The 61,470-nt window shown below is 51.0% G+C and overlaps 2 protein-coding genes across 4 annotated transcripts; one reads left to right on the top strand and one right to left on the bottom strand.

Annotated features, from left to right (window-relative positions):
• Positions 1-1,966: 1,966 nt before the first annotated feature.
• On the top strand, positions 1,967-32,040 carry Stpg1 (sperm tail PG-rich repeat containing 1). Of its 2 annotated transcripts, XM_038333999.1 has the most exons (8): positions 1,967-2,051; positions 3,873-3,991; positions 10,559-10,660; positions 14,800-14,970; positions 17,881-17,992; positions 21,608-21,773; positions 27,783-27,973; positions 30,849-32,040. In XM_038333999.1, exons 1-8 carry the CDS (start codon positions 1,967-1,969, stop codon positions 30,923-30,925), a joined length of 1,023 nt encoding a protein of 340 aa, XP_038189927.1. In that variant the 3' UTR covers positions 30,926-32,040. The 2 variants fall into 2 exon arrangements, with proteins under 2 accessions (XP_038189927.1, XP_038189928.1); XM_038334000.1 differs by lacking the exons at positions 1,967-2,051; positions 3,873-3,991; positions 10,559-10,660 and adding an exon at positions 12,038-12,187.
• Positions 32,041-36,747: 4,707 nt separating this feature from the next.
• Positions 36,748-54,640, bottom strand: Grhl3 (grainyhead like transcription factor 3). 2 transcript variants are annotated; one of them, XM_038334672.1, is made up of 15 exons: positions 54,560-54,640; positions 52,539-52,600; positions 51,138-51,483; positions 50,811-50,884; positions 50,109-50,262; positions 49,872-49,983; positions 48,831-48,925; positions 46,858-47,016; positions 46,337-46,415; positions 46,092-46,228; positions 45,355-45,389; positions 44,274-44,362; positions 43,442-43,527; positions 41,204-41,268; positions 36,748-36,862 (listed from the first exon to the last, which is right to left on the bottom strand). In XM_038334672.1, the coding sequence occupies exons 1-15, from the start codon at positions 54,623-54,625 to the stop codon at positions 36,748-36,750; spliced, it is 1,674 nt and encodes a 557-aa protein (XP_038190600.1). In that variant the 5' UTR covers positions 54,626-54,640. The 2 variants fall into 2 exon arrangements, with proteins under 2 accessions (XP_038190600.1, XP_038190599.1); XM_038334671.1 differs by having other exon boundaries at positions 46,092-46,225.
• Between the last annotated feature and the right edge of the window lie 6,830 nt (positions 54,641-61,470).

The raw sequence follows: 61,470 nt of genomic DNA, 5'->3' as shown, positions 1-61,470 counted from the left end.
AAACGGAGCATGTGACACCCAGAGAAAGAACGGACATGGAAAAACTGTTTGCTTCTGAAAAGATGGTTGGTCATGCTTGCCAGCAAAAGTCTATAAAATGTAAATCACCAGTAAGGGCAATAAAGGAGGGACATTTCCATGGATATTAAAAGGACAATTCAGCCAGGTATGGGAGTACACACCTCTAAACCCAGCACTTGGGCACTGGCGGGCTAGTTTACATAGCAAAGGGACAGAGTGTGACCCTGTCTCAACCAACAAGGACCATCAAAGACCATTACCAACAACTTTATGGTAATGAACCTCCTGAAGAGGAAATGGGAGAATTTCTTTTAAATGTGCTTATTTCCAAAGCTCCCTCAAGGAGAAACAAACTATTCAGATGGCGGTGGCGCACGCCTTTTGTCCCAGCACTCAGGAGGCAGAGGCAGGTGGATCTCTGAGCTCAAGACCAGCCTGGTCTACAGAGCTGACTACTCAGAGAAACCTTGTCTCAAAAAAACCCAAACCAACCAACCAACCAAAAACAAAACAAGAAACAGACAGCATGTAGAGCTGTGGGCTTTGCCGTTGAAACCCACCCTCAAGGAAACATCAGGTCTTGACTCCATTTGTGAATGGAAAGAAGAAATAATATCAATCCAAGCAAACTTTTGAGGAAGAAATAATGCCAACACCAGGAGAGAAAAAGAGAAATAGGATGCCAGTATGGCAGGTGAAGGTGCCTGCTGCCAAGCCTGAGGACGACCTGAGCTCAGTCCCGAGGAACCGTATGACCTCAATTCAATCCCGGGGAACCGTATGGGGAAAGGAGAGAACGGACTCCCTCCAATTGTCCTTTGACCTCCACATGTGCTTGCACGGACACACAATAAATGTAATGTTCAAAAAACAAGAAGAGGGGCTGGAGAGATGGTTCAGAGGTTAAGAGCACTGCCTGCTCTTCCAGAGGTTCTGAGTTCAATTCCCAGCAATGACATGGTGGCTCACAAACATCTCTAATGAGATCTGGCGCCCTCTTCTGGCGTGCAACTTACATAAAGGCAAAACACTGTGTACATAATTAATAAATCTTAAAAAGAAACACTTTTAAATTCATTTTGTGAAGCAAAAGTCAAAGACATTTTAAAAATAGAAGAAAACTGCCTTGAATAGTCACGCACAGGGGTGAGGAAGCCTACATCACACTGAATTTCTTGATGCAATGCCAATCAAGACCTAGGAAGAACTTTTTAAAATGAGTAACCCTTTTAGTTGTGTGTGTGTGTTTACACATGTAAAGTGCAGGCGCCTGTGGAGGTCAGAGAAGGGCGTCTGATTCCCTGAAGCTGGAGTTCCAGGCTGTTTGACTTGCTCTGTGTTTGGGTTGTTGGGCTGCCTTGCAAAGGTTCTGCCATTGAGCTGACTTGCCAGCCCCAGGAAAACTGTGCTGGTAGCAATTGATCTGCTGAGGGTAGCATTTGTGTGGCGCTGTAGAAAAGCAGCTATTGTGACAGGAAGCTTGGGAGCTGGCAGGTGCCAGCTCCAGATGGAAATGACTTCAGAAGCACACGGGAACTTTTCGGATTCCGGATAACCTTAACGTCTTGATTGTGGCGGTCTGCAGCACAGCTGCGCACACTCTCAGAGCCTAGGCTCTTACCTTTACCACTGAAGAACCTGATCGCATGTAAATATATCTCGGCCAAGCTAGGTTAATAATGAAAATCATATGGAAAGCCTCCGTGGCTGTATGCAGCGGCGAGGGTGAACTCATGTGGCCTCCTAATTCCGTCAGTACAGTGTACTTGGAACCTGGGGCGCCAGAGCAGTTGGTCGATGTCAGCTTCTGCCCCGCAAGATCTCTCAACCTAGGCCACCATTAGTACAGAGCTGGCACCGTGTGAGACGGCCCCTGAACATGCTGTATTTTCTTTCAGGTGTATAGGAGAATGCAAGCCTGAGGTCCCCCTCAAACAGACGGAACATGCCCCAGAGCTTCGCCAAAGCGGACAACATGAAATATGAAGACTCTGGCAAACCCAACAAGCACAACTACAAACTACAGAAAGGTCTGGTGATTTAAATCTCAGCACGCCTGCTGTAGTAGGGAAGAGCACATTGGGCAGATTAGTGAACTCTGGTGTTATCCACAAGGCCATCCTTCGAGAGTGTATCAGACAGATTGCCTTTGACCCTGCCGACCCTAGAGTGTAGATGGGGAGAAACTGTAAGGAAGGGTAAATGGGAAGGTGGCTGTCCCTTCAGTAACGAAAAGATACACGCTATTTCTATATGTTCAGTCAGAGTCGTGTTCTTGGGTTGTTAATGGGTAGCAGGTCTTGCTTGCTTTATTTCTGACAACTGAATTCTTACTGCAAGTCCTCATCCTTTTTACTTCTTTTTCTGGGTTTATAGCTGAACTATGTTTCCTGTGGGCAGCATGTAGCTGGATCTTTCTTTCTTGTCCAGTCTGACAATTCCTGTCTTTGAACTGGAATGTCTAGACCACTTAATGTTTAATGTGGTTATAAATGTGTAAGTCTGTTGGTTTGTGATTTGCTTTCTGTCATATTTGCTCGTTCTTTATTTGTTCACTCTTTCGTATTGAATATTTTAATTTTAAAACATTTATTTTATTTTGTGTGTTTGGGTCTGCATACCATGTGCATGTAGTCCTTAAAGAGGCCAGAAGGGGGTGCTGGATCCCCTGGAACTTTAGTTACAGATGGTTGTGAGCTGGGTGCTGGGAATTGAACCTGGGTCCTCTGGAAGAGAAGGCTACGCTCCCAACCCCAGAGCCATCTCTTCAGTCTCTATTTTAATTTTTAAAAAGTATATTTATTTATTTTGTTTGCACATGCCAGGGAGCACATGTGGAGGGGACAGAACAACTTTTAGGCGTTGGTGCTCTCCCTCCCCCACGTGGTTCTTGAGGATTGAACTCAGGCAGTCAGGCAGTGAGCCCTTGCCCACTGAGCCATTCTCTGACCCTGTATTGAACTTTTGTTTTTAATTCAAAGAGGACAATCTTACTGGAGAAAGAAAGACCCTAGAGCAGATAAGCTGTGAATCTCAGAAGCTTCCAGGAGGAGGAGAACAGAGACGTAGAAAACGCCATGGAGTTCAGCCGCATGTCATCAGGCAGCCAAAAGGCGTGTGTGTGTGCATGCACGCACATTTGTGTGTATGTGTACATGTGTGTACATGTGTATGTCTGTGCATTTGTGTGTGCATGTATGTGTGTGTTGTAGAGAAAGAGTAAGAAAGTCTAATAGACTACCAATATAAGTATACATTTGTTCTGGCCAGAATCCGAGAGACAGAGAGAGAGAGAGAGAAACAGAGACAGAGACAGAGACAGACAGAGACAGACACACAGAGAGAGACAGAGACAGAGACAGAGACAGAGACAGAGAGGGAGACAGAGAAAGGAAAAGTTGTATCCTTCTGAGTCACAGAAGTGGGCGGACCCTGAACCTCAGCCCCTAGTAAAGATGGCCTATAGTGATTTCTCTTTCGTTAGCTCACTAGGATAACTATTTGTTTGGTTGTTTACTTATTTTTTGAGGCAGTGTCTTGTCTCATATATTCCAGGCTGGCCTTGAACTCAATATGTAGTCAAGGGGTGACCTTGCATTTCCAATTCTAACACCAGCTCCTGAGTGTTCCAAGTACAGGTGTGTGCCACCACACCTGGTCCTGTGTGGTTCTGTGTGGTCCTGTGTGGTGCTGACGATGGAACCCGGGGCTTTGTGCATGCTAGGGAAATACTCTGCCCACGGAGCTACATCCCCAGCCTAGGATGAATCCTTAGAGTGTTTTCCTAGCGGTTGCACTGAGCAAACACTGGTGGCGTGCGCTCATGGCTGTCTTTTGTTGTGGTTGTTTAGGTTTTACCGCTGCGTACCCAACTCAATCTTCCATTCCTTATAAATACAGAACAGCAATAATCCTAGAATCAGAAAGAAAGGGATTTAACAGCCAAGCCAGAAGATTCTACAACAAAAAGGTAAATGACATTGCCTTCAAAAGTCTTTGAATTTTAGCTTTTGTGTTTCCTCTATGAACAGCAGGGGGCAGTATCACCCAATGATGTGTCAGTATGGTAAGAACCAGCCTGAAATTGATGGATCTACTTATTTGCTGTGTTGGGGATCCACCCCAGAACTTTGCATATACTATATGTTTGGAAAACATAATCAGGGGTCTTGCTTCTGGCTTTGAATTCAAGGTCCTCCTTCCTTGGCCATTTGTGTGTTTGAATTGAAGGCCTGTGCACTCATACCCTGTAGCCAAAATTATCTTTAATTTAAAAGAAATAAAAACACAAGATCTTCCAAATCCTATGTGTATGTAGTAGAAGATAAAAACCAGCCTACTCTGATCTATCAGAGGGAATTGCATCGTCCCCCAGATGACCATGGGTAAAAAAGTTTCTGATACATTTATTGTTGTGTTTGTGATGAGCTTCCCCATTAAAATTTCCTTAAACAACAACAAAAATAAAATAAAATTCCTTAAACAATGTCTTATTATTACTATGGGGGCTGGTAAGGTGGCATGGCAGGTAAAAATGCCTGCCACCAAGCCTTGAGTCCTGGAATGCCCATGGTGGAAAGTAGCCAGTTCTTTTAAAAGTTGTCCTCTGATATCCATGTGTACGCCATGGTATGTGCACACACACAAGTAGATAAATAAATGCAATTTAAAAACAATGCTCTGTCTGGCCCTCTCTATCCGTCCCTTCTTTTCTAGATCTCCACATCTGGGAAGTTCTGGTTGCTTCCTGGCCAGCCTTTATTTAACTTGTTCCTGGGACTTGACCTTCTCCTTTCTCACCAGCAGGGGGCTGTAGCAACTCCCAGGCATCGGGGAGAGTCTCCACCACTTCACATCCCGGTCTTTTAGTAGGACCCTTTGCAGCAGTGGCCATCCCAGTTACCTTCTGCTGCCTTCTGCAGGCGGCTGGGCTCTCATCCTTCCACTTTGCCTAGATGACAGAGAAAGGGTGGGAGGACCCCTGTTCTGAACACAGGTGAGGTATGCCATCAAGCACCCCCTCCCCGCTCTTCACCCCAAGCCCAGCTCTTCCTTTTAGCTGGTTGGTATGCGGAACTAGAGAGTGGATCAAGTTCCTTTAACCTCCCATTACCTCGGGATCTATGAAGCCCGCAATAAATAATAGAGCAAACACATTTTAGAGCCACTGGTAGCTTTCCTCAGGATGGTAAATACTTGCTCAGGCATCTTTCTCTCTCTCTCTCTCTCTCTCTCTCTCTCTCTCTCTCGCGCATCTCTCCTCTCCCTACCTCCCTCCCTCTCCTTCATGCCTTTCTGTTCTTTCTTTTCTTTCTTTCTTTCTGTTCTGTACTTTCCTTTCTTCTCTTTCTTTTTCCTGTTCTTTCTTTCTTTCTTTCTTCTTTCCTAGTTTCTCTGTATTATAGCTGTCAGCCTCTTCCCCAGGGCTGTGTGGGTTCCCACTGGCCACCTTTAGTGAGAGTGTGTTAGTTGTCCATGCCCAGGGTGTCCACAGCTCAGGTCTCACTAAAAAGAACAGTAGCTGCCACTGACCAATCCCTAAAATGTGTTAAAGCATTTTTAGGTCATATCACCGCTCCCCAGAACAATGCTAAAAGGAAGGGTTTGGTGTCTTCCTTGAACATAAGAGGAAACCGAGGCTTAGGGAGGTTAAGTGACCCACCCTCGGTCACACAACCCAGGGTTTGCCACATAAGAGACTCTAAGTAAATATTTGCTGAATCAATGTTGAAAGAATTAGACCTCAACCCAGGCGCTGCTCACGCCAAAGCCTCTCACTCTTTCCACACCAGGCCACGCCCGCCTTTGTGGCCTTTGAGGCTGTAAATTTGGCTGATGAAAGTCAGCATGCTTCTGGACCGGCCTTGGCAAAACCGAAGGATCTCCAGGGACGCGAATAAAGGCTTCTTGTCGGGGCTCCGTCCCACATGGCAAGCTCTGAAGGCTCTGATTCCAGAGCTCAAGGTGCCCTGTGAAATCCTGTCACGTTTCCTGCCCAGGGAGCCGGCGTGGCCGCACAGATACTAGCGGAAACCACTAAAAAGTTTGGTTTCAAATTTTCCAGGGTGGTTGTATCCATTTGATGAGAAAACTTTCGTCTGAACCTTTGAAAGCTTTTTTTTTTTCTTTGCAAAAGCATGGTGTCTCTATGGACCCAACCCCTTGTGTTCTCTGTCCCTAGCTGGGAGCCTTGAGATCAGCCACTTGTCCTTTTTGGGCTTCGGTTTCCTCATCTGCAGCATAAAAGTTGGGATTGTGTAATTCCTGGGGAGTTATACAATTCCCCATGTCCTAAACACAGAGACTCCACTCCTTCCGTGCCCTCTGCCGGTCATCCTCATTTCTCCCGGCGGAAACGAGCGTGGCGAAGTAATGCGCTTGCGCGGCATCACCCAGTAATTTAGTGAGACAAAGCAAGTTAACAAGAGATTTGAAACCTCCTCTGCCTCACCGCCCTTCTTAAGACAGGAGGCACACACGCCCTGTGCTGAGCCCACACCCGGTCATCTGCTCACCTGGGAGCTGTGACCCACTTAGCCCAGCTTTTCCCTGGTGTCCTCAGAAGCAGGCGCTCACTTTTGCCGCCACCTCTGAGCCTCAGGGCCAGTTTACCTTCCTCGTAGGAATCCCTCCGCAGGGGTGCCAGAGAGAAGGCGGGGTGTGGGGGCGGGAGTCAAGGTATCCCCCGGCAAACTTACAGATCAGAGTTCACACTCTGGAATCCATGCAGAAGGAGGACAGAACTGACTCCCTCGTTTGTCCTCTGGACTCTGCTCTCATGCGGTGGCACATGTGTGCCCTTGCACGCGCATTTTTTTTTTTTTTTTGAGTAAAGGAATCTCAACACTGGTGTGAGAGTCCTGCACAGACTTGTGACTAAACTGGCCATTTGGATTGCTAGGAATAAACATCATGATTATTTATTTACAAATGTGTGGCTAACTTTACATTCCTGAGGAGACCTGCCGCTAGGTGACAGAGCCTTGTCCTTCAGCCTGTGGCATATTTTCTTCCCTGTCTCCCGTCTTCTGCTCCATCTCACCCAGTTTCCCAAGCCATGGAGCTGTAAGGCCCCATATGTTCCTCTGCATCTGTTTCCTCCTCTTAAAAAATTAGAACGCTACACTAGATTAGCTTTTCCTGGGAGTGGCGATTGCATGTTACCAAACCTGCCGCCTTCCATCGGAATGAGCGCATGCTGGGGGGACAGGGACACTGTGTCTTCTAAGTGGGCATCGTTTAAGGTGCATAATCAGGGGCTGGAGAGATGGCTCAGTGGTTTAGAGTATTTGTTGCCCTTGTAGAAGACCTGAATTTGATTCCCAGGACCCATAAATAAAATACACAAGGAAATTGACTGTGCTGGCCCATGCCCTGCAATTCTAGCACTTGGGAGGCTAAGGCAGGAGAATCAGCAGTTCAAGATCATCCTGACTGTATAGTGAGTTGAAGTCTAGCCTGACATAGAGAAAAACACCTCCAAAAAAAAAAAAAATAGTTAGCTAGTTAGCTAACTCGGGTAGTTCTGTACAGGGTCTGACATGAGATCTATTGTCCCAAACAGTCAGGGGCCAGAATTGAAATTATGATGAAATTATGCGAGGTTATGTTTATGGATGAACTCGACAGAATTTATGGAAATTTTGTGGAAACCGCAGTGTAGTGTGCCATGCCTGACTGTAGGCTCTGCAGTAGGACCTCCTCCCCCTACAAGCCTGGGAAGATTCCCTGGCCCAGGAGCTGAATGCTCACCCCTTCATGACCCTCCCAAGGTCACATGGGTAGGGACCATCTCCCACTCCTGCTTGTAGAGGCTGCCAGTCCAACCAGAGCTCCAAGTGCTTTTCAGCCAGTGTCCCCCAAGCTGTGTGTCGGGTGAGAGGAGGGGACCACATCCGCCAAGCGTCGCTTGCTCAGTCCCATGCCCATGAGGTGGTCCTGGCTCTCAGGTGGCCATGGTAGGCAACTGCTTCTATTCTGATCATTTGGAAGTGTCTCATCTAGGAGACCAAGGGGGTAGCTGAGTCTACACCTAGCTTTATCCTGCCCACCCTGAGAGCCCTGCCCCACAGCCAGCAGCCTCTCATAGGCTCTCTGCACCTGTGGAGGTCCTCTGGCTGTTACGCAATCCAGCTTTTCCCTCCATTGTAGCCTCAGGAGATTTCTCCAGTGTAAGAAACTCCTAGAGTGACCAATTTCAATGACCACTGTCAGGATTTTAATGGCTCCCTTCACAAGCCAGCTCCAACATGCTTCAGCCTAAGAGATTCTCTTTGGACCATCCATAAAGAGTAAATTTCATCCCCACAGGCTAAAGAGAGACAGCCCTATTCCCATTTGCCTTGGACTCTAGCCATTTTGCAGTCTGACCCAGGTGATGGATGTCCAGTAGAGTTGTCAGATTTAGCAAAGAAAAACACAGATGCTTGGATACACTAGAATTGCAGATAGGTAATTATTTTAGCATAAGTATGTCCCAAATACTTCATGGGCTATACTTAAACAAAAACAGCTATTTGCTGTTTGTGGTTCTAATTTAACTGGGTAGGCTGAGTCAGAGCAGTGGGCGTGTGTAGATGGACTAGGAGCTAGAGGTATGTCTTCCCTGCCCACTGTTCATACCTGTAAGAGGCACATAGCAGGGGCTGGAGAGCCGGCTTAGCACCCACCCAGCAGCTCAGCTGTCTGTAACTCCAGTTCTAGGGGACCCAATGCCCTTTCCTGGCCTCCATGGGCACCAGGCACATACGTCCATGCAGGCAAGATACTCATACACAGGATCATCATAGTTAGTCACATGTCACACCGTTGTTCCTGCTGCAGCTTTCCCTGGTGACACTGGGATCCCAGACCTTGAGGCCTGGTGAGGTTAAAGTTACTGAAAATCATGAAGCTGAGCAGCACAGAGGACAGACTTCCCGATCCACGACCCTGGGGCAGGACTTTTCTCTTATCCCCTACAGTCTCATCCGAGAGGCAGTTGGTGTCCGTGGTCAGGAGACTCGCCGGACTGCCCAGGTTCAATTCCGACTCCGACCTTTGCTGGTTGGGCAGCATTAGGTCATCTCTCTTTGACCCCATCTTCTCTGTTTTCCAGTGAAGACTCAGTGAGCCGCCATTGTGAAGTCTCAGTGTGCTGCCGGACACAGTGGGCCAACAGCACGGGGGACCCTGACTCCTCTCTCTGTGGTCCTTCCCTTCTGCGTCTTCAGTGTCCATGCTTCCGACTCTTGGCCAGAAGTTTATGTCCTCTGTTTGTTCTTCCTCTGCCTGCCCCACACACATGTGCATGTGCGTGTGCACACCTGCGCACACCACGCACACACACACACACACACACACACACACACACACACTAAAATTCAGCCCCAAGATCCTGTTAGCAGTACCCATGCCTCTATTCTTTATAATAAACTTCAATCACTCTGTTCCCTGCTCTCCAGATAGGAAAGTTCTAGAAGGCACTAGTGGTGCTTCAAGCTCTTTGCCTAGATAAGGCAGCAGGCACAGTAGAATTAGGATGTGTCTATGACTGAGTGGAGCTAGCAAACTCTGGAATCTGGGCCCATGGGCTCAAATCTGGGGTTCACTGCATACTGGCTATGGCTCCACATGCCCAGCTTCTGTTTCCTTAGGTGACTTTGGTGACATGACCACCACACACTGTATGCTCAGCATTTGGACTTTGGACAAATTCATCTGCATGTGCCCATTTGTGAAATGGGGACAGTGATCCCTTCCTCATTGGGTGATGGCAAAATGAGATTAGCTTTGCAAAGCTCCCAGCACAGGGCAGGACCCAGGAAGCTGCCCCAACGATGAAGCGTCTCATCTCATGCCACTTGCTTCCCCAGCTCTTGTCAACACTGGTGTCCCATTAGTAACTAGCACCAGACGTGAGCTGGAAGATTCGGAGGCTCAGGCAGCAGCAGCAGCATCAGAACTTGCTCTGAACACGGCATCCGCTGGCTACTCCCTGACACCCCAGTCTCAAGTTGCCCTTGGGCCCCATGGGCTCACCTTATTTTGTCTCCGACTTCAAGATGGCCTCATTTGGAATGAAGGTTGTTTTTGTTTCATTTTGCTTTATAAACAGAAACACTCCCCAATTTCCCTCCTCAGAGGCCTCAGGAGGAAGCTGAGTCAGGTGGGTGTGGTTGCCATGAGATCGGTCACCCTCCCTTCTTTCCCTCAGGCTTGGCTGGCCAGGGCCACGCAGGCTGACAGGCGCACCAGCACATCTCCCTAATGACACGAAAAACAAAACACGGTCCTTTAGAACTCAGGATGGAGACTTAGGGGAAAGAGCAAGGGCTTTGGGAGAGCTGACCTGGATTAGGATTCCTGCCCCTCCCATTGGTCACTGAGCTAGAGATTGGGTAAGCCAGAGGAATGGTGGAGCAAGGCTGTCACCCCTGCAAACGATGGAGCCTGCCCTGGAGGATTAGAGCAAGGCTTAGCGTTAATGGATGGAAAGCTGGCAGAAAAGCGTGTTGAAGCTGCCGTGCCCAATGACACTGCATTCTGTCCTTTTCAGGACGACTTCCCGGGCCCTGGGTTCTACAATGTCACCCACCAGTCTCCAGTGTTCAACAGTGTCTCTCTTTCCAACAGAGGAACCTGCATGTTTCCCTCCACGGTGAGAGCCCCTGGGTATTAAACGCACAGTGATTCCCTCTGTTCATTGCACGATGACGCGGTGGGCAGCTGGTCCTTTCTCCAAAGTCCCTGTTCTGATTAAGACAGCAACCACGTCCTGTGAATTCACAAAGACAGATCTGAGCCCGTGTCTTTAGGCCATCTGTCTCCACAGATGCACGTGGACAAGGTAGGGAGGGCAGCTAGAACTTGGTTACCGATTACGAGTACGAGGCAGTTTTCTTCCCGAGGCTGTTAGGTCTGCCAGGAAACGGCTCTGTTCTGTCGCGAGAAGACTGCTAACATTTAGTTCATCTAACTGCGTTGTTCAAATCGTTGGGAAATTGGATGGGCCAAAAAAGAAATGAGGAGACAGTTTGAGGGCATGGAGGATAGGAGGTGCTCCTGCCAAAGATGAGGGCCTGAGGTGGATTTCTGGGACCCGTGTGGGAGGAGAGAGCTGACCTCTGACCTCCACACTCACATCATGGCATGGCCTTCACCCCCTAAAGAGAGAGACAGAGAGACAGAGAGACACACAGAGAAAGAGAGAGAGAGAGAGGAAGAGGGAGAGGGGGAGGGGGAGAGAGAGCCTGCACTGGGCCTGAAATACAGGGATCTTCATAGTACCACGTGAGACTTTATCTTTGTTGAGGATTCTTGCAGTCAGATACGTATATGAAGCCCCAGGGAGCCTGAGCAGACTCCGGTGAAAACAGTGTTCTATGTTGGTTTTGGTATGTGTGTGCTGAGGACGGTGCCTGAGGCTGCTACCAGTAAGAAAGCTATGGCCTCAGCCTTAAGGGAGAGAGCCAAACCAGAGCAAGGTTGCCTAAGGTGGAACAGCAAAGGAGAAAGCGGAGCCAGAATCTTCCATCGGTAGGACTCATGTGCCTGCTTGTTCCTTTAAAGGTTGTGACAGTCTCTTGCATGAACATCTATGATGCCTGACACTGGGGCTAATTCTTATTATTCTCACACATAGGGACTGTTTAAGGGTCACCAAATGCAGCCACTTCTTGTTGGGAGTCGGGCTGGCAGTGTGGAATATTTAGGAGCAAACTGACTTAGGAGCGAAGGCTCACGGTTTCTGAGCCCTCAGTAAAGTCACAGGATAGCCAGGCCTTTAGCTCCCTGTCAGGAGAAAGACCCCGAAGCTACTGTCAAAAAAGTGCTGTATCGCCTGCCACAGCATGGGCCACAGAGACCAGAGACCTCATCCTGACTCAGCTGTGCAGCCTGAATGTGACCTCAAGCACGTCACCTTTCTGTGTTCCAGTTGCCTCAGAGACTCCCTGGAGGCCCCGGGCAAAGTGCAGTGAGAAAGACTTTGAAATTGCAGAACAGCGTAAACAGGAGCTAGCACTGCCTCCCTGAGTCACCATTCAGACTGCCCAGAGCACCTGGGTGCTCACTGAGAGCGCCTTTGCCAGACAGCGCACTACCGTTCCTTCTTGGTGCCAAGGAGGGGCTGGATTGGAGACACGGTTAAGGCCCTGCCAGGCTTCACCAGCGTGACTTTCAAATGGTTCGGCTATCCAGAAGGGAAGGCATGGGAAGGTTTGACGTGTAGACTCTAACCAGGCCTTTTACTTCTTCTTCTTCTTTTTTTTTTTAAAAAAAAAAAGACCCATAAAGGAGATGTGGAGTTGCCCTCCCTTTGGAGCAAGGCTTCAACTTTATATTTCTTGTTTTAAAGAAAATGTTTTTAATTATGAGTCTAGGGGTGGGGTGGGGGCAGGGGTAGGATCTATGAGTGCAGGTACCTGCAGAGGCCAGCAGAGGGTGCCAGGCCCCCAGGAACTGGAGTTACAGGCAGGTCTAAGTTGCTTGCTGTGGGTGCTAGGAAATGCATCCAGGTCCTCTGGTGAAAGCCAGAGCTTCTGAGCCACCTCTCCAGCCCCAGCTTTATAGTTTTAAATACTTGTGTTCCTTTGTTCTTGGGAAGCGGACCTTAAGTGGTTTGTGATACCTGACTGTAGGCCTCATGTGGTCTCCAGTTTCTGCCCAAATTAGATGAGGGTCAGAAAGTGTTTGCCCCACTTCTGGGTTCGGAGACTTGAGGAATTCAAGCCTCCCACCTCAGAAGAGAACCACAAGGGTCCATAAGGAGTATAATGGGGCGAGGCTGCCCGGAAATGTCCATGGATCTATAAATTCTACACACTTCCTGATGGCTGTCAGGGTGAAACTCAACCATTTGAGAAGGTCTGTCATCTCTCGGAGTTTAAATGACACAAAGCTCCTCATTAAGGCACTCCAGGTTTTGTTCTAGAATCTTCTACAGCTCTGACCGGGAAGCTAAATGAGACAGGTGGGCGGGCAGTTTGGTGGTCTTTCTGGGTCACACAGTGGCGGGCGGGGTGGTTCTGGAGGGGTCAGTATGAGTCTGGGAGAAGTTGTCAAGGGCCAGTGTGGGGCCTGATTAGAGACCACAGGCCTGGCAGGTAAATGCAGGGTGCAGACTGGAGGCCTAGTGCCGCAGACACTAATATTCTGTGAAGATGCCTCGGGGAACTTGGCACCATTGGGTGTTTTTTTAGAACATTCTCCTCCGCACCCTACCCTGCCCCGCCCCCCAAACATAAAAGCAGCAAGTCTCTGAAGGCCAAAAAGACACCACCAGGGTGTTGGCGTCTTGGGGGCCGTGCCTCCCGACCCATTTCTCTTTTGAATGTCATGTCTGATCCACGTCACCAGGTGGAGACAGACTGCCTTGCTGAAGATGGTGGCTCCTCACCCTTTTATTCGCAGAGTTGTTTCTTCTTCTGTGAAATGGTCATAATGTCTGCCGTTCAAAGTTGTAAAAACCAAAGGTGGCAACAAATCCGTGGTAAACAAATGGTCAGAAGTGCAGGCTGCTGCCGTTGGCGGGGGCTTTGCTGTTGAGAACTTGGATTTGAACCCGGGTTACAAGCCAGATAAGGAGAGCCCTGCTCTGGTGAAACCCACGCCCCCACTCCCCCGTGCCACCGTTGAGAACCATCTCCACCCAGCCCTCAAGGAGGGGGTAGAAGGAGGAAAAGGATGGCTCCCTGCTTCCCCCCACTTTCTGTACCTGGGTGTCATTGACCTCTGTTGAGTGGAGAAAACCCAGAGCAGTGTTCCCAAGCTTTTTACCGTGAAATTATGGGAACTTTTTTGTTTTATCAGATTCTAATACTAGCTATGCTGTCATGGGGTGAGGAGATGTTATCATCGAGTTTCTATGGCTTTTACCCTCATTCAGGTGGCAAACACTCATTGTGTTTGTTTTTGGACTGAAAATACTTTAGCTTGGTTTCTAGAAGGGGGCTGGAGTTGGTTCTGCAGTAAGTATTTAAGGTTTTTACGACTGCGTGATTTGTTGTTGCTCTTGGTGACTCTTTCTTTCTTTCTTTCTTTCTTTCTTTCTTCCTTCCTTTTTTTTTGAGACAGTGTCTGTCTCACTGTGTAGCCCAGGCTGTCTCTGACTCCCAAATTCTGGACCATAGGTGTGTGCCACTGCACCTGACATGAAAACGAGCTGGTAGGGTTGGGAAGCTTGCGTGAGCATCCATCCCTGACTAGCCCCGCCCCTCCAAGCTAGCTGAAGACACCCTGTAGACGCCACTGGGACCAATGTGACCCTTCCTATGGCAGGAGTCACCCCACAGCCGACGAGGCCGGAGGAAGTAGCCTGGAACAGGGTGCAGCGAAAATGCGTTGCTGGGAAAATAGCCCTGTCCAGGTCCCAAGCAGATGATGAAGAGTTTAAATTAGTTTACAGAAGTCGGAATGGGTCTGAACTTGCATTTCCCAAGAGCGAGCCCACAAAGCCTGAGGTCCAATCACTACTGTTACTTGCTACAGCGTTTCCTTTTGGGGAAAAAAAGATGCTTGTAAGCTGGGCATGGTGGCTAGTGCCCAGCATGCCAGCACTGGGGAGGCTGAAGCAGGAGGAACATTGCAAGTCGGAGGCCAGCCTGAGCCACAGAGTGAGCTTCAGGCCAGCTTGGGCTACAGAGTGAGACCCTGTCTCAACAAATAAACAATCAGGCAAGCAAGCAAGCAAGCAATACATCAAACAACGACGGACTGGGGACAGGGTCCTTTCCCTTTGACCTGTCTTCACACCCCGGGGGGCACTTGGCAATGCTGATTCTATTCCTTCTTCCTCAGTGTGCCCGGCTGGACGACAACATTTCTAAATATCCTGCTGCCAATGCATATACCATCCGCTCAGAGTTGTCTTCCAAGAAAGACTTCAGCAACTCATGTTCCAGCATGTTCCAGCTGCCAATCTTTATGAAAGTGGTCAAATCGGGAACCCCTGCCCCAAACCATTACTATGTAAGGAACGTTGCCCGCCTTTGTCCAGTGCCTCTGTTGCCAGTGCTCAGGGGAGAGCTTGAGGTTTGAGGAGAAGGACTTTAACACAGAGGGTCAGCCAGTAAGCATTGTGAACAAGCTGGGGGTGAAAAGGGGTGACCGAGGCTAAGACAAGAATCTGAAGGTCCGGCAACGGTAGAGGGGGCAGGAAACTGCAGGAAGACCACCTCTTCACTCTTGTGGAGCCTGCCAGTGGTTTTCTCCTCTGTTGTAACAGCTGTGTGTGTCCTGTTTCAGCCGCTGACACTATTCGTTTACTTTTTAGAATATGATAAGGAAAACCCAGCTTCTTTCTATATCTGAAAATCACCAACTTTCTTGCTTTCTGAGACAGGGTCTTACCGTGTAGCTCCAGCTGTCTGGAACTTACTATGTAGTCAAGGCTGGTCTTGAACTCACAGAGACCCACCTGTCTCTGCCCGCTCAGTGTTGGGAATAAAGGTGTCAGGAATCGTGTGTGTGTGTGTGTGTGTATGTATGTGCATGTGTGCCTGTGTGTTCATATGTAAGCATCAGGTTTCTTCCTCTATTGCTGTCTACTGTTTTTATTATTAATTAATTTATTTTTGAGAACACATCCTCACTGACTGGCTGGCCAATGAGCCTCAGGGACCCTACTGTCCCTGCTTCCCCCAGATGTGTGTCACAGTGCCTGACTTTTTATGCTGAGTGCTGGGGGTGTGAACTTGGGTCCTTCTATTGGCTCAGCCACCCCCCAACCCCACAGAGTGCATGAGTTTTGTTCACAACTGCTTCAAAGTGACTGAATGTAACACATGTGCATCTTGAATATGCAATTAAGCCCTGTACAAATCCAACATGCAGAGTAGAATTTCCTTCTAATTATCCTGCTCTTTGTTAAAAAGTTTATTTTTAAAAATGATATGTTTGTTGGGGGGGGCAGTGTCTATATACCTTACTGCAGGGGCTTTTGGAGGTCAGAGCCATCAATCTTTTGGAGCTGGAGTTATAGGCAGTAAGAAGTCACTTATTGTGGGTGCCGGGTACCGAATTCTGATCTACAAGAGCAGTAAGTGCTCTTAACTGCTGAAGCATCTCTCTGACCTGGTGCCAGTTCTCTTTTAATGAGGGTTCCCAAGGCAAATGCCACCGAGAGCCATGTGCAGTTCCTTCAGGGTCTTCACATTCATACACACGTACGCACGCACGCACGCACGCACGCACGCATGCATACACACACGCATACACATACACATGCCCTTCATCAGTTTTGGAGTCACCCTGCACAGGATCCCGGTGTATTTTCACTTAGCCCCCCCCCAATTCTTCTCCAGGTGCCCCAGTAACTCAGCTTTGTTCTGCTTTTGACCTGCTGTGTATTTTCTTAGTCTACCGGCGAAATCTTCCTGTGGACTCACAGGTATACAGAAATGCCCCGTTTTCCACAGGTTTTCTGTCTGGGTAAAGAACAAAGCCAGGGTACTGTTTTGTCTGCAGGAGGCTTTCCCCAGCCTGGAGAACAATGGTGGCGGCATCAGGCGAGGAGCCCAAAGGCCATAATCCCGTTAGCCATGCTGTGCCCTGAGCAACTTGCCCAGCCTCTGTCCAGCTTCTCTTTTGGAGTCCTGTGCTGTGGGGGCTGTTATTATCTTCCCCCGGGGCCTGGTGCTCTCCTGTCCAGTAATTAGCCTGCCCATCTGGTCTTTGTTTAGGAGTTCTCTGCATGCAACTTGCCGCCAGGACCCTGGGAAGAGCCCCATTCCTCCACCTCTGTGAGCACAAACTCAATGCCACCTGTGTGTCTCAAGAAACCTTTTTTCTCCCCCCCCCCTTTTTTCTCAAACAAAGGAGTATCAGGGAGAATCAAGCTGCCCCAGCCCCCAGCACATAGTTTCACCCATTCAGCAAAATTCCCAGCGCTCTGGGGCACAATTTTATTGCGTCTGTTATCTAACAAATACGGAGACTGGCTACAAATTGGCACTTCAAATATTTGTGATTCATACATAACATAAGAATGGTCTCAGGTCCCATGAGACCCGACACCCCCATCTCCACCCCCATACCATTTTTAGAGTTCTGAGAGCATGGGACACTTTCATATGTATATTGCATGGATCAGCCAAAATTCTTAACTTCTGGTCCGTCCAGAAATGCAGAGAGAGAAGAGCGATTGCAGACTTGATCATAATCTTGAGCGATAGGACTCGGCGCTCCCCAGATGCCGTGTGCAGCGAGCGCTGTTTGCACAGAGAAGAATGCAGCGGGGACCAGGTTGAGAGGCATGAGGACTTGTCCTGGAAAGGCTAAAAATAACAGCAAAAGAAATGTAAACGAATTGGGACTGCTCGGCACCAAACACTCAGTAAAAACACCACCCTCCCCCCCAGCCGTGGATGCAGCTGAGCTGTGGTGCATGGGACCCCAGCACTGAGAAGAAACAAACAAGCAAAACCCAACTATCTCTAGACGGTTTGTGATGCCCACAACAATGCTCTGAAACAAGCAGAGTGGGGGTCACCTGATGCCTTTTATCGAGCAGAACTCAAGCTCAAAGAGATTAAGCAACCCGAGTAGGGCCACACAGCCTCAGCCAGGCCGAAAAGGGGCCAGAGACCAGGGTCTTCAGGTTTCCCTCCTAGCCATTCTCCTCTGGTTTGACCATGGTGTGCGTGCATGTGTGCATGTGTGTATTCGAGCGTGCGTGTGTACGTGCATGATTGTCACAGACCACTTGAACTAAGTAGGTAGTAAAGTCACGTGCAGAATCATCACCTTTTCAACTCATGTCAGTCCTCTCAAGAAGGACAGGTTTCAATTTGGTTCATATTTACCACCTGCCCAGGCAGGGTGACAGAGACAGAGAGGGGGCAGGCACTGAACATACAGGGTGTGTTTTTTCCCTCACAGACCTCTGTACCTGGCTGCAAACAAAGAAACAATGTCTCTGCTCCAGTTGGGTTTCTGTCAAAAACAGAAAGAGGAGTCTTCCCTTTGTCCAGATCCGGAGGGCCAGCTCCAGGTAAGCAGTGACTTGGCTCTGGTTCTCTGAGCACCATCTCCCTAAAGGGAGCCTGTTGGGAAAGAGCTTGGTTTGCCGATGTGTGTGTGTGTGGGGGGGGGAGGGGAGTGGTGGGATGTGTGAGGGGGGATGTGGTGTGTGTGTGTGTGTGTGTGTGTGTGCGCACGCATGTATGCAGAGAAAGCGCTGAGCAGAGAGGAGAGGATAAGGGACCCAGTGGCTCTGCACACGTTGCCTAAGCAGCCTTTTTGATGTGGCCTTTTGGGGTCAGGCACACCAGCCCTGGGCAGCCAGGTAAGGAAGTGTGGCCTCTTCCTACTGACAGGGAGAGAGAAGGCGACACTAGTTTAGTGGTCACTTCACTGTCTTCCTAAATCACCAGGCAGGTCCTGGCTACATTTCCCAGAGTTAATTCCACAGGGAACATTCTGCCTGCCTGTGCCCAGAGTCCTGTGCTCAAAGAGTTATAAAACTTGTCCGGTGCTGCTGGCCACTAAATAGTGTATCTAAGCTCAAAGATGCCTTACTAGACCCCTGTTTGCCTTCTGGTCCCTGGTGCCTTCTGGACCAGGATCCAGGATCCCATCAGAGCTTGCCTGAACTGATCTGCTGTATTCCAAAAGGTGGCAACACCCCTGTGTTCCCACACTTCCATCCCTGGAGAACGTCCTAGTGGATCGATCAGTTCAGAGGGGTCCAGAAGAGCGCACACAGCCTGACCCCCAGCCTTTCCCAGCCAAGCCTGGAGCTTTGGTCCCAGAACCCAGAGGAGGAGCAGGGAGGCATAGGGTGTGGAGAAAATTGCAGGGCATGTCAGCTTTCAGCAAATCCAGATTAAAGCCAGAAGATCAGGCCAAGCCGAGGAACAAAACCATCACTAATTAGGAGGCTCAGCCACAAGGCACCCCCTCCTCCTCCCCCGCACCATCCCCACAAAGCCCCACCTTGTTTGTTTATACAGCAGAACAAAGCTGGCACCCTTGGGGTTTAGCCAGAGGCCCCACCACAGAGCACTGGGATAGGGCATCACAGTCAACACAGGCTCCCCAGGGTCCCTTGTATCAAAGAACAGAATGGGGACTAAGCTGCTCCTCCAGCACAGGGTGTCCCTCTCGTTCCCATGGGGGCATCCAGCTGTTCCCCGATCCCATAGTCTCACCCTGTGTTCTCTTCATTACTTTTCCAATAGAAAAGGAAATCCTGTTTAAAACAAAGTTACCCTCTCAGAAGACGGAAGCAGGAAGGCTGCCTTGAGTTTGGGGCCAGCCAGGGCTAAAGAGCGAGGCTCTGACTCTAAAACAAAAACTCAAACAAAACAGAGTCAAATTCACAGTGCTTTGAAAATCTGGACTCCCTTCCCTGCAGTGCCAGCTAAGCTTCTCCCCACTTCTCCTGGACCCACCAATTCTACTGGATTTCTTTTCCTGGTGTGGCTCCTCTTGACCCCCCGACCCCAGCCCTGGTTCTGTCTTGGTTACTTGTGCATGGCCGTCATGATCATGTGTATAGACTTTCAAGTGTTGTGTTTCTCTTCCATTCGTGTATGTCTTTAAAAATCTATTAGAATGTGTGCACCTGGAATCCCAATATTTGGGAGGCTAAGGCAGGAGAATTGTTATAAATGAGGTTCTGTTCTTTAGAGGGGCTGTGGTCGGGAGATGACTCCATTGGCAAAGTGTTTGCTGAGAACACATTGGCTTCTATCACCACGTGAAAAGCCAGGAGGAGTAGCAGCGGTGGTTACACGGTAGCTCCAGGAGTGGTTCCTGCCATTCCAGAGCTGGGGAGGGAGAGACATGAGGGTCCCAGGGTTTGCTAGCCAGCCAGTCCAGCCAAACCCTAGGCTAGTCTCCAGGTTCAGTGAGAGACCCTGTCTCAAAAATTTAAGGAGGACTGCCAAGACGGCCTAGCAGGCAAACATATTTGCTGTCAAGCCTGGTAACGGGTTCAGTCCTCGGGACCAAACGCTGGAGAACCAGCTCCCTCGAGTTGTCCTCTGACCTCCACGTGTGTGCTGTGGCACATGTGTAAATGCACACGTACGTGCAATAAATAACTACATCAGAAGAATTGTAGAAGGCAGAGATAAATAGAAGAAGACACTTGGAATCGGATTCTGGCCATCACATGCCAGCACATACAAGTACGCACATATTAACGGAGGTGCTAACACACATGCAGATAACTGAAAGTACAAACAAAACAAAAACCCAAGCCACACCCAAGTGGCCTTCTGGTGTTCCGAGAGTGTCACTGTCGAACTTGCTTTCCGCAGTGCTCTCCTAGATGCTGAGGCTACACCCTGTGTTCACACCGAGGGGCCTGTTGTGTGTCCAGCTTCCTGCCTGCAGTTTTTCTGTTCATTGACAAATGCCCCTCATTTGAGTGATGGGAAGCCTGGACCAACGCAAGCTGTGAGGACCACCGTGTCTGTGAGGGCTTCTGCCCAGTACCGCTGTCTCTCCTCCCAAACACCTGCATCCCCTCCCTGAGCTGGGAGAATGTCCGGGGTGAGACTGCTCGCTGCTCTCCCTCCAGCCAGGCCGCTCTCTCCTCCCTGAGGCTTTGAGCATAGGTTTAGTGAGTTTGACTATGGTTTCTTAAGACAGAACACGGGGCATGGGCATTCCACACAGCAGATTCTCAGTAAGAACCTGTTGTGCAGGGCTGGAGAGATGGCTCAGTGGTTAAGAGCACCTGGGTTCAGTTCCCAGCCTCCACACCAGGTGGCCTCCAATGTCTGGAATTCCAGCTCCAGGGGATCTGATCCCACCACACTTACTCTCACGTGCCCATGTGCAAACAAAACCACCTTAAAATAATAAAATTAAAAAAATTAAGAACCTATTGCTTAGGGCTTGAGGAGGTGGTTACATCAAGTAAGGGTACTTGCTATACAGGCATAAGAATATGAGTTCGAATCCCCATTACCTATGAAAAAGCTGGGTGTGGTCACATATGCGCTCATAACTCCAGTGTTGTGGAAGGCAGACACAGAAGCATCCCTGGGGTTTACTGGCCACCAGCCTGGTCAGGAGAGAACTCTGAAATAAGGCAAAAAAAAAAAATGACAGAACAGGGCAGGGCATCCCTGGTCTTTGCCTGCATATAAATGTTTGTATAACACACACACACACACACACACACACACACACACACACACACCCTTAGCTTATTTGACATTTACAAACCATTAAGATGGTATTCAGCTATTGGAATCACCCTGTGCCCAGGAACTAGGTGTTCTTACTCTACAGAATGGGGGAGCTGTGTCAGTACAGGTTACACTGTTTTGGGGGCATTCCTTAGGTGCCTGGTGCCTGATTGGATGGATTCCCTCTGGCTAGTTAATTCCTAACTCTGGGCTGCAGGGCCCTGGGTGTAGGTTGAAGGGGTGAGAACCACTGGCCAGATTGCTATGTGGCCCATGGTTTGAAGTGTGTTATTCAAGTGGAGGCCTGACTTTCAGTCCACACAGGCAACCTTCCCCATTGGGCCCACTGAAACCCACTGAAGTGACGTTACTGTGCCGGCTGTGAGAGCCGGTGGCAGGTGCTGCTTTTCACTGATCTGGGGAGAGCGTCTCATCCTATGTCAATTTTTCTCTCTGTTCAGGGCATTACAATGTCAACGAATCGCTGGTGAAACACTCACCGAAGATCTTAGTGTCCTGCTTCAAATCCAAAACTGGCCGTGGATTAAAACTGACATCAACAGGCCCAGGACCTGGCTACTACAACCCCAATGATCAAACCAAGATTCTGAAAAAGCCTCATGTCCCGTGAGTCCTGCATTTTCTTTTGAGGTAGCTCCAGGGAATGCTCAAAGAGGCAAAAATGAGAATGCACACCGGTTAGGCAGGACTCAGTCAGGGGCCTGTTCCCATGTCACAGTGCTCAACAAGCAATTGGAGTAGCATCTGTTAGGAACATGTCCCCGGCAGTAGTAGAACCACCAGCCTTGCTTCCTGGAGGAAGGAGCTGGGTTTCAGGAAGGCTTGGGGCTTTGCCTGAGTCTGCATGCTCACATCTTGCCAGCAGGACTCCGGGCTAGCAGGGTCTTTCTGTGCTCCCCGAGGAGCTGGCTTTTCCTGGGGCTACGATTGCTCTGTCTTTATAATGTGGCCTCTCGCCCATGCTTGGGAGATGCAGCAGCTGGAGCACACTCATCGTGGTACGCTGATGGAGAGAGCTGGATCTGCACGTCAGCTCTGCTGTGTGGCCTCAGGCAGCATGTATTACACTCTGTGAGCTCTCATGCCTTCATCTATAAAGCTAAGCGGGTTTAATTTTTACCTCGTAGGGTTGCTCTCAGACTTAAAAACTTGTCAGGCGTACAGTAGGTGCAAATGGTGACTTCATAGTAACACAAATTTAAAAACAAACAGAGCTGGGTCAGTTGGTTCACACTTGTAATCCTAGTACTTTGGAGGCTGAGGCAGGAGGATTGAGAATTCAAGGCCAGCCTGGGCTATGTAGCCAGATCCTGCTTATCAAAGTAGGGTTGGGAGGTGGAGAGAGACAACTGTGTCACCCCGTTAAATATATACCATTTGAGAAGTTTCATTTCTATTTTATGTGTGTGGGTGCTTTGCCTGTACGTGTTTGTGCACCATGTGTCTGCAGTGTCCATGGCAGCCAGAAGAGGGCGATAGGTCCTCTGGAACTGTAGCTATAAATGTTTGTGAACCACCTTGTGGGTGCTGGGAACCTAACCCCAGCTCCCTGCTCCTTACCCCCGAACCCCCTCCAGCCTCTTTATCCACCATTCCTAATATTATTTTCATCTAAGAGACTTGAAGGTATTCAGGGCTTAAGAATTCCTTAACTGGCTGTAGAACTTCCAGAAGTAATTGTCCATGAGGTTGACCTTGTCACCTTCTGAATCTTCACTCCTGTGGCAGCCCCCCCCCCCCCGTAGGTCCAAGAAGGATGACCACCAGGGTTGGGCCGAGTGTGTGGGCACCTGAACCCCTCCACAATGACACGGCAGGGGTCAGGGCCACAGCTTGTCACCCAGGCATCTGGCAGGGGCTGGAAACATTGGTCACCACAGTCTGGGGCATGGGGCAGGGATTCAGGAATCTGTCAAGTCAAATAGGAGGTGGAGAAGGAACTCGGGCTTAGATGGAGGCTACCAGGTAAGTTCCTTCTGTGGTCCCATTGTGGGATTCTGCAGGATCTTTTCCAGGCTCTGGGGCTGGGGATTGACTCCTTCCTTTAGGCTTACTTGAGTCCCCTCTGCGCATGAACTTTTCCTTAGTCTGCTTGTGAAATGCCGCAGGAAGGGGCAGGGGATTATCTTCCATGGAGCCTCCCCTGCCTGCCTCTTTGCTGAGTGGCGTTGAGGATCTTCTCCACTGTGGCTCCCGCAAGGCTGAATGAAGCAGAACTTGGAAACAGTTCTTACTTTTTCCCAGCTGACACATAAAAGCCGTGCATATTTACGGAGACCATGTGATGTTTTGATGCATTACTTAATGTTCAAACCGGGAGAAGCGTCCGTCTCTTCAGACATCTGTCTGGCTCTTACTCATTACAGTCAAGATTACTCTGTATCCTACCGAAATAGAATACAGCTGCGGTTTCGCATGGTGGCTCAAACCCACAGCCCAGATCTGGCAGCCTCAATGAGGTGGGCCAACCCAGGAGCTTTCTGGAGTGTCACTTGTAAGGCCATTCCACACCAGAGGTTGGTGCTGGTGCCTCAGGAGACGTGGCTGAGGAGCGGGTTGTGGGTGTTCTCGGCCTTCGGCTGCCCAGCTGACTCAAAGTTAGGAGGATTTGTTGGCTTGCAGGTTGTCTTAAGATGTGAAGCGAGCGTTCGCCAGGGTTTTAGTTCTCAAGTTTCTCAGTAGCCGTCCTGGGGGTGACTCAGCGAGGCAGGGCAGAATGGGTCCTCCCGATGCCACCTGCTGCCAGGTGGAGGAACACCCAGAGACGCCATTCTGACCACTTCCTGGAGTCCCTAAGCCATTGGCTTTACCGTCCTGTCAAGGGTAGCTCGAGAATCAAGCCCCTTGGCCCAGCTCCAACTCAGTAATCACGCTGGGCCAATTATGCTGGGCCCACCTAAAGTTCCCGGGGATTGTCAATCCGCTGTGGGATGCATCTTCCCAGGCAGCTCATCTGTCACTGCCCCTGCCCTGAAGAACAGACAGATACTGCATTCCAGCCCAGAGGCAGTCGGTTGCCCTTTAATGTGGAGAGGAATTGTGAGAAATTGCCCCCTTTATCCTTCCCAAGCCTGGGAATCCCCCAGGCAGAGAACCTGTGCCTGGGAGTGTCCCAGGGGTCCTCAATGCCTCCCACAAGTGACCTGCAGAGACCTGGAGGACATCCATTATCTCTGAGCCACTGACAAAGGGTTTCCTCAGAAGCCGAGGTGTGCTCACTCCCTGCTGTGGCTGCTGTGGAAGCTGGACCCATGTTGTCATTCCTCACTAAGCCACCAAACCAGGCTGGTCACACTGCAGTGCAGGTCACACACATCCTGAGTGTGACCACTGGACTTCTGTGATTTCCCAATTGTCCCACGCCACCAGGAACCAGCCCTGGATAAGGGGGAGTTTGGTGTCTTGACTCCATCACCTTCCTTGCACGCTATCCCCCACTCAACACACAGATTTTGGGACACAGGAAGAGAGATGATAGCGGCTACCTTCAGCCCTCCCCCCACATCCCTCCGTTATTTCTAGTGGTTCTGTCTTATCTCACAGACCCTGTAAATGTGAAATTAAGAGGGAGCTCTGATTGTAGTCATTCAGACTTTCCCTCCCAGAGAGACCCAGAACAGCCCTGCTCTTGACCCGGTGCCATTGCCCACGCTGTTCCTCCTGCAGGAGCACCCTTCCCAGTACACTTAGCTCCACCCTTGCACACCCACCTGTTGGGCCCCTCCCTCATGAGTCTTCTTTCTGCACACACACACACACACACACACACATGCACGCACGCACGCACGCACACACCCACTGTGTGTTCTACTTGCCTCACCCTTTAGGGGTGGTGACCTTGCCTTACTCAGCTTTGAGGTCCCTAACCCCTTGCTGAGCCACAGAGAAAGGGGAGGGGGCACAGAAGGTGATGGAGCCCAGATACCACAAAAGGGCTGAGGCTGGCTGCCCTCTCTCCCATGTCCGCCCCTGTGTGCCCATTGCTGGAGTGCCCTTCCCTGCTCTCCCTTCCTCGGGGTTCCCTGCTGACCTCTTCCAGGGCACAGGTTTGGACCCCTAATGGGAATCATTGCTGCCCTCCTTTTTTCATAAGAGGGCTTCACAGTATAGCCCAGGCTGCCTGGGCACTCTGATATGGTCCATGCTAGCCTCAGATTTGTGCCAATCCTCCTGCTTCAGCTACCCAAGTGCTGGGATTACAGACATGTGCCTTCATTTGTGCTCAGAACTTTTTTTATTTTTAAAAGTTATTTATTTGTTGTTTATTTAGCTTTAGTTTTTCAAGACAGGCTTGCTCTGTGTAACAATCCTGGCTGTCCTGGAACTAGCTCTTGTAGACCAGGCTGGCCTCGAACTCACAGAGATCCACCTGCCTTTGCCTTCTGAGTGCTGGGATTAAAGGTGTGTACCACTGCCTAGCTGTGCTCAGGATTTAAAACTCCCCTTTTAACAGACTTCCTGTTAGGCACAGGAGCGAAACCTAGTTACTCCTAGCATATGGTCTGGGGTGGTCAGATTTCCTGAAGACACATAGCCAGTGAGCAGGGAAGGGGACATTTAAGCCACAGCTGCACTCTCTACTGTCACATAAAGCTGCACGTGAAGCTGGCATTCGCTGGAGACCCTAGCATTCTGCTGAGGGGGTGGGGCATCCCTAGTACTGTGATAGGAGATAGGAAGAGGCCGCTCCTGACAAATGTGCAAGTGTGTGGTGCAGCCCAGCCTGCCAGCTGCCCCTGCTTGGGCAAGCCGACACCTCATGGTCTTCCCTGGAAAGAATGTGAGACTCTTGGGCTTGGGAGTGACCCAGACCAATGAATGACTTCATCTGATAGTTGGCTCATTCCAGTTGTGACTTCTAGGAGTCATGTCTATCTCAAAATGTAGCCAGTCAGGGTGTCTTGGGGAGGGAGTCAGAGCCAGAACAGGGGCAAGGTAGTATTTATTTATGAGGAGAAAGGTTCTTGACCTCACCCTAAAACCAGATCCTCCATACGGAGTAGAGGGTTACATTCTACCTTCTTCCTGTGGGTACCTTTGTTCGGATATAAGCATCCAAGCCAGCTGTCTCATGGTCTGAGCCTCTAGCAGAGCGAAGCGGCTTTCCAGGGCCTCCCTAGCAGCAGGCCAATCCCCACACCAGAGTGGCCCCAGTGTGAGCACTGAATATTCACTAGCTCTGTGGGAGCCGCTCCACAGACCTTTCTGCTGTTTTTGGTTTGTTCTCATAGCTCCCCTACAAAGAGTAAGGGTTCTCACTCCCTGCTCCAGATATTACAGGATCTTTGTTTGAGACCCCAGCAGCCAGCCAGTGGCGTGACTAGAATTCATACTCCATGCAGGAGTCTCTGAAATGAAGACACCTTTGTCATGGCGTGATATGGCATGTCCTTCTGTATATGTGTTGCTTTTTTTTTGGTTTTTTTTTTTTCGAGACAGGGTTTCTCTGCAGCTTTAGAGCCTGTCCTGGAGCTAGCTCTTGTAGACCAGGCTGGTCTCGAACTCACAGAGATCCGCCTGCCTCTGTCTCCCGAGTGCTGGGATTAAAGGCGTGTGCCACCACCACCCGGCTATGTGTTGCTTTTATTGGTTGATGAATTGTTTTGGTCAATGGCCTAGCAGAGTACAGCCAAGCGGGAAATTCAAATGTGTGTGTGTGTGTGTGTGTGTGTGTGTGTGTGTGTATAGAGAGAGAGTAGGCAGAGTCAAGGCAGACACCATGTAGCTGCCAAAGGAGAAAGACATTGGAACCTTACCGATAGGCCTCAGCTTCGTGGAGATAGACAGATTAATAGAAATGGGTTAATTTAAGATGTAAGAGGTAGCCATAAATATGCTTGAGCCATTGGCCAAACAGTGTTGTAGTTAATGTAGTTTTGTGTGATTATTCGAGTCTGGGAGGTCGGGAAATGAAAGAGCAGTCTCTGATGACAATGGCCTGTCTCCACATTGCTGGTACTAAGAGACTGTCCTTCAGAGCCACGGGTCTGCAATGGGGTCTGACTTTACGTGCTATGGTCTCTCTGGACACAGGCTCCTTTAGCAAATGAGGTTGAATAGACATCTCTAGGTGTCCTGGCTCTATGGAGTTAAGAAGGTAAAGGCCCAAGGCCAGCAGGGTCATGGGAGCCAGGACTCCCCACTACTTTTGAGCACAGTGTCCGTTCCGGGATGTTCTGGGCTCTGAGAACCTCACTCCCCTTTCCATGAGAGGCCCCAGAAGAAACTTCAGGTGGGAGGTGGCCTTTCCCCTGAATAGTGGCTTGACTCCTCAGATGGCCGGGACACCCAGTAACTATCCTACCTGTGGGCTAAGGGGAGGGGACAGTCCTCAAAAGTCCTCTCATCTAACTACCCGACTCGCACATGAGTAAACTGTGTTCCAGAATTGTTAAGTAGGCTTGGCCCTATGTAAGTGTTTATTTAGTGATTTAATGGCAAAGATGCCATTGTACAACTGAGGCCTAGAGGCCCTGGGCTCACAAGCAACTGAATTAGGCTAGATACTGGTCAGGGTGAGCCTCAGTGTCCCTGGCGTGGCCTGTGCTTTAGACTCTGCCGTTTCTCCTACGAGGCTGCTGTGGTGACGTCTTTGTATTTTTTTCTTTTCCAAAGGAAAGGTACGCTCCTGAACTTCTCTGCCCACCCTCTGCCTCTGCCCCCAAAGCCACCTCTGCCTGGGCCTGGTCAGTACGATATTGTGGACTACGAGGGACCCCCTAAGCATTTCATCTCCAGTGCATCATTTGTGTCCAATACCAGCCGGTGGCCGGTGTTGTCATCCAGACCAAGCCTACCTGGCCCAGGTCAGAGAACTGTGACCCCAAATCTTCCGCAACAGCTTGTCATTCCGAGGCCATCAAATACCACCAGTTTATGGGCTGTTTGCTAAGCAGGTTACAAGGGTGAGGTAGGCTTAGCAGGTTATCGACTCACAATTTCAGGGCACTAAAATATTTGTTTCTGAACTTAAGGAGGGCTTGCTTTGGATTTGAAATCAAGGCTGGGAGGTTCAAGAGCCCAGAGGCTCTGTGTAGTAGTGACTGCACTGGCTGATGTGTGTACCTCACAGACCTCATCTCCACTCCCCCCCCCCCTGTTCTCTCTTCTCCTCTCTCCTCTAACCCTGTGTGTGTGTGTGTGCGTGTGTATATGTATGTATATGTGGGTGTATGTGTGTATATGTATGTGTGTATGTGTATATGTGTGTATGTATGTATATGTGTGTATATGTATGTATATGTGGGTGTATGTGTGTATATGTATGTGTGTATGTGTATATATGTATATGTGTGTATATGTATGTATGTGTGTATATATGTGTGTATGTACATGTGTGTGTGTGTGTGTGTGTGTGTGTGCGTGCCCACACTTTCATTCCATGCTGTATGTGATCGTAAGAAGATAACTGGTGGAGCCTGGGGACTGAACTCAGGCTGGCAGGCCTGGCAGTGAGTGCTTTAAGCCACCGAGTCATCTCAGCACCTCTGTTTGATTTTTGGAGACGCGGTCTCTCCCTGAACCTAAAGCTCATTGATTCTGTGAGGCAGCTGGCCAGTGAACCTCGGGATCTGCCTGTCATCGGGCCACCGGTGTTAGGGTTACAGGTGCATGCCCTCACCCTGGCTTTTCCCTTGGTCTCCGGGGAGCTAAAGTCAGGTCCTCATGCTTGTGTGGCTGACACTGTACTGTGCCATTGTTCCAGCCCCAGAGACTATTCTAGAAGGAAAGGGCCATAGCATTTGTGGGAGTCTTATAAAAATTCTTATTCTTAAAGATATTTAAGCCTCTAGTCTAGATTGGCCAAGGTCTGAAGGGCAAGCTGCTTACTGCTAGGGGCATTTGTGATAGGGCCCAGTCTCCAGGTGGTGCGCCTTGTTTGTGATGGATACCAGAAGGAGTGGTTCTCTGTAGCCACTGAGCTCCTCCCTCCCGACCCACACTAAGGAACTTGCTCTTGCATCTAGATCTCCCCGTCAGCATCCCAAGGGGCCCCCTCCACCAGGTTGGGCAGTTTCCTATTCCCAGGGTGCTCACTCCACAGTGATGGGTGGTCTCTGTGCTTCCCCACGCCTCTGCAGCTCTCTAAGGTTCCCTGGCCTATCTCTGACAATGGCAGGAGCTGGTAGCCTGTGCCATACGCACAGGGACTGGAAAGCAGAACTGACAGGAAGCCTCCTTGTCTTTCACGCTCAGTCATTAGGCAAGCACTGTTGGCACTCCCATTCTGGGTAGCCCTGGGGTGACTGAGGGCCTCCAGAGGCATCAGTCTGGCAGGAGAGAGCCCCTCCTTGCTCTTTCACCCATAGGCAAAGAAGTGGTGGGGACGCTGGGGAGGGAGGCCAGGCTCCCAGCTTTGGTTTTGCCGGTGAACGACAGTCAGGTCGCTGAGGCTGCGGTCTTCTTCTGGAGGGCACCTGACCAGCGCAGGAGAACAGTGTCTAACACTGCTTGAGCTTTGGAGGCCCGGGGATGGATGGGGCTCCCGTCTGGCTGTTTGCTTGAGTTCTCTGGGAATGGCGTCTTGAGTTTGATGTCCATCAGGGGTTCCTGTAGCATAGACCCCAGGGCAGTGCTCCAGCAGGGCAGTGCTCCAGCAGGGCAGTGCTCCAGCAGGCCGTTCCTGTTGCTGTGGTCCCCTCCATCAAGATGATCCTGTGGGTACGCTGGGAGGACGCACATGTACACATCCGTCGTGGTGCCTCCAGCAGGCAGAAGTCTGCCTGGACCCATGGGCTCCTCTCCTTAGTTTCCCGAGAGGACATGAGAGGGATCCTGGAACTGCGGCTCCCAAGTCTTGTTTGCTAGAGAAATACGTCTTGTGATGGCCATGGCTTTCAGTTTCCTGGCAATTTCCCCTTTCTTCTTTAAGAATACTGTTTTACTTGAAATGGTCGTTTCACAGTTTCTAGAAAGCGGTATTGTAAAGTTGGTTCTGTTATAGAAGCTATAAAGAGTCAAAGACGGTCAGAGGGCAGCCTCGGCCAGTAGAGCCATACAACAGGGCTGGGAAGGTGGGCCCGTAGGCCAGGTGCTTGCTGGGCAAGCAGGAGGGCCAGGCTTGGATCCCCAGCACCTGTGCAAAAGCTAGAACTGATAGCGTGAGCCCGTGACCCAGGACGGAGACAGGGGAGCTGAAGGTTCGGTGGGAGACCTTAACTCGAAATAAAAGTGGAGCCAGGTGGTGGTGGTGCATACCTTTAAACCCAGCACTTGGGAGGCAGAGGCAGGTGGATCTCTGTGAGTTCAAGCCCAGCCTGGTCTTTAAGAGCTAGTTCCAGGACAGGCACCAAAGCTACACAGAGAAACCCTGTCTTGAAAAACTAAAAAAAAAAAAAAAAGAAAAAAAAAAAAAAAAGAAAAAGAAAAAAGGGGTGGGGTGGGGTGGGGAGGGGAGTGGGTGACCTCTGCCTCTACCCTTAGAAAGAAAGAAAGAAAGAAAGAAAGAAAGAAAGAAAGAGAAGAAAGAAAGAAAGAAAGAAAGAAAGAAAGAAAGAAAGAGGAAGAAAGAAAGGAAAAAAGAAAAGAAAGAGAGCCATGTATCATGAGGCCAGTTGCAGCTGCTTCCTCTCCCTGTAGGAAGAGGGGTGTGTAGGCTGAGGGGCAGGAGCAGGGCTCCCTCACCCTTCCCAGCTCTGAGACTAATCTCTATTTTGATGCCTTTTCTTTCTTTCTCTTCAGCCACATACAAGCCAGAGATCCCAGGGAAGCAATCCTTCCTCTACAACGAGGACAACAAATGGATCCCAGCGATATAGCAATGCCACAGCAGCTCAGGGAGAGGCTCATGCAGCTGGGCCCCCGAGCCTGCTCCCCAGGATACCCATCAGCAGAACCCACCTTTCCTCTGTCCCCCAGCCCAGGCTCACATACTGTCTGGAGCTGCCTTCTGGAGACTGGCCACCCCTGCCCCTCCCATGCTTTCCTGAGCAGAAAGGAAGAGAGGCAAAGCTCTCTGACTACCCTTTTGTCAGCCTCCAAGCTGGTTTTGGGGACTCCCCTCCCCAGAGTTAAGGGGTCTTGAAGCACAGACGCTGATATGAAACCTCGGCCTACTTCCCTGTGTTGAAGTTCTTGCTTAGAAACCAACCAACCAGCGCTCTGAGTCCTGGTCCGTGAGCCCTGACCTCCAGTTGTCCTTGACTTCTGGGAGGCGGGAGGCTCAGAGGGGCCTGCGACGTGAGCACAGGCTATTCCCTGGGAACCCCTGCCCTCTGCTGTGCCTTGTTATTGCACATCAAGAACATGGAATCCAGTCATGAGTCATCACCTATGAACATGGAGTCCAGTCATGAGTCATCACCCATGAACTCGCAGACTCTGTATTCATCAGCAGGCGAGGCAGGACCCAGCTGGAGCTAGAGGCCTGGAACCACGGTCCCCAGGGCAGGGAGGACCTCTGTGTCCGTTGTCATTATGTTCTCATTTCCCCAACCTTGCCTCTGCCTGGCCTGGTCTCTGTCGCCTTCACGACTTCCCACTTCTGAGAAAGTTTTCTGAGAAAGCATCAGTTTCTGAGTTGGACCGTGTCTCTCACAGATCATGGCTTGCCTGCAATGGCTAGAGGAAGAGCTGACCAAGAACCAAGATGAAATGAGACTGGTCGCACATCCTCTCCTTTCCCGGGTGTCGCTAATGTCTGCCACTTTTCTAGATGGGGTCCTCTTGGGCTCCCTTCCCTCCTCCAGCCCCTATCCCCTTCCATGATGCCTGGACTTCTCGCTTCCCAAGGCCCCTTCCTTGAAGTTCTCTGGGCCTCCCATATGGACTGGCTTCCTGACTGGGTTTTCTCCTGAGGGAGGGGCGAGGCGTGAGGATGAGGGAGGGAAGGGATGAAGAAACATTTTCAATTAAATGGAATTCTTGCTTCTCACAGAAGCTGAGCTCTTTGCGAACTGCAGATTCCTGCAAGCTAGGGCTTTGGAACGATGAGGTAGCCTGGTATACCCAGAAAGCATGGAGGCTTCTGGTCATACTGATCCTGGGGACTGGCTGGGCTGGAGTCCCCTGGTCCTGGGTCATTGAGCAGAGGCTGGCAATGTACCGGGAAGTTACATCAGGCCTCTTCAGTCATCATGGCCCTCCACCTAGTGATGCCTGTCTTTCTGAGTAGACCAGGAAGCAGGCCTCTCTGAGGCGGTGAGGAGGGCAGTGCCAGAAGGGCAGGGTGAGAAGGGAGGGACTCACCATACCTTCCAGAAGTCACTGTTGGCACTGGGCTTGGGCTGAGGCCCTGAGTTCTGATGGTCTGCATACTGGTCCTCCGACACTCTGAAGATGTCCCAGGCTGCTCCCAGTTCTGTCTCAGCCCCGAGGTGGATGTTAGTCTACCTGGAAGCAGACCAGGGTCACCCAGCTTGAATCTCAAAAGCTCGGATTTAATTGAGTTGGTGCCTGGAATCAGTTACCTTTCTCATTGCTTGACCAATATCTGACAGAAGGAAGAGAATCTCAGCTCGGTGTGAGCATGTAGTCCATCACGGTGGGGACAGGGTGGTGATCAGGACAGCTCAGGATGGCGTAGCAGGAGTGAGCATGAGATGGCTGGTCACTCTATTCACAGAAAGCAGAGAGGCCAAAGCTGGCACTCGGCGGCTGGCTTTCTCCTGTCTTAATTAGGGTGGTCCCCTGGTCCATGAGATGGTGTCACCCACATTCAGGCTGAGTCTTTATCCTTCCGTTAATCCTTCACAGGTATGCCCAGACTCAAATCCAGACATTGTTATTAAAGTTCCTTTTTTTAAAATTTACTTCTGATTTTTTTGATACAAGGCCTTCCTCTGTAGTCCATTGTCCTTGAACTCCAGAACCTCTTGCCTTCTCCTGGGTGCTGGGATAACAGCCTGCTGATTTATAAAGTCCTGGGTGTGACTGGGATGGAGCTAGCAGAACCGAGGGGATGGAGCTAGCTGGACCGAGGATGCACTGCTGTTGTACCAAAATGCTTCCCAGATGATAGCATGCACACAAGTCACTTGGGTATTTTGTTAGAATACAGACTCAGTGGGTCTGGCTGGTCTGAAAGCCAGCATCGAGACATGTTCCGGACGGTGTCAATGCTGCGTGTCTGAGAGCCGTGCTTACAGTAGGCAGGTCTGACACACGCTCACTGGGTTGTCATCTTGCTGCTTCCACTGGTTCATCCATCTTTTTGTTAAATTTTCCTCCTTCCCCCTCATTCTTTCCTCTCCTCATTCCTCTTGTGCTGGGTGACTTTATGTCAACCTGATACAAGTTAAGAGTTGACTGAGAGATGGTAACCTTGACTGAGAAAATGCCTCCTTAAAATCAGGCTGAAGACAAGCCTGTAGGGCATTTTCTCAATTAGTGATTGACGTGGGAGGGCTCATTCCATTGTGGGAGGGGCCTCCCATGGGCTGGTGGGAAAGCAGGCTGAGCAAGGCATGGAGAGCAAGCAAGTAAGCAGCATTCCTCCATGGACTCTGCATCAGCTCCTGCCTCCAGGTTCCTGCCATCTTTAAGTTCCTGTCCTGACTTCCTTCAGTGATGAACATTGATGTGGAAGTGTAAGCTGAATAAACCCTTCCCTCCCAAGTTGCTTTTCCTGGTGTTTCATCACGGCAATAGTAACCCTGACTAGGACACCTCCCTCCCTCATTCTTCCCCTTTAACCTCATGCTCTTGCTGTAAATCCACCCGGCAGCAGTTACCTGTGGACAGGTAGTGCTCTCCCCACGCACCGACAGCTACCCTCCTAAGAGAAAGTTGTTGGAAAGGCCCTGCCACGGCTCCATTCCTCCTAACCTTTTACTTTGGGGAATGGCAATCTCACCATGGCTCCCCTGGCTCCTGACTCTCTCAAGGGCAGGAATGACCTTTTTCAAGGCTTGTAGAACACTGTCTTTGGGAGTCAGGTGGCCTTTTTTGCTCGAGAACCCTCACCTCCCTATGTGCTGGTGACTTGCTGGAGGCTGTAGGTGCACGGCGTGCGGAGGATGCCAGCCTCTGTCCTGTGTTCTGCGACAGGTGTGCTCTGAGCCTGCTGATTCCTCTGTGTGAATGGAGAGAGAGAGAGAGAGAGAGAGAGAGAGAGAGAGAGAGAGAGAGAGAACTAAAGGCATCTGTACCACTTTGGAACAGTGATCCTCAGCCTCAAATGCACACTATGATCACCTAGGGAACTTCAAAAAGTGCCATTGCCTGAACTTTTATCCAGAATGATGGCTTAGAGAAGAGGGCAAAGTAGAGGCTGCCCAGATGACTTCAGTACACCAGTGAGGTTACCATTACCCCCCCATCCCTACCCACCATTCCCACCCCTGTCTCTCCATCCTCCCCTCCCTGCCCCTGCCCAGGTCTCCTCCTTGCTCCGGGCAGAAGCTGTACAGGGTGCTAAGAAGAAACTCAACACACACGGAGTCCTGGGGTGTGCTTGGTACTACCAGTCCCTTGCCTGACATCACTGTCACACATGGCTTTGCTCTGATTGAGCTGTCCCAGCAGCAGGGAAGCCTATCTCACTGGGCAGATATAGCCCTGAATGCTCCACAGTGTCCCTTGAGCAGGGCCGCACCAACCGTGTTGGAGCGCCAGGCAAAGGAAGCATAAACAGTGCAGATCCTGTCTTTAAAATCTAGAGTTTTTGTTCATTGCGGATCTTTGGTCTTAATTTTAATGATTTTAGATTGGGCCTTGTTGGGCCTACCCGGAACCCTAGCGTACTGGATGGTGAGTGTAAGATTTGCCTGACCTACACAGTGAGACCCTGTCTAATAACAACAAACAAAACAACAGCCATCCCCCCTCCCCCGCCAGTGCACTAAACTGCAATCCAGCTGCACCGCTGGATTTGGCATCCTGTCAATGTCGCAGCTGAGGCCAGCTCCTCACTGCGGAGCCTGCATCCCGGTACTGACTGTAGGTAGAGCTTGTGATATTTTACCATGGATTCTGTTGGAATTGGGAGTTCTCAAGGAATCTTGATTCTTAAACTTTAAACACACACACGTACACACACACACACACACACACACACACACGTTGTACAGACATACATACAGGCAAAACACCCAAACACATCAATTTTTTTAAAAGTCTTGATCAGACATAAGAAATTCTAATTCATAGGAAGCAGAACTTCTGGGATTGAAGAGAGGGCTGCTGAAGCTTCTCCACATCCTGGGCCTTTGAGACTCACCGGAGAGCCTGAGGTTCTGAGGTGACAGCTGAGACCAGTGGGGAGGACACTGTGCATTTTATTGCTAGGGAAAAGGGGTAGATATGGCTGTGGAATGGAAGAGGAAAGGGAAGGAGGAAGACAGGAAGGCATTCCTTTTGATCTGTTCCCTGGAGAACAACAAGGCTTGGTTTGCAGTTCCCTCTTGTCCCAGAGGCCTAGACACACCCACAAGACTGTATGCAGGGTACCAACATGATGTCACTGCTGTACTGCTGGCCTTTGGGGTCAGTGTGAGTTAGATCTAGAGAAAACAACAGTCTGGAGAGAAGGGGCTGACTTGGTCCAGGTCTTGGTTGCATGGGTCCACTCTGAGGCTCCGCCCACTGGCCTCTCAGTCATTGTCATTGTGACCCTTTCCAGGCCTTGCTCTGGGCATCAAGGGTCCCTCTCATGACTGCCAGTCTTGTGAGACCACATCAGATTCTATGGCCTGTCAGGGTGAATACTCTGTTTATTGTGCTGCGCTCATTCCCAGCCTTCAAGTGCAGGACAAGACGCCCTTGGGACAAGGCCACAGTGAAGAGAGAAAGAGGAAGGGCGGCCTCCCCCAGAGGCTCTCTTCTGGCTGGAGACTCCCAGAAGGAAGGCGCACGTGAGGCCGGGAAAATGTGCACAGGTAGGCTTTTATTACTAAATCCTATGTTATACAAAATGCATAATTGAATAACAGCTAAAAAAATAGTCCAAGAAATATGAAATACATACTTTTGAAATGATAAAAATGTAACATGAACATACAAAATGTTGCCTATATATACAATATATTCATATATATATATATATATCACATAATGAAAACTGTAAATAAGAAATGTGTACAACAGTAGATGGCAAGGGGGTTTGCGCCTGTCAGTTCCGTGATGCTGACTGACGTCTGGTGCTGAGGATATCAGTGGGCAAGTTAGTTTCCTCTCCTGTGTCCTTCAAAGGCATCTGTTCTGAAAGTCAAGAGTTTTCAAGTTCAGTGGCCAAAGAGTGAGAATTCTTTGGTTTTAAGTTGGCGGAAGGATACAGAGGAAGGGCCAGAAGCAATCAAAGCATCTGGTGCAGCTGAGGTGCAGCTGGTGCAGAGAGGGTGCTGTGACACCCACTAGGGCCTCTGTGAGGGAACTTGGAGGAGGCAGGCCGTTGGGTCTTTGTTAATCCAGACTTCCAGTCTCTGGTAGATGGGTACTCACAGGAAGCTCTGGAGTAAATTCAGCCTGGATGGGACATTTAGATCCTGGGACCTCCGTGGTTCCTCCCTGGTCCTGACATCACTGACTGTGTGGCTGGAGAGACCTCTACCCAAGGAAGGCGGTTCAAGTAACAGTGACACACGAAGGGAGGTTGTGCGTGGCCTCAGCCAGGCCCTGGGGCTGAGATCTTGAGTCTGGGACCTCACAGCTCCTTCAGGATGATTTGGATCTTGCCGTCCAGCTCTCCCATATCCAGCAGGAAGGCCACGTGGTTGCTGTAATGCTGGATGATGTTGTTGTCCATGTTGACCAGGATTCTGAAAGAGAGAAGAGGGATCCGTGGTTGCAGTGTGTGGCAAGCCCCTGTATCCTGACCCCCTGAGTAGCAAGGATGATAGTCATACTGTAGGTACCACAGTAGCTTCCTCTGACCCTCAGAACCAGACTGTAAAGTGGGCACACCCAGTGGCTGAGGATCTGCCCGAGCCCTAGTCTGCCAGTCATGCCGTGCTGGTGCCTGCTGGCAGACCGCCTCCCTTCTAAGGAGCGGAGTGTGGGTGCTTGTGAGTTGCTGAGGTGCAACTCTGGGAGAAATACTTGTTCTTTAGTCATTAGACTGGGGACTTGGACTATAAGTTCAAGTTCAGGAGGCGTGGCAATCTGGGTTTAACAGAAGGCCACACTGAGCCACTCAGGGGTGCTTGCCTGAGCCAGGGGCAGGGGTCATTCAACACCTCTCCCAGTTGATTCCTGTTAAGGTGAAATCTCAAGGGGATTGTATACTAGACTGGAACGATGCAGCCCTACCCTCAAGGCAGGGACCTGGCCAGCCCAAGAAGTAGACTCTCTATGGCTATAGACTCTAAAAGGGCCAAAACCACAGTTTATGCCAAGGGTACCCTGTAAGAGCTCCCTCCCTGATAAAAAGTCACTGGGACCTGACCTGAGTTTCACTTAGTTCCTTCCCTGCTAATATTCTGAACAGGTAATGGAATTGGGCATATACATTCAACCATCAGTACATCTGTCTGTCCATCCATTTGTCCATCCTTCTATCCGCCAACTATTCATCTGTCTGTGCATCCATCCACCCATTTGTCCATACATCCATCTATTTGCTTATCCACTAATCTATCAACCCATCCATCCGCCTATACATTCACCGACCTATCCATCCATCCATCCCACCCCACCTCTTTCCTCCATCCACCCACCCATCAGTCTGTTCTCTATATACCTATTCATGGACCCTTTCTTTCTTTCTTTTTACTTTCTTTTCTTTTTTTGATTTGTTTTACAAGACAGGGTTTCTCTGTGTAGCCCTGACTGTCCTGGAACTCACTCTATAGAACAGGCTGGCTTAAAACTCACAGAGGACTGCCTGCCTCTGCCTCCTGAGTACTGGGATTAAAGGTGCGAGGCACCACTGCTTGGCTACTGGACCCTTTCATGTGCATCCGGGACATTGCTCCAAAACCAACAGTTGTGTGGAGATTAATTGGTCCTGAATTCTGTCCACCAGAATTTCTCACAGAAAGGGAGACTGCGTTCTCACTCCCATGTCACACTCCACTTCATAGAGCTGAGAAGCTGGGCATCTGTTCTGTGGCTGCAGTTAGCAGAGGGCGGAGCTCGGGGTTTAATCTAGACCTTTGTCTCTCTATGATATCATTTTTCAGGAGAAGGAAAAAGAACCGCAAAATCCAATAAATACAAGTTAGGAAGTGGGAGACGGAAGGAAGCCAAAATCCATGTTTGGGAAGAGCTCAGGTAAATGCCTCCTTTTGTGAGGACTCAGGGGAGGGTGGTGAGGACAATAGGGAGCCCAAAGAAGCCCCTGGTCTACACCCTGCCATCTCTGCCAGCAGCCTGGCAGCAACTTCTTTTGTGGAAAATGTTGGAGCTGGGGCTCCCAGAGGCTGGGGTTGGCAGTGTGAGGACCTGACTTTACAAACTCCATTTTCAAGAAGGGGCTTCATCTTAAGTCATATAATGGGCGATCTCAGCTCCAGAAATGTGCAGTGATGGCAGAAATCTGAACAGATACCCTAAAAATGGCCAATTAAGGAGCTAAAGAGCAGGGCCATAAGATCTAACGAGGTCCAGATGTTCCTAGGAGGCATATCCTGTCCTCCAAGTTACCTTGTCAGCTATTAATGGCCCTTTGTTAGGGTTTTCATGTCCCAAAACTGACCAATGGGTTCACAAACTACCTCATCCTATGTATTCCTTACCCAGTCCCCAAATGACAGGACATGAACTCCCCTGATTAAGTCATTTCCCCTTTAAAAGTTCTACCCTCCCAGGGCTCCCTGCCACACTTTCTGCACCCGCCACACTGGGGTGCTGGAAAGGTGCTGTTCCAAATTTGAGTTTGAATTAAAAACCCTCATGTAATTCGCATCAGAAATCTGGCTCCATGAACTCATTTGGGGGCCAGAAACTCAGGCAAAACAGCAGGCAGAACCCTGCACTACAAGGTGATTTTTTTTTTCTGTCCAAGGTGATCTTAGCCTGGGGGCTGGAAGCTAGAGACTACCTGAGAGCAGGGTTGGATGGGGAAGGGAGGGTGTGCTCTGGCAGCTCCAGGGTTGGGTTGTCTGTTTCTCACAGCAGCACCAGTCAGCTCTCAGGTATGAGTGCCTGTAGGGCAGTGGACCCAAGGAAGGTGGACCCTCCCGTTAGTAACAACTGGGTCCCAAGTGGCAGGGGCTTGCCAAGAGCTATTGCTACTTCCTAGCTTCCAGCTTCTTCTGCCATCATCAAGTTAAACCTCTGGCCCGCTGCCAACAAAAACAGTGTCTTGGTTAATCTTTCAAGCACACTGTGATGCCTGTAAAATTGATTTTATCTACCTTGGTCAGGAGGACTTTGGGGAGGGTTCGTGAGAATAAACTAGACTTGGGGTGAGACTGTCCACCTTCCTCTGATGTGGACATTTCTTGGAATGAATTCGAATTTGGAAATATGTTCTTTCAGACCTTGGTAAACATCTTTGGGCTGAGGTTTTCATGGCCATGGGGGCCGTGGAGTAACGCCCTGGTCTATAGAGCTGGGCAAAGAAAGTAGCCAGGCTGGCCACAGATTTTGTTAGCATATTTCTTAGAGGAGCAAGGAGAAGGGGTAAGATCAAACTCTAAGGGGAGTGCACTTTAGGGTGTTGATAATCCCTTTTGCTAGTCCCCAACACTCAGGACCACTGCTTTGAACCCTAGCTTCTCTGTCTGTAGGAACAGGGAAGATCCCACCAAGCTAAAGGCCAGTAAGATGAGGTCAGGCATCATTGAGTACAGCAATTGGCAGGAGGGAAGAACTTCCACAAAGGAAGTCATTTACAATTAGTTTGTGCAGCAAAAGAGCCAGGAGCCAGCGACGTAGATCCTCACTTCACAGATCCTTGGCTTCCCCTCAAATACAAAGGCTATTCCTGGCCGCTTAGCCTAGCCTGGGGTGGGATTTGCAGGGGAGCCCTGCACAAGAGAGGCAGGATGTAGGGCATGTGGGCGTGGCACTGAAGGAGAAGTGGGGCTGGGCTTGTCTGGGCAAGCAGACAGTAAGTAGATTCTACCCCAGTGTGTGAGCCCCTGTATGAAACCGAAACTTGGTGGGAGGTGGAGGATGGGGGTGGGGTGGAGTGGGGGGAGACCCCACACACTGACAAAACCCTCTAGATTCTCCTGCAACCCAAACCAAAGGGGTCCTTTTCTACATCCCAGCCTTCTGCACGGGAGGCTAGAGTAGGTTAAGGTGAGCTGGGCTGGGCTGGGTTTTATCCTTCGAGGCCTTCTCAGTGGGAGAAGGCACAGACCACAGCATGGGCCCTGTGCAGGTGCAGCTGGAGTTAGATTGTCTACAGGGTCCGCTGTGCTTTAAGCAGTGCAGCTGTAGGACGGGCAAGTCCGGGACTGTATGGCTGCTTCTCGCCTGCCTCCTCCAGCCTGTAGGTGGAAGAGGCCCTTGGAGCTCCTTTGACTGGGATCATCAACTCAACCCCCAATCAAATTCCCACTTGGGCTCATGGCAGCTGCCTGGGTGGCTTTTCTGGGCCTTCTCACCTCGCTGTGCCTTTGCTCACAGCTGCCATCCCTGCTTATCATCTCTGAGCCTCAGTTTCCCTGTAAGATGTGGGTCATGTTATCTACCTGCCAGTGTGACTGGGAGGGTTTAATGATAAGCTTGGTCTGAGGTCTGACATATGAGAGTCAGGTGAATGGTGGTCGCTGCAGTGAACAATATAATAATAATAATAATAATAATAATAATAATAAATAGAAGAAGAAGAAGGAGAAGAAGAAGAAGAAGAAGAAGAAGAAGAAGAAGAAGAAGAAGAAGAAGAAGAAGAAGAAGAAGAAGAAGAAGAAGAAGAAGAAGGTTGTTCTCCAGCGACTTGGGGACTTGAACTTGGGTCTTCCAGTGAGTGACCTTGTACTTTCTATGCCAGTAGGTCACTTGTGAGAAGACCCTTGAACCGCCCCCTACTCTCATCCTTGTTGCCTAGGAACAGTGTCTGGTTTCTGCAGGTGGAGAGGCGACCATGGCCTTGGCCTAACTGGGGGACACTCCACACCCACTGAGCATACTCTCTGCATCCCACCAGGGCACACTCAGCCTTGGCAGTTCTGAGGAGCAACAGACAGGAGGGCTGAAGTGGCACTCACCCTCGCTTGCATTTCTTGTAGACTTTGCAAATATTCTCCTCCGGGAGACCATACTTCTCAGAGATCTGGAAGGAAACAGGGTTTCACTGCCTGCAGCCATAACTGGATTTATACAAACTTTTTAACACTGTTTTTTACTTGGTGGCTATCAAAGTCATATATATCAGCATTGTGGGAAAGCGAAGCGAACCACAGTGATCCTATTTCCCCAGGCGAACACTACTGGCTTCTGAGTGTATACCTTCCCCTTGGTGGACTGGGCATATGCCTAAGTTTATACCACACATGGGGGTTTGATATCATTTTGCATTGTCTTATGATAAGTTGTAGCACAATAAATACTTAGCAAACTGCATTTTAGTGTCTGTAATATGTCTGTTGAACATCTGCTGTTGCCCCTGGTTCTTACCTAGCGTCTGACATTTGGATCTGTGCTTAGGGATCTGTTTGTCACTGGCTGGGGACCTTGTGCCAACTCTTTGTGGCAATAGCAAGAATATCCACCCCAGAGGGCTAGATGTAATATATCCAGGACAGATCCTGCCACGTACCAAAGCCCCCATGAGTGGACTCTGTCACCGTCTTGGGAGCAATGGCCTTGCTGCTGGTCCCGCTGTGAGGTGGGGTAACCCACATGTTCCCCTTCGGGGCAGGAGTGAGTAATTGTAGCCGATGGTGGAGGCACGCCAAGCTCCAAGTGCCCAAGCCTGGCTCGGAGCCTAAAAGCCCATTATGTCCACACGGGAGCTTCCTCTACAGACGAGGCCACTTTTGTCTCTGAGGTTGACTGAGCAACCTGACTGCGCCCAGGCCAGTGGTCCCTGCCCTCCACTGGAGTTGCAGAGTTTACCATTGTTGCTTGAGACAGGGTCTCTCCACACTGTCCTGGCCATCCTAGAACTCACTCTGTAGACCAGGCTGGCCTTGAACTTACAGAGATTCACCTGCTTCTGCTTCTGGTGTGCTCCACCACACCCTGAGAATTGTAGAACTTTGAACAGCATTCCCACGTCTCTTACGGTTTCACTTTTGTGAAATGGGTGTGGCGGTAGGTTGGATGCACACAGAATGACTCCAAAAGGAGTCTGGCCCACTGTCAGAGCTCGGTCAAATACCGGTGCCTTGTGGAACTGGCAGTCTTGAAGCTGCAGCCACACCCAGGCCTGGGACATCAGTGGTAGGTGGTCCTTTGGGCATCGCTGACAGAGGATCAGATTTAGTGTCCTGGGTAGACTGACAGAGATCCCTCCAAACTAGAAATGTCCCTAGGTTTTATTTGAATGGCAGTGTCACTGAAATCTGCCAGGGAACAGATATCAAGTCTGTCTATGAAAGGCTTTGGGAACAGATTGGATAGAGGTAGCAGGGGCTGACTGGAAAAGTGGCAAGTTCTCTGCCTCTAGAAATAGAGAAGTCAAGAGTGGGTAGAGATCAGGCTAATCCTGTAAATTGCAGCTTAGCCCAAAGATTCTGTCTCTATTCAAGTGACGCTGTTGACTTTTTTGTGAGCCCAGTTTCCTGGGGCTGATGCCAAGCAGGCTGACAATATGTTATAAGAACAGGACAGCCCAGAGGGCAGAGAGCTTGGGCTGGACTGGCTCTTTGCCAAGTCTCTGACCTCTTGGAGTGAGGGGATGCTAAACAATACCCAGTAAAGAAAGGGAGGAAGCAGGCACTTGTGGCAGACGTAACAAAATGCCTGGAGTGTGATCCTCCACCAAGCAGCTCATAAAGGTAGCTAAAGGTCTGCCAGCTACAGGTGCTGAGCTAAGAGGTTCCACCCTGAAGTCCAAGGCCCTGGTGACCCTGGTGGCCAGAGATGTCATGCATTTGTCCAAGCTGGGCTGTTCTGCCAGCTCTCAGGTGACTGGGGGTTGGGGAAGGTCTCCTTGCCCAGATACAGTCCCACCCTCAGCCACCCCCAAGTTCTGTAAGTAGGAGGAATGAGGCCCCTGGGAGGGAAAAATGAATGTCTCTGGGCCTGGCCTTTTTGTATGTGTGGGTTTCATTCCCATTAAAACAGAAACAGGTTTGTAAAGCCAACAAAAGCCTGGCCTGTCAGACAGCAGCCATCAGATTAAGGAGGATTTATGGTGTGTGTGACTCTCAGGGTGGAGCAGGGTTTTGACGGGGTGATAAGACCTGGGAGGCACACCCCCTAGCACGGCCCTGGCCCCCTGCTGCAGGGTTGAAAAAGTAGCCCACCGGAGCCCCCCTGTGGGAAATGAGGCACCTTACCGCATTCCTTAGCCCCTTCAGGTCTGGGGTCTTCAACATGAGTGCATCGAACACCTCCTCCGTCTCCCTCCGCACATACAACAGAACTGAAAACCAAGGGGGACAGAGAGGACACTGAGCCCGGAGGATCTCAGGGGATGGAGACGGGTCTTAAAAGGCATGCCCTTAATGTCATGGGCAAGCTTTTTTCCAGACCTTTCTAGACTGCCCTTACTTTGCTGGGGGTGTTTGGATCTTGGGTCTGGTTCTACTACCTGGCAGCTAGTTACCTTGACAAGGGGGTTTCAACACCGTTGAACCTGATTTTGTATGTAAATGGGTGTTCTTGCTCCCTACTTCAGAGGTGCTTCTGGAATCAGGGACAGTGTTCAGAAACCCTCCGAGTCCATGGCTAAGCTTGGTTCCTGGGTGCGGGTGGCTCTCCCCTGGTCATCAAAGCCTTCAGGGACTTCTATGCCCTAGCCCCCAGATCACAGACTTAAGGATGTCAAAGCCAGACAACCAGATATGGGAGCCCATCCTACTCTTATCCACTTAGAGAACCATGGGCCTCGCCCAGCCCAACAGGCTTGTTGCCTGCACTAGCTGCTCTGGGATAGCCATGTCCAAACAGGGTAAAAGCCACAGATGTCCTCCTTCTCTGTGGCCATCTATTCAAGCCTAGAGTGCTCTCAGCCACCCCCAAATCTTGGCCTAAACGCACTCCAAGGAGTGAATCAGGTCTTGGGTGGGAGACTTCAGGGAAAACCTCATGGGGTGCGTGGGGGCTTCTGGGAAGACTCTGGGGGGGGCATTTGGAGGGGTTCTGAGAGGCCCTGAGGGCTCAGACTACCTCTCTGAAGGTCATCTTCCTTGGCCTGTTTGGAGGGAAGAGGCTCAAACTCCTCAGCGAAGGGTGAACAGGTACGCTTCAGAGGCAGCCTGTGGGGACAACAGAGAGGGGCTAGTGAGGACAGCTGCTCCTCCAGGGATCCCTGGGACAGGGAAGACCCCAGGAAGGGATAACAAAGAATCAGGATAGAGATGACGTCCTAAGCCTGGGAGCAGGTCAAGCTGGGTCAGACCCCAGCCCTGCCATATGTCGGCAGCATGCTGGACCAGGTCCCGTCTTTAACCTCAGGTGATACATTCAAGAAACAGGGCATGGAGAGAGCTGGCATGCTATAGGAGGTGGCCCAACTTGCATGGCCTTAGCATCACCCACGTTTTATCTTCTAGAAGGAGCAAGCCACAGAGGGGTAGAGCCACGAAAGGAGTGGGTACAATGGGGCCTGGAGGGAGACCAGCTTTGGTTCACGTCCTGCCTCTGCTACCTATCAGCTGGGTGGCTATGAGTAAGCTGCATTACTTCTCTGGACCCTAGTTTCCTCATTAGAGGAGAGCCATGGCTCCACCTTTCCAACCTGCCAGGGCTGGTCTAAGGTGATGAGAGAGAGAGGGAGTTTGGAGCAAAAGCCCCATGTGGAACATATGTGCTGTTTATAGGGAGAAATGGATTCCAGCAGATGGCTTGAGAGTAAAGCCAGCTGTGGCCCACACTCACGCTGCCCTGCCCTGTTCTGCTGCCTCGCCCAAAGGCTTCTGGCACAGAGGCTGTGACCGACAGAGAAGGGCAGGAGTGACTTCTGGAGGTGATATGTTGGGGAGGGGGGCGTCCAGCACAGCTCTGCTCTGTGTTCCCCGACTATGTAGCTCCATCCCAGAGGCCTCTCTTTGCCTTTTATTTTTTACAAGCAGGTGTCTCGCCAGAGATCTGCCAACTTTCCGTGTAAGGCAAGCCCATAAAAACCCAGGCGGTTTCAGTGGGAAGGGGAAGATCTAGGCCTAGCTCCCAGCGGCAGGGGAAGGGCAAGAGGCGATGTGAGGGGTACAGGGCTCGGAGAAGGACAGAACCCTGGCTGCTTTTCTTGTACCTGTCAGAGCTGCTGTGTCCTGCTGAGGGGACAACCTACAACAAAAAGAAAAGATATTTCTGGTCAGGCGCAAGGAGAAAGAGTAGAGCACCTGGGGAAGGAAGGGGGATGGGTACCATGCCTTCCCTGCAAGTTCTGCACAGAGGAACCCCTAATTGAGTTGGGGGTCTCAAGTCAGGAAGAACTGTTCAGCTAAGGCTGCTCAGTCAGGGACTTAGGGACACAGTGGAACTGCTCCAGTACCACTGGCAGAGGGTGAGCCAGCCTGATGCCAGCAAACCCAGAGGCCAGGGGCTGCAGCGGTGGGGCCTGCAGCTAGGGACCAGTGATAACAGAAAGATGGAGTTGAAGCAATGCCCCGAGCCCACTGCACTTTTGACGTTACTGCTGCTTCGCTGTCCGGTGAGCATCATAAGAGGCCCAGAGAGGGCAGGAGATGGCTCAGGGCCACACGTCACTCGGTCCCTTTCCTCCATGTGAGCTCGAGCTCAGCTGGTTTGATAGACAGGTCCTCCTGCATACCCACACAGCCACTGGTCATTTCTAAACCCCCCCCCCCCCTTCCGCAGTTCGATAGAGACAGCTTTCTTTTAGCTTATACATAGCTGGACCTGGAGACACACTAATGGGCAATCAGAGTGGTGGCAGGTAAAGCCCCCACCCAATAGGATGCTTAGGCAGTCCCTCCTGGATGCAGGGCTCCCTCCTAGTCCCCCTTCCACCTGCCCTGCTCTCACCCCTCCTGGGCGCTGTAGGCTGGAGAAGTGCAGGTTGGGAATAAACAGCACAGGCTGGGTCTCTAGGTCAGCTTCTGGCCGAAGGTATGTGGTCTCATTGCCCCTGAAGCCTGACAGCAGGCAACCTTTGATGCCTGCTGGGAGAAAGAAGCCATTGAGCCCCGAGGTCCCTTCCACACAACCCCCTGACCAGCCTCTCTGGCCTCCATCCCTTTGGGCCACCCCAGGTGGCCCCATCCACTGACCGTGGTTACTAGAGTCCGGGCACTTGACCTTCCTTCGGAACTGCTTCCGTTCATCGTCCCGCATTTTCCTCTCTGCCCCCTGTGAAGAGAGGCGGTGCTCGCCAGGGGCCAAGGGAGGGGCTGGCTGTGCCCACCGCTGCTGGTTTGCCTCATAAATGTGGGTCAGGCCAGAGGGAAAGTGGGGAATGGGGAGGTACCAGCATGTGGCTCAGCCCCTCAAAGTCAGCTCAGGCCATGAGAGAAATGGAGAAGGGAGTTTAAAGAGACAATGAAGGGCTTGGGAGGGAGGGGAGGGGAGCTGGGGGGGGGGCAAGAGGCAGAGATGAGCAGGAATTGGGAGCACTGGTGGAGAAAAAGGAGCCACTGAGCCAGACTTACAGGCTCCTGAACGAGAGGGGACAGAAATGTGGACACAGATACGGAGAGGAAAACATGGGACAAGCTTATGGAGAGGAAGGGACCAAGAGGGACAGGCTTCTCAGAGGAACAGGTGATGTCATCCCCCCACCCCCAATACACACCTTATCACAGAAGATCTTGATCTGGCAGACAGCTCTGTGTACCAGGCGCTCGGTGCCTGTTCCACAGTCATAGGTATCAATTTGCAAGTTCAGGGGGACACCCTTCACCCCCTTTTGTGAGGAGAAGTCTGTGCTCAGACAGTTGACCCCAATGAACACCTAGGGACAGAGTGAGGAGTCAGATAAGTGGCCTACTCAGATCTGTGTGTTCAGTGAATACCCTTCGGCTATCTTGGGCTCTGCAGGCAAGCATCACTAACCCCCTTCCCTTTCACAGATGGGAATGGGGTGCTGGTGAGTCAGACTGGTGTGCTCTTCCTAGCTCCCTGAGGGCACCCCACCCTGGGAGGGCACTAAGGGTCCTTGGAGGACTAGATCTGAAGGTTTACTTCTTCACAGCTTGGAGCGAGTTAGGGACACAGCTTTCCTGATAAGCCATGCACCCTGAACATGACACCACCCCTTCACCCTAATGATCAATTACAGGGATCCTAGCATTTCCCATTCAGGTTGTCCCACGCCATTTGTGGCCAGTGGCCACCTGGATTATCTCTAGTCTACGGCTCTGGAGATTGATCGGAGAAAGAATGGCTGCTGCCCATTCCCTAGGGAGTTGGGGTACATGAACCTGGAGCTGGACCCACTGACCGGCAGAGGGAAGTATGCCAGTTCATGGCTTGGGCAGACTCTGTCCTATTTATAAATGAGGATAGGTAAATGTACCCTGTGAGGCTGGGAGAGCTCACACTTACTCCTGTCAAGCAAGGACACTGGGACAGGGGATGGTTCAAAGTCTACCTACAGCCGGTGTTTTCTCAAGAACAGCCTGGGGCCTGTCTCAACCTTGGCAGGCTGGGGGCCAGACCCTGCTGCTCCAGTCTGGCCTTTGTCTCTGGGACATTTCCCTCAGAAAAAGCCCTGACCTGAATGGTGGGGATGGGAGGAGGCATCTCCACAGACCCTTTCAGTCACAGAGTTCAGGGGAGCTCCCCTCACCCAACCCAGCTGTGTTACAGCTTCTACCAGCTCCTGTCTAGCACTGAGACCCAGGCCTGGGGGAATGAAGGCTGTGAGAAAAATCCCCACTGAAACCCACCCCCCCTTCCCATGAAACTCTCCCACATCCCTGGCCCACCCCCCCCCCAAGAAACTCTCCCACCTCCCCTGACTGGCAGGCTCCTCCTCTAGCCCCCAGCTCTGTTTGAATAACAACCCCAGCTGGGCCCTGCCTGTCTCCATATTTTCTCTATGTCCCCCAGGGGAGGAAGGGGTCCCCAGATGCCATTGGGATGAGAGGTCCCAGGCCCAGTGGGTGTGGTGAGCCTGTTCAGGGTGTGGAAGGACAGGCTGGAGAGATATCGCCCGAACCCCAGAACCCCATCCCGAGGGCCAGGCTGGTGCCCTTTCCACAACACAGCTCTCTGTACAGAAAAGCTGTAAGTGCTTAGCTGGTAATGGGCTCAGGCATCCGGGTGGGAAGAATGCGTGGGGTTCAAGCTCCCATGAAGGAAGCCAGTAGGGTTCCCTCTCCCTGGCTTCTCACTTGATGGACCCCGTGGCTGTCCACTAGCCTCTTAGATGTGGGAATGGGAGCTCACCGCTGCCCACAGGCTCTAAGAAGCTGATGTCTGGGATCAAGCCCTCCCCTGCCCCTTCGCAGCCAGCATGCTCCCAAGGCCTTGGAGCCCCTTCCCATGAGGCTCAGTTATCTCATCTGATGACTAGGCAGGCTGAGTTGATGACCTGACGGCTGTCAAGGTCACATGATTCCCACTACAACCAGTTAGTTGGGGCTATGAGCTTAAGAAAGTGACATGGTTTCGGAGGGGAAGGGCTGGGTGCAGCCCAGCTTGTTGGCCTGTGATGCCTATGATTGCCACCACTCCTCGGAGGCTCATCACAGTGGACAGCATCACCCTGGGGCCCCTCAGGCCCCTCCCAGATGCGGTCACTCCACCCAAGCCCACACTGACCTTGGCCTCCTCGTTGACATTCCATACGAAGGACAGCGCGTTGTAGGCCACCTCCTCGATGTGCTGAACTGTGTTGAAGTTCTCTTTACAGTCGGCTGCAAGTGCAAGAGACCAGAAGGTCAGCGGGAAAGAGACGAGGGTGCTGTGGGGAGGGGACGCTGTGAATCGCACCTTACTCCAGGCAAGGCCATGTGCCCCCCCCCCCCCCCCCTGTGCTATAGAGGTTCCCCTGAGGGGTGTGAAACTGAGGATCTCTTAGGTAACGCATCAGGGACAGCATAGCAAGGGCAGCAGGGGTCGGAGTTGGGATCCTGGCAGGTGTCATTTATGCGACCCTGATACACGACACACCTCGGTAAATCCTCCTCACTCTCTGAAGAGTCAGTTTACACAGGAGGAAAGCAGGGCTCAGAGAGGCTGGGTTTCTTGCTCTAGGTCATACAGCTAAGGAAAGCCCGAGCAAGGAGCCCACTTCGTCCAGCCTCTCAGCCAAGTCCTTGAATCGTCTCTCATCTCTACACAGCCAGGCAGCTGGCCACCATTGACAATTAGATAAAATGAAGTATAGGAAGGACATATCATAAGGGCAGGAAGAAAAGAATGGAGCCATGTGGGAGTGCTCCAGGGACAAGGGTCCCAGTCTACAGTCACCCCTCTTTTTTTTTTAAAGACAGAGTCTTGTGTAGCCCCGGGCTGGCTTTGAACTCTCTAGTCAAGTCTAGTCAAACTTCTACTTCCCAAGTGCAGGAATAACAAGTCTGCACCACCATGCGGTTTTATGCCATGCTGTGGATACAATCCAGGGCTTCCTACGTGCTAGGTAAGCTGAGCTACCAGGTCAGCCCCACCGCTATTCCCCACAGTGGCCAACATCACAGGGCCTATTCACCGGCACCATCGGGGTCCCATGTCCTGTCTATCCCAGAGCAAAGCAGGAAAGAGGGGCTGCTGAGTCCATCAGAGGATGCTGTCTCCTGCACTGTGCCCTCAGGAGAGGGGAGGGGCGGGGCGCAGGGGGAAGGGCACGGGGTTCATGCTCACCCACATCGATGACTCGCTGCTTGGCGGTGGGCTGCCGGGAATGCCAGTGCCTCCAGAAGCGCAACTGCTCTACCGGGACCTTGTCGTTATCGAACACGACCATCACCACGCTCTGCAAGTGTAGTGGCCATGTCACCCTGGTCTGAAGGCCCAGGTGCCAGGCTCTCTCCCAGAGCATGGCAAGTGTTCCCCCAGCAGAGGCTCACCAGCGCCCCCTCCCCAAGCTGCCCCACACACCTTGACTTTGCTGGAGGACAGAGCGAGGCCTTTACCTCCCGCTGGGGTGCGCAGGGTGACGGGGTAGAACTGACCCTTGTTGAGGTAGGCCATGGGAGACTCGCCCGCTTTGATGTGAATGGCTTTGGGGGAACCCAGGGTGTACTCAAAGTCACTGTGGAGAGCAGGAGGGTAGTGAGGCAGGCTCCAGGCAGGGGCGTCCTGGGAGCATAGGGCAGGGACCTGGGTCTGTGGTGGGCTTGTTGTGTGACCTGTCGTTTTCCTGTCCTGAGAGGGTCTATTTAAATAGCTCTCTTGGGTCACATTCTAGTTGAATAAAGGAGGTCCAGAGAGAACTAGAAAGAGCCAGAGTGGGGACAAAGCCATGGAGGACTAAGGACAACCAAGCCTCGGTTTTCTTTGTACTGGGAGGGTTGAGACATGGTCTTACTATGTAGCTCAAACTTGCCAGGAACTAAATATCTAGTCCAGGCTGGTCTCAAACTCACTAGGAAGCCTACATTGACTTCCAACTCACAGCAATCCTCCTGTTTCTGCCGCTCAAGAGATGAGGTTATAGGTATGTTTCTTTCTAACGGGGTGCTGAGCTTAGAGCCCCCTGCCAAGAAACAGGCTATGAATGCCCGGTATGTTCTACGGATACTTTGGAGTTGTCTTTAGCATTCTGCCCAAATGACCAAAGGTCCCAGGAAATCAAGTTACCTCTTGAGGCTAGGATAATCCTCTGGACATGGGGGTTCCGGGGATGTTTTCAGGATATCGGGGAAGAGCAGCGACTGCAGAGAAACACAACCACAAGAGAATAAATGAGCACATTCAGGCTGCAGGGGGCTCAGCCCAGGGCTGCACATACACAGACATGCAGGCTGCGCTGTGTACAACTTGGACAGCAGTATGCAGCAGCCCAGCCTTAGGCCTAGAACTTTCTCCCATCGATTGCACAGCTCTGACCTTCGTACTGTCTTCTCTCCTTATGTGCGTGCACACATATATATCAGGGTGCTGGGAGGGGCTTGGGCAGACCCTCACCTCCTGTGGGTCATCTTTGAAGGTGCTGTCTGGCTGCCAGCGCTGTGTGGGCGGAACCCCATGAATGCTCTCGAACAGTGAGCTGAGGGAGCCGTTGTCATATATCTCACTGGTGGGTAAGAGGTAACTGTCCATGGAGCTGGCTTCCAGTTTGCTTGGGCCTGGGGGGAGGGTAGCGGTCTTGCCAGAGGTCTGTACAGCCCCCTCCACGCCTATTAGGCTGTTCTTCTTGAGGTGGTCCGTGTAATCTGGACTTCCGGACACGTTCTCTGTCAAAAATTTCATGAGGTGCGTGGGGCTCTCGAGGGGGGCAAGATCTGGCTCATAGTCCATGCTGTGGTAGAACCTGGGGGGAAAGATGGCAGAAGTGAGCACACGCCGTCTCCACAGGCTGGACGGATGATGGTGGCCCCAGGTAAGGTTTCGGCCCTCCCAGCATGTGAGGAGCTAGACTCTAAGCAGGACTCTAAAGCCACAGACCACCTCAAGAAGAACAACCTAATAGGTATGGATGCCAGACAAAGGCCAGCGGCTGGGGACAGACTCCCAGGAGTCAGCTGACCTCTTGGAGGAGGGTTTGGTGCCTGGACAGGAAAGCTGCCTCTGAGGCTGAACCACTACTGTGGCTTTGAAGTGTGTTTTCAGTAAACGCCAGCCCACATGGTATGGGTATCTGGGATCTGGTGTGCGTGCGTGCGTGTGTGTGTGTGTGTTTATATGTGTTAAAGCAGTTTTATTATAACTTAGCAAACCTCTTCTGCTGATATCATCAGATTTTTTTGAGATGGGGTCTCACATAGCCCAGGCTAGCCTTAAATCCACTTAATAGCTGACGATTACCTTGAATTCTTGATTCTCCAACCTCCACCTCTCAAATGCAGAGATGGCAGGCATGAAGGCATACACTAATGTATCTGGTTTTATATGGTGCTGGGCATTGAACACCAGGGCCTCATGCATTGTACACAAGCACTCTGCCCACTGAGATGCACTACCAGCTAGGTCGTAGTTGTTCTGAAGTCTCCCTAATTGCACCAACATAAAGACAGGTAGACTGCAGTCTGGATTGTACGCTGTTTTCTTCGTTTTTTTTTTTTATGGTTTTTTTGAGACAGGGTTTCCTAGCTGTCCTGGAACTAGCTCTTGTAAACCAGGCTGGCCTTAAACTCACAGAAATCTGCCTGCCTCTGCCTCCCAAGTGCTGGGATTAAAGGTGTACACCACCACCCAACCTTTCTTCTGGTCTTAAAGGAAGTTAAAATACAGGAGTCCCAAGAGGTACTGTGGGTCCCAGCACTGCACCCCTATGCTCAACAGGCAGACCAGCCTGCATTCAAGGGTCCCCAACAGAGCAGAACAGTTAAGGATCTAAAAGGCAGAGGTGTCCTTGAGAAACCTTACTTCTTTCCTTGGTCATTCCGGCCACCGGTGCTGGAGGACAGTATCCGCTTGTCCTTGGGACCCTGGGAGGAGAAGAAAGAAAGATTGATGGGTTACTCTTGGCTGGGACCTGGCTATTTGGAGCTTCCCACCCTCCAGGGGCTGAGGCCAGGCCCTGGCGTGCTTGGGAGAAAATCAAGTAGTTGTCCAGGCTGGCTGGAGCTCCAGCCACCACTGATGCCCAGCCCCAAGCTGCAGGGTAGAAAGCGCTTCTCTGAGCTTTCGAGCTGAGAGCATGGGAGTGGGAGGCAGACCAGTCTGGCTGACCGGCCACACTGCTTAAAGGCGCTGTGACTTTGGATAAATGACTACACCTCTCTGAGACTTGATTTCTTCATATGTTTAATAGGGGGTTATAATACCTGCTTCAAGAGATTCTAAAGCTATGGATAATAGAAAATGACAGTGGCCCCTTTTAAAAAGAACACTTTGTATAAAGTGAGACCCTGTACAAAATGCTTTCTGATTTAACTTCTCTCACCACCCTGAGCTCCTGTCAACACCATTGCTATGCCCTAGGTGGGGAGACCGAGGGCCAGAGACTCTTCTGCAAGCAGTGCAGGGATTCCTTTCATAGATATATCACTTGTTGGCTGTGTGTCCTTGGGCAAGGTACTTAACCCCTCTGGATCTCTCATCCTCATGTGTAAAAACACAATCAGCCCTGAAGAGAACTGTAAGTGCTCAGGGCAGGGTCGAGGGGTGGAGGCACAGCCCTGGAAGCAGCCTCTTGCAATGGTTTTTTGTTTTTTTTTTTTTTTTTTAATTTTACAATCCAGCCTCACCCTGTGAACCCCAGGCTGGGATCTGAAGATGGATGGAGAATTCTGGCTTCCATCACGGCCTTGAGCTGGAGTAACCATTCAAATTCCCTCCTGTTGGCCTGAGCTAGACAGGATCCAGAGACTGCCAGTCTGTGGGGAGATGGCAGGCAGGGGAGCCATGCTCTCTTAGGATGAGGACCAGAGACAGCCTGGGGCCTTTCCTGTCAGGAATCACATACTTTGGCCTCCCCGTCCTCTGAAGTCACGAGGAGAATTCACCTTCCTCCCCACCTTAGGGTAGACGAACAACCCCACCTCCCACCCCTGCACAAGGTGGCTTTAATGCTCATATCCAGGACCGGTTGCCTCAACAAATCCAGGCAGATTCATTGGAGCCATCTCCCAGTGCAAGACAGCATCGCTCTCTGTGTCAGTTCAGAGACTCAGACAGGCAGAGCTGCCTGGAGCTCTGGGTTAGCAAACCACTGAGACCTCATGGAAGCTCTGTGAGGATGCAGGCTGTACTCTATGAGCATTGCCTGGCACAGGCACCGGAGGTGGTGATGGGGCGGTGTGCTGTGAGTTCATCTTTGTGGCTGACGACAGGTTCAGAGTTGAAAAGGGCACAATGCCCATGCCTGAGAACCAACAGTCACCAGAGTCAAAACCAAGTCCCCAGGGACAAGAAAAGACAGCATGGTGGCAGAGGCAGAAGGACAGAAAGACACTCAGGAAAAGGAGAGACCTGCTGCAGGTGGTGGGATTAGAACAGTGGGCGAGGATGGTGCAGGCTAGGATGACCCAAGTGACAGGGCAGAAAGGTAGCCATTGGGGAAGGTTGGGATGAAGTGTGCTTGGCCAAGCCAGGAATCTTTCAACCGGTATGTGCTGTCCACCAGGTGGCGGGTTATGTGGGCTCCTGGGGCTGTATGCCCGCTCTCCAGGAGCTGTCTTGTAGGGAGTGGAAATGTGTGGGCACACAGTGTCTGGAAGGAAAGGGGAGATGGTAGGGAAGATAGAAGGACCTGGTGATACAGACTGGAGATCCAGGAGAACCTCCCCATTCCCTACACCATGAGAAAACGGGGTGACATTTGGGCTGAGGCCCAGGCAGACAGTAGGGTTTAATCAGGAAAGGGAGACGCCATTTGCAGAGATCCAGGGTGGAGGGGCTGCTGACCCTGATGCTCGACAGCAGAGATACAAACGGGCTCGTACCATGTAGTAGTCATAGAGGAAGCTCAGGGCTGCAACGCTCTCGTCGTCCCCATTAACTCTCATCATGGCCTTCGTGGCGGCCGTCAAAGGGTTCTCCAGGTACGTCTTCCAGGCCTCATCCTCATTAGTGTAGGGAAACTTCTGGAAGCTCACAGGGTCATTCTTTAGCAGTCGCACGGACCTGAAACTGCAGGCAGATAAGGGGGGGGGGGTCGCTTGAGGATTGAAAGTTGGTAAAGTGCTTGTCACACAAGCATGGAGAGCTGAGTTTGGTCCTCAGGTTAAAAAAAAAAAAAAGCCAGATGCAGTCGTGTGCTCTTATAATCCCAGCATTGGGGAAGCAGGGACAGGAAGCTTCCCTGGGACTCACTAGCCAGGTAGTCTAGCCTAGATGGTGAATTCCAGGTAAGACCAGCTTCAAAAATACACAGGATGGAGAGTGTGTGAGGAACGACTAATAGAGTTGTCGTCTGACCTGCACATGCATGTACATACACATGCACATATACATGTACACCAGCACATGCACAAGCATGTGTACACATATACATGCATATGCAAACACAAGTACACATATAGGATTATCTCTTCTAGGTTCAGAAGAAGGTTCCCAAGACACAGCTCCTGCCACTGCCAGGAGGTGCCAGCCCTAGGAACGTGAGACTTCCTCCTCTGCCACCTTAGGCAATGAGCCTCAGATACAGACCAATGGGGCAGTGAGCCTCAGATATAGATCGAAGGGGAAGTGAGCCTCAGATACAGACCAATGGGGATAGTGAGCCTCAGATACAGACCAATGGGGAAGTGAGCCTCAGATATTGACCAATGGGGCAGTGAGCCTCAGATACAGACCAATGAGGCAGTAAACCTCAGTTATAGATCAATGCCAAATTGATCTGCAATGCAGAAGCTGAAGACCTGGGGTCTGATGCCCTCATCTTTGGCACAAGGACCACAGTGCTGGCCTCTGAGAAGTTCCGCAGAGTGTTCCCATGGTGCATACTGTTCACACACATGGCAACACTCTTCCAGAAAACGAAACTTCCAGACAGTGCAGCATGACTCCTGAGGTTGTCCTGAGACCACAAAAGGCACAGAGGCCTGAAGATCATTGAATAGAGGAAAAACATAGTGAGAGACAGGACAGCAGAGCCAGTGGGTAGAGCCTGGTCGTGGGGAGTGACATTTTGGACTGACATGTATTATAGGTCCCTGAATAGCTGCTCGTGACCAGGCAGAGGCAGGGGGACCCTGGCAATGTCCCAAGACACCTAGATAAATACAAGGGATTATAGCCCAGGGACAAACAGTATTATGGGTTTAAATGGAGGCATAGAGAGAACAAAATTACAAAATTAACCTCTAGTAGGGAAGGGGAAGGGGAGGTGCAGACTTACAATCTTAGTACTGAGGAGGCTGAGGCAGGAGGATTGCAATTCCAGTCCAGCCTGGGCTACGGATTGAGACCCTTTTACAAAAACAAAAGACAGTGATATCTTGTCTTTGCTGTGCCCTGGCCATGTACGGGCACTGAGCTCAAGCATGGTCCATACGGTGTCCCCTCAGGTGAGGCATAGCTGCTGTTTCCATTTGCGGAGGAAACAGCTTAGAGAGTGGAGGAGCACCCCAGGATCCCAGTCCTGGGGTGACCTCACGTTCTCACACTTGAACCAGGGACAGCATGTCCAGTCGGTTAAAACATGACTGCTAAGCCTGTCCCAAGAATCTTTTGATCTGAGACAGGGCCTCACATAGCCCAGGCCGGCCTCAAACTTGTGTAGACAAGGATGGCCTTCAGCATCTGCTCTTCTGCCTCCACCTCCTGAGTGCTGGGATTACAGGTGTGAGCTGCCGTGCTTAGTTCATGTGTTGTTGAGGCTAGAACCCAGGGCTTCACCACGCTGGGCAAGCACTCTCCTGACTGAGCTACATCTCCAGCCCACAGTTTCTGATCCCTTCCGTCTGGAGTAGCTGAGAATGTGAACATCTAACAACATCCTCATTGCTGCTGCTGCTGCTATTGCTGCTGCCGCCGCCGCCGCCACTGCTGCTGTGCTAGCCCGGGAACTAACCACACTTGCAGAATGGCTGGGAATGTGCCTATGCATTCCCTGCAAAGCTCTCATGATTGTTGTAGGACACAGGGCACAGGGAAGAAGAATGGCTGCCCAGCTCAAAGACCAAGTGGGGTGTTTGGGTCTGTTGGTGTCCCAAAGGTTCCCCTTCTATAAGGGTCTCATGGGCCTGACTGACTCACCCTGCTAGTATCATAGGAACAGTGCCAGATGCCATGAAACACAGCGTCTGGACTGTCCCCACTTAGCAGCTCTGCCCCTTACAGGCTACTACACAGAGATGACCTTGCTTCACCCAACAGATGTAGACTCAGAGACAAAAAGAAAATGCCTACGATCAGCCAGCCAGTCAACCACCCAACCAGGATTATTATTATTTAAAGAGGGTTTTTTTTTTTGTGTAGCCCAGGTTAGCCTTAAACTCACTATGGGATTAGCTGGGGATGACCTTCAGTTTCTAATCCTCTTTATTTACCCTCTAAATGCTGGGATTACAGGTGTGCACCACCATGGCTGGTTTATGCAGTGCTGGGGACTGAACCTGGGGCTTCGTGTGTGGTAGGCAAGCACCCCACTCACTAAGGTGCATCCCTAGTCCACATCCAGGATTTCAGCTCGGGCTCATCTGGCTCCCAAGACGCGTTCTTTCCACCAGCTACACTGCTCTGTCCTGACCCAAGTCTTTACCAGAGCGGGAGGCTGGTGCTGGAGTTGCAGGCGTTATGCCAGACCAATGGGTGGGTAGGGGAAACCACTTGCAGGAAGTGCACAGCTTGCTGCTTGGGGCTCAGGTACAGGCTTTCACTTAAGAGTGGAATCATCAGGCAAGCTGGGCCCAGGCAGTGGGGACTACAGGGACAGTTCTGTGGTTCCCAGGATAGTGTCTACCGTCCCATTGGGTACCTTGGGTATGGGGTATGGGACCATGAGAGGGAGGCAGAAGGAACTGGCACAGGAAAAAGAAATGACAGAAACCTTCCAGCTGCAGGAGTATGAAGAGTGTGGAACAAGAGACCTCGAGACAGAGGGGTGTGAAGTGGCCCCTCCTCACTGCCCCCTAAGCCTGGGGTTAGAGGAACTTACTGAACGAGCCCTGCTCTTGCCAGGCCCCAGGCTATAGGGAACTCCCTAACTAAGCTAGCATGGGACAAGCAGCGGATATCTGAGGGACCCTACCTTTCCCTGTTCCCCTGCTGGTCAGCAAGGCCTGCCAGGGCTCACAGTGTTTCTCATTTATGAATAAGGATCTTAAATGTAGGATTATGCAGACTCGGTACATTGATTCACACTTGAGAAGATGCTGAGAGCCCTGCCTGGCACATACATGCTCAATGCACACACGCCCTGCTGGCACATAATGTATGCATACCGCACCAATGTTCAAAGTTGGCTTGGAGCTAGATGCAGAGAGGCTGCTGTGTTACCGGATTGGTCACACACAGGTCTGGGATACCCCTCCTGGTCTACTAACTAAGAAATGGCCAGTCTCAGTTTTATAGGACTATCCATTTTTCTGACCCTTTTTATAAAATAAAATATAAAAAACAATAGGGTCATAACTCAAAACAAAAGAACAAAGTTTTCATATGGGAGTCTTCCTGGGCTACAAGGGTCTCCAACGCTTCTCTCTGGATCCCTAATCTTATTCCTTGATAAACAAGTCCCTCAGGTATCTTAAGCATCTACCATAGGCAGACACCATGCCAACTGTTTCTGGGTGGCACCTTATCTGTCACACACCACGGTCCTGAGACACAAATGCCACTATTCCCTTTGACAGAAGGAGAAACAGAGATTCAATCACCATCTGCTAAGAGCCTCTCAGCCAGGAAGTGCTGGTGGCTCAACTTGAACTCGGACCTCTTGCTTGGACTCCAAGTATCAGTTCACAGCCCCCACTCACTTCCTCTCTAGAAGCCTTTCCTAGTCTGGAAATTTCCCTCCTCTGGAATACGCTGAACCAGTTCTCCACAAGGCACAGAGGAATTTCTCACCCACACAAGCAGGAGGCACAAATAGGTGAGACAATCATAGAAGGGTTCCTGGGCAGGAGCTGAGAGCCCTGGAGTCCCGGTACCCATGCCCACTTTTGCCACCAGCTGACCTCACACTTTAAGGCTAAGCAATTTGCTCCCTGGAAGTCTTGACTGTGCATTAGGTCAGCAGAGTTCGGTGCCAAATTCTGAAGCTGGGACCTGGGCTTTGTGCTCTTTGAAAGACCACAAGAACCGAGGGCCCAGCGGGTGAGGCAGAGCCGAACGTTGAAGGAGCTGCTACGGGTGCAATGGGAAAGAGCTTCCAAGAAAGAATTTGCCCTTCTCGTGAGTGGCGGCTCAGAACAAAGGGGAAGCTGGGTGATACCCATCCTATGAGGTCACCTTCCTTAGGTTCTGCCCAGATTCTCAGTTGATGTCTCTGTCCAAGACAGAGAACAGGAGAACTAGTCAGGAAAGGACTTGTCCTTGGGCCACATTTGTGATGACCTCAGACCTTATCAGGGCGCAGCACAGAGAGCCTGGTGCACCCTGAGAAGAAGTAACACAAGCTCATGAGTTGGGGAGCTGTGTGTTCTTGAGGAAGGAAGGAGCCTTCCTGGCCAATTTCCTCATCTGTCAGATGGGTCTATTGAATGTTTCCCATGTGCTGGTCAAGGGCTCTTCCAGGCCCTGGGAAATCAGCCAAGTCCAAGGCAGATAAGGCTCGGCTCCCATGGAACTTTTTGTCTAATTGGAGCTGACAGACTATAAACAGGTAGGTGAGTTAATTTTAGTTCGAGATAAATGCTGGGAAGAATATTAATGAGAACACAGCGCTATCACTGAGAGTCACCCGGGGTGGCTACTCTACAGCAGAGTTAATCTCTCCTGGGTTGTTAGGAGAATTACATGCATTAACATAAGAAATGTGCTTATGAGCCTGCCAACAATAATGGCACTGTAAATGGGCCCTCATCATCATCGTCACCCCCAGAATGAGGGTGAAGGGGAGACTGCCTGAGGTCCCTGGATGATCACAAGCCCTGGGCTGTGAACCAGCTCCAGTCAAAAGACAAGGGAGACAGTGTAATAACCCCTTGCCTTGCTTTTCGAAGTCCTTATCTGGAAGAGTCTCCAAACACACATGGTGGTTATCAGTCCTACTTTAAAGACACTGAAACAGACAAGGAGACAGGAGGTGACCTGGGAACCTGGCCTGGGAACTCCACGATAAGCCCCTTTTATACCCAGGGATGGAGGAGGGAAGCAAAACCTATGGTTTGCTTTTTTGCGTGGTGTCCCATGTCACTTTAGCACATTTGTCAAGTGACTGCTGTGGTCTAGCCCCTGCCCTAGGGACAGCAAGACTCCTTGTCATCATGGAGGATGAAGACAAGACAGCCAGCCAATATCAAATACGTAAAGAAGGTGGTGAAGAAGCCAGAGGCCCTGGGAGCTGCCTGAACCCTGGGGAGGTTATGATGGATGTTTATTGAGAAAGAGGCGCAGGGTAGAGGGAGAAGATGTGGGGGAGGACCTGAAACCTTCCAACTGAGAACCGAGGGCCAAGGTCTCAGCCTGGGCTGGCCCTACTGTGTGCTGGGCCTGAGGCTGGTGCTTTGCATGTATTATCTTGACTCAAGGAATGCCAACTGATGGGGGAGGAACCTGGAGTCCAGGATTTGATAACCCCTCTCATTTGCATAGTGTGTTTTTTTTTTTTTCTTCAGCACATACCCGTCATCCATCTGTCATATCTGAGGTCCTGCATTGTGCCTGTAAGGTAGGGAGGGATGCTATGACTGTCCCCATTTGATAGCACGGAACACACCCATGGACAGGGCTACTGATTCGTGTAAGGCCACCGGTTTGGTACTGACACATCAGGCCTGGAACTGGGGTTGCCAGCTTGCCACATCAAGAGCCTTCACAAAGCTACCATCCCAGAGCCTCCAATCCCTTCTTCTCCACCGGAGAGAGAGCTGGAAAGCTGGGCAAGAGGGAGGAGCTCCCCAGGCCTGGCCCTAGATCTGGCCTGGCTCCTAGGCCTGGCTGTTAAGGCCTCTGTTACTGGCCAGCAGGGATGTGCAAGCCTTCAGGCGGGTGTGTGTGTATGTGTGAGTGTGTGTGAGTGTGTGTGGTGTGTGTGTGTGTGTGAGTGTGTGTGTGTCGCAAGGCAGGTAGATACACCTTTCCCTGGCATGGGAAGGGTGCACTATCTGCTGTCTCATGTCCAGTCAGCCTCATGCCTTGACTTGAGCATGCTCCACCGTGGAGTTAACTGAGAGTGGAGAAGCAAAGCTTTATCCCAGCTGCGCCCTGACTCACAGTAGCTGCTGAATTGGGACAGAGCCACTTCAGATCCCCAGGGAGACTAAGTAGACGCCACCCATTTCCTTCTGTTAGAACCCCGGCAATTCCGGGTATTGGCCGACCTTCAACATGAAGTCCCAAAGAAGTGGTAAGACCTAAAAACACACAACGTGCCTCAGGAGTCTTGAAGCCACCCACCCATCTCTGAGGTCAATAACCGTACATGTTACAGGCATCTCAGTAATCTAGGGGTGCGCATTTAGCAGAATGGGAAGAAGGCCACCGCCAAAGGGGGCAGCCTCAAGCCTCACCTCTGGAAGCACCTAGATTGGGCAAGCTGGGTTCCAGTTCCCTAAGCCTAACGAGGAAGAGTCCCAGGGGCCACATGAGCTGGGTGTTGGCACCCAGATACACCCAGTTAGTGACTTGCCAAGCCCAGCTGTGAGCCACCCAGCTTCATCAGCAGTAATCAATCACACTCCCAGTCACCCACAGGGACGCCCTGCCACGACGGCTCACAGCGGAATCATTTTTCAGCCAGCCCCAC

The sequence above is a fragment of the Arvicola amphibius genome, chromosome 6, assembly GCF_903992535.2.
Source record: "Arvicola amphibius chromosome 6, mArvAmp1.2, whole genome shotgun sequence".
NCBI classification, from domain to species: Eukaryota; Metazoa; Chordata; class Mammalia; order Rodentia; family Cricetidae; genus Arvicola; species Arvicola amphibius.
Note: the sequence above shows the minus strand (reverse complement) of the source record. Positions and strands in the feature narration are given on the sequence as shown.

Coding starts and splice junctions, on each gene's coding strand:
- Grhl3 (XM_038334672.1), bottom strand. CDS start 54,625: ATGATGAGAGTTAATGGGGACGACGAGAGCGTTGCAGCCCTGAGCTTC. Junction 47,017..48,830: donor ATGTCAACGAGGAGGCCAAG/GTCAGTGTGGGC, acceptor CTCTGTCCCTAG/GTGTTCATTGGGGTCAACTG. Junction 41,269..43,441: donor TGAAGGGGCTAAGGAATGCG/GTAAGGTGCCTC, acceptor GTTTCCTTCCAG/ATCTCTGAGAAGTATGGTCT.
- Stpg1 (XM_038333999.1), top strand. CDS start 1,967: ATGCCCCAGAGCTTCGCCAAAGCGGACAACATGAAATATGAAGACTCT. Junction 14,971..17,880: donor CTGCCCCAAACCATTACTAT/GTAAGGAACGTT, acceptor TTTCCCTCACAG/ACCTCTGTACCTGGCTGCAA. Junction 17,993..21,607: donor ATCCGGAGGGCCAGCTCCAG/GTAAGCAGTGAC, acceptor CTCTCTGTTCAG/GGCATTACAATGTCAACGAA.